This window comes from Eupeodes corollae, chromosome 2 (genome assembly GCF_945859685.1).
Source record: "Eupeodes corollae chromosome 2, idEupCoro1.1, whole genome shotgun sequence".
Taxonomy (NCBI): Eukaryota; Metazoa; Arthropoda; class Insecta; order Diptera; family Syrphidae; genus Eupeodes; species Eupeodes corollae.
Window position 1 is genome coordinate 41,026,983 of NC_079148.1, and position 72,089 is coordinate 41,099,071.

The window sequence follows — 72,089 nt, forward strand, 5'->3', positions numbered from 1 at the left end:
GTCCAAGCTGTCCAAAAAAGTTCAGAGCGCTCTTTAAGCTCTGAATTTCTAAGCAGATAAGCCCGAGACGATTGACGTCTTGGAAGCAAATATTCGGCGCGATATTGCTTACATATATGTAATTCTACTTATTGCAAACAGTTGTTGAAAATAAGGCCTATTAATTGTATTTTATTCTAGACCGAAATCATTTTTAAAACATAATGGCACACCCTTATGATAAGGCTACAGATTGCATGGATCAAGATGGCTCTGAGACCGACTGTTGTTTGTAGGTTGTTTACATTTGTCTTCAGAGAACCACAAAAGAATATGTTTAGCCTTATTTTATAGCAAAGTATTGATGACCACATGTTGTTGGTTTTTAAATCAACTAATTCATGCCAAAAGAAGTGGATGACTGTTCTTGTGCAATCATTAACTAATTTTGCACTAATATCAGTACGAAGATACTTACTTAATAAATTACAACAAAGTTGACAAATAAAGTTTCAATAACATGACCTCTGTTATTTTTTCAAAGTTTAGAGCTTCGAATTTTAGAGTCTCTTATTAAAGTATATTCAACTTAATGCGTCTTAATGCGTCTGCGAAAAAATTACAAGATTATAAACAGCATTTTTCAATAAATATTTTTATATTTAAAAAATTTGTTTTTATTAAAACTAAATGCATCATATTTTTGAGAACAAAACTTAAATGAGAAATTCAAGCTGAAATCATATTACTAGCAATCCAAGGCAAATACGCCTCAACTCGCACATAAATCCCAGGATAATTCGAACCACACAAAACACTTCCAGCCGAAACAATACCATATTGTATGTAACGTAGGGCCTTCTTATAAGGTGCAGGATAAAACAATGGTCCACCGGAATCACCTTTACACGTATCAATTTCATTTTCTCCGCCAGCACAGAGTTGTTTTTGAGTTAGTCTCAAAACAGTGTGGACTTGTTGACAATAATCAATGGTTTTTATTGGAACTGAAGCTTTCTGCAAAACGTTAGCCTTAACGCCACTTTCAACTCGACCCCAGCCGGAAATAATCATACGGTTTAAATTAACCTGTCTGGAAGCTGGTGTTACGGGCAGGCATATTGGTTTGACATTGCCTTTGGAAGAACAAAAAATAACTCAATCATTCAAAATATTCTGTGTAACTATTGGTTTTACTTACTAGCAATTTCTACATTTCTGACAAGTCGTAACATTCCAATGTCATCGGAGAATCTACTAGGATTGTAGTCCTTATGATAGATTGCCTCTTCAACGTCAATTTCCTGTATTGGGGGAGCACACCTTCTTTTTGTACCAGCTCCGGTGCAGTCTTCAGTTGAATCGATATCATGTTCACCCAAGCGGACACTTACCCTGCAAAGTAATTTTTAAATTAGAAGATATTAAAAAAAATACCATAGCTAATCTTACACTCGTTTACTATTGGCGCGTATACAGTGGGCGGCAGTTAGAACATATCTCTCATGAATCAATGTTCCACCGCAGTCAAGTGTTCTGGAAATACCATCGAAATAAACAATCAAAGCCATCCATGGGTATTCGGAGAGATTAGCATCTTCTCCATTAGCCACCCTATCAGCATCGCTCTTTCCACATGTGGTTCTTTCTAATATAGCTATTCCTGCTCGTACTTCATTCTCGGATTTCTCACTGCCAGCACGTATTATGGAATTGGAAGAAGAAGAAGAAGTTGAGGACGTTGGAGGTGGTGGTGCTGCAGTAGTAGCAGGTGAGATAATTGCTTCTCCACCAGTAACTGTTCTCGGTTCGCAGCAAACATGATGCTAGTGAGAAATATATTCAAATGTGATATTAAAGGAATTGTTAAAGTTTTTACTTACAACATTATTAAATGTGCCACAATGTGATCTTCGCACCAAATATGACACAGAAGCTGGTAATGGTCTTGGTGAAGAATTTAAAAGCTGTGTAATTGTTCCACATGTTAGAATTGGAACACAAACGCCACGATCATTTCGCTGAGTAACACAAGGACCGCCAGACCTTTCTGCAAGAAAAAGTAGGAGTAGAATACAAACTATTATTTAACACTTAAAGCTTAAAAGTCTTTTGAACGAAAATGAACCTTATTTGTTCAAAAATAAAAGATTCAAATGCAATTTTCTTGAAGTGAATATCTAGGCAAGCAATGATGTCGCATAAACTTTAAGAATAGTTTCGAAAATTTGATTGATTATTCTTCAAAAAATATTACTTTTAAACAACGATTTTCGTACATTTTTATTGATAACAAACCCGAATAAACAATTAATCATTAATATTTTCAAAAACTTGCAAAATCTATCCCTTAAATTATTTTTCTGTGAGTAGTGAAAAATTGTAGTCCATGGGTAAAATAAATAAAACACATAGCATTCAATGGGGCAAAATAAATTGATCTTTTTTTGATCTAAGATCAAATCTGCAAATCTGGATTTTTCGGAAAATTAACTACTCATTTCAACAATACTTATATAATTTTTAAAAAACATAGGGATATATTCCCTCATCAGCTATTTTATAATAATCAATCTTTTATCAAAGATATTAATAAGGATACAAATTTGTGCTTGGGTAGTCTAGCAAAAACCTGGCCCTGATATGCTAAACATTGCAAAATAAGATTGCATATTTAAGTTTCCCCTCATCTGTTATTTACACAAAGCTGACGCAAAGGGTTTTTCAATTGCCGAGGGTTGATTCTGACGACCTTGGCGGCTATTTTGTTTTGGTGGCATCTGTCAAATCTTTTGTTTATTATTCAAGTTACACAATTGAACAGCACGTTCAAATGATAAAATTTGTTATCAAAATGAATGTTCGTTAACGCAAACGTTACGCCCATTTTACGGTGGCCCTTCACAGTCGACTCTAAAACGTTTGGCAAAGTTGGCCAAATTTGAGACGACCTGTTCGGTCAAAGAACGCAAGATCTGTCGATAACATCGCCGCGGTCCTTGACAGTGTACTACAGAACCCGAAATATAGATAGAAAAAATATAACTCTTTCTCTATCTCTTTTTTTATCTTTATTCTAATCATGTCGCTCGCCCGATTACACTTTTTGGGACACATTCGCCAGCTTACTCCTCAAGTTAAGCTTGTTTAAAGAATGTTTGATTCAGAAATTAAACTTTGAAAATAACATTGAAATGTCCTTAAAAGATTTAAAAAAATAAGTGGCTATATTTTTATAAAAGTAAAATAAGGTTGAACCTTTGGATTTCAATGTAGCATATTTAACATACTATGACTTTATACACAGGTTGTTGCTGAAAAATTTACCACAACAATTTTTAGCTCGCCTATTGTGTTCTCTCAATCTATTTTCAACCTTCCACTTCCGTTGTAGCTTTAAGATGCTTATAGGGTTCAGTTGAAACCTGGTTTAAATCAACCAGTGACCTGGCAAGAAACGATCGACACTTGGTGCTCGAATGCTGATGTGACTCGGTATGAGAATGGCTGCATGTCCAACATTACTAAATTAATACATAAGATGGAACGTTAGCGCGAGTCCAAAATTCCATCGTCTGCTCGAAAGTCCAAGGATATTGGTGTAAAATCGACACAAATTTTCAAATAGTTTTAATATTACGAATTGAAATATTAACATGGCCCTTAACTTGAGCTTTTTTTAAATAAAGGTGTTAGAAGGCGAAAAGTTTGTTTCCATTGAGATCTAGGGAATAGGTCCTAGTGACTTACCACTCTCAACCATTCACGTGTGCGAGTAATATTATAATTTGGATGATTTGGGAAAAGACAAGAAATGCTCTTAGAGGATTTGTCAATTTCTCGCAAGAGGCAGTACCAGTGAAAAAAGCTTTAGATTGCACATGCAGGGATTGAACCCAAGACATCTGGTCCAATTAACTTTTCAAATTTCTTTCAAAATATAGTGGTTGGAATAAGTGTACTGAATTCAATGACTGTGGTAAAAGTGCGAATGGGATAAGTAGTTGTGTAAAAGAAGTAAAAATTGTAGAAAGCTTGGCAGGAGTTGTTAAAGCAAAAAAATTGTGATAGTTCAACATCAGCTCGTTTTGTTCAAAAATACTTAAAAGATCTTGAGTTTTAATTCTTCATCAAAGGTTTCTCAATCAAAAATTAAAATTAATTAAAAATACTTTTTTTTCGTTTAAATACATTTTTTTAATTTGTTCGATAATTTTTCTTCGTTGAGTCCGCTCAACCAAAAGGTTTTTAATTTCCATCGTTAAAAAGAAAAACAACACTGGCGCCCAATTTGTTCTTTTTTTTACTGTTTTAAATAGTTTTCAGTCTATTTCAGGAGCACACTATTACTGTTCAACTTCCCATAGGAAGTTATTTTAATGGGTCCGATTTGTCAAATTGAAAATTTTGACATTTCTTGACGTTTTAAGGTCCCTAGAGTCGAAATAAAAGATTTTTAGAAAGATGTCTGTGCGTGCATTCGTACGTCCGTGCGTCAGTACATCTGTACGTTCGTGACGTTTTTTCGTTGTCCATAGCTCAAGAACCAGAAAAGATATCGACTTCAAATGCATTTTGTTATACAGATAATAAGGCAGAAACATGCAGATAGGGCTCTCAAGAAAATTGTGTGGGGGGTTTTTTTACCAAAGCAGTTTAAAAATAAGGTGAAAATTTTGGTTAACCCTAAATATCTCATGAACCAAAAACGCAAGAGACTTGAAATAAATTGTATATAATATATCGTAACTCAACTCAACTCGATATCAAAGAAGTATATTTTTTGAAAAAAATCCAATTGACGGTTTTTTTATAAATCAAAAAAACTGAAAAAAAATTTGTCACCTCAAAATTTTACGAATACAAAATGATTTTATCTCCAAAACAATTTTGTGCAACGAAAAATAAAGTTTTTAAAATTTGGCAAAATTTTGAGAAAAATCGAATTGACAGTTTTTTTTTTTATAAAAAATAAAAACCTAAACAAAAAATTTAATAAAAGTTGGTAAAAATTGATTTTTGACTGAAATATATTTTCGAAACTCTGACTTTTATCTATTAAAAAATATAGTTGTCAATATTCAGTAAAATTTTCAGAAAAATCGAATTGACATTTTTTTTTTTTTTTAAATAAAAACTTAAAAGAAAATTTAACAAAAGTTGGTAAAAATTGATTTTCGACTCAAATATCTTTTCAAAGCTTTGAGGTCATTGCTTTCAGCTAATTTTAACTTACAAGAAATATTGTTTTCAATATTCGGAAAAGTTTCGAGAAAAATCGAATTGACAGTTTTTAAAAAAAAAAAAAAACTTAACAAGAAAACAATACTATACAACTTCGTAGTAATTCACTGTCTTCAAACTCTTTTTATTTCACAGAAAATATTGTTTTCGATATTTAGTAGTTTTTTTTTTTTTTAATCTAACAGTCCGTTTCTCCATAAAAAAATAAAATTTTCCAAAAATAGTACTCAAATTTGGTCAGAATTGATGTTTGGTTGTTGATATTTTTCAAAATAATTTCATTAATTCAATTTGTAAAAATTTAAGAAACGCTACTAAAATTGGTAAAAATGTGTTTTCGACTAAAAATGTATTTAACAATACTAGATTTTCAAACTAAACTATTTCTTTGTATGAAAAATATTGTTATTAATTTAAAAATTTGCAAGAATAATTTAACTGACAACTTTTTTAACCCTATTTACAAACTTAACTTAAGCAAAACAAATCAACAGACTGGATGGGAAGTTATCAGTGTGGGTCGTATCCCAGCCTCTTTTTAATTTTGATATTATTATATATATCAAACCCCCTATTTTCCCAATTAATTTAATATAACCAAAACTGTTTTTACTGTCTGTGATGGAAACCCTATTTGCTTCTGACAGCTGTATTTAGTTTTGAGTAGTTCAGAAATAGGTTATACCCGTTCGTCAGTTTCATAACAATGTTGTTTTTCTAGATTAACAAACAAACTTGAACAAAATATTGTCAAAATATTATTTTCACAATAATTGTATGCTACGAAAACTGACGTTCTTGACACCTTAAAATATTTTTACAAAAATCCAATTGTTTTATTATATTAAATTAAATGCTTCAAGGAACATTGTTGTTATTTGGTAATTTTTTAAAGAAATTAGTACAGTTGCTTTAGCAAAAACTAAAGTTCTCCCAAAAACATATAAAAATAGTTAAAAGACTAGAAAATCTTGGCAGAAAACAGTTTAAACTTCAATTCTTGTTTGAAAACTTTTCTTAGTTCTTGAAAAAAACATTGGGTTTTTGTATCTTTTAAAATTAATTAAATGAGCACTAAACAGCTACAAACTAAAAAAACGTACATAAATGATTTTAATCGTGGTAATTCTTTTGAATTTACGCCTTAACTCAATGCGAACTAGTTAAAAAAAAAAACGAAAACAAAACGCTTGCCGTCGCGTCCATCAGGACAGTTGAAGCATTTAAGTACGCAACTTTACGGCATCGACTTTTCATCGAGTTAAGTAGCACATATTTGTTAAACTGGAAACTTCTTATAACGCCAATTATAACGAAACTAATAATATTTTTGTAAAATTTAATGAAGTTAAAAAGTGCGTATACGCCTAGGTGAATGTTATAACTTATCACATTGGGACCATATTTTGCCATTTTCAAGATATTCAATCAACAACAAACTTAATTTAAAATTTAAATGTAAATTTGAAACATTTTAAGTAATAACTTATTTTGCTTTAATTGTTCTTAAATACATTTCTTACTACTGTAACTACATTATCAAAAAAGGAAATAGGTCTAATTACATTACAGACTTTAAAACGTGATTAAACTTTTGTATAAATAAATGATGTTAAAAAGGAAAATATTTCTGTTTGGGTCAAGAATAATCCGTTATGCGGTTGTGTACAGTTCATTATTCGACTCAACACAAATTGAGTTTTGTCTTATGTTAGGAACAAAGAAGAACAAAAGCCCTGCAACTCTTAAATTACACATGTAAGTTACAAAAAGTTTAAGTTTAAAGATGGTTTAAAATCCATAACTCAGTGAATTAAAACAAGTTTGAACTATTTTTTTTCTTCTTATTATAATCTTCACAAGACTCACGTCCATTAAGACTTCCAACTGCAAGTAACACAAGCAAAGTTACAACCAAAAAACTATTCATTATTGCCATTTTTGAATAAATTTGTAAGTTCAAAAATAACTATGTAAACCTTGACAATGACAGTACACCGATGGCCGATACAAAATTAATGAACTTCAAAGATTGAAACCTCGAACGAAACTGAACACTTAAGTAAACAAATCTTAACAACAAGCACGTTTTTAATTTTTAAACTTGTTTAATATAATATTAATTCGCATTTGCCAGTGTGGTGCGGCGGAATTGAGACGGTGGTGGCGGCGGCATCTTGTCACTGTCCGTAACGCGCGCGATGATGGGAATTCCGGTGTTCTTATCTTTTTTGTATTTAATTTAAGATGTTATAGAAAAACTTGCAAAATAATTTAAATTTACCCTATATACATATGAATGTAGTTTTATGGAAAAACCACTATTTCAACAATTCGGATATTTTTTAAACTTCATCTCAGTATGATCAAAATTGTCTATCTCCTTGTACTAAAAGAATTTAGTTAAGAATATGTATACAAAAATTACATCCTTATTTCCAATAAATCTAGCATAGTTAAATTGTTCACTCGGGCGTAGACGCACAATTATATAATTTTTAGCAACTTGGTATTAAAAAGTTATGTTATTTGGGTTTAAGTGAATAAGGTTTAGTTTTGAATCATTTTTTTTTTTAAATTAATAGTTCAATCTGAAAAATAACCTTAATTAGCGACCTTTGATGTATTTTTAATTACATGCATTTGAGTTTAAAGTTATTCTCAGCGTTTCAAATATTATACTAAATGCAATTGTACCCTATAGTACATATATGTCAGAGAGAGTATTGAACATTTTAACGATAAGACGGCCGTTTACGGTACCTACTCTAAAAATAACATCATAGCGCTTTCCTTGATTGCGTTAATTTTTTAGCATAATCAAGATTCATTATTAAAACCAGTTTTTTTATAATTTGCAGTGCTCATATCATTAAGTGCAATAGCTTAGTGTTATGGACTTGCTGTATTTGAAGTATGAACAAATGTGTAACTGTACATGAGCACTGGAGGCCCAGGTGTGTTAATAAATTTAAATAAATTTCAGTTAAAATCATGATAAATATTATTTACTGTTGGAAAAAATCCCCCAGGTTTGTATATGTACACAAGTTCAAATAAACATATGCTTAAATACATAGTGCAGGTAAATACAAGTGATTCATACAATAATTGTGCTCAACGCAGAACTGAGTGAAGGTTCTCACCTTTCCTCATTAAAAATCCCCGAGAGTCATGGTCAGCGAGAAATACCAGGTGAAGTTTTTAGAAACCTACTTTACTAGGGCCCCAATAAATAAAAGTGGCAATTTTGCTTTTTAAAGGATTTTTTTAAGGAATTTCTGTAGTACCTTAAGTAATATCTTCTTCTTATCCCAAATACTGAAATTGAACTTCATTTAAATTTTATTTAATCGTTTAAGGCAGTGATGTATGTCAAAAGTTGTTGTCAATAAACTGAGTTTCAATATATCATCACTTAATCCGCTCCTGCGTTCGGTGACAACATAAAAACTTTACAAAGACTCATCACTCAAAAATCGGAAATATCCATCAAAGAAAGAAAACAAAAAAGAGGATGTCGTCTGTCGTTTTGTCTTGCTTAAAAGTTTGTCTATATGTACTAGTATCAATTTTACAAAATTTGCGTACTATTTTTTATAGATTTTATTTTTTATGAAAAACGGACTGTTGAATTTATATATAAAAATCACTGAATATCGAAAACAATATTTTCTGTAAAATAAAATAAGTTTGAAGCCAATATTTTTAATTTTTGAAAAGCTTTTTGAGTCGAAAGTAAATTTTTACCAAGTTTTAGTATTGTTTTTTTTTAGAGTTTTATTTTTTGTAAAAAAACCATCAATTCGATTTTCTTCAAAATTCTATCGAATGTTGAAAACAATATTTCTTATAAGATAAAATTAGTTTGAAGCCAATATTTTATAGTTTTGAAAAGATATTTGAGTCGAAAATCAATTTTTACCAACTTTTGTTAAATTTTTTTTAGGTATTTAATTTTTTGTACAAAAACTATCAATTCGATTTTTTTCAAAATTTTACTAAATGTTAACAACAATATTTTTTGAAAGATAAAAGTAGTTAAAAGCCAATATCTACAATTTTTGAAAAGATATTTGAGTCGAAAATCAATTTTTAAGAACTTTTATAATTTTTTTTTAAGGTTTTTATTTTTTGTAAAAAAACTGTCAATTTGATTTTTCTCAACATCTTTCAGAATGCTTAAAACAATATTACTTATAAGATAAAATTAGTTTGAAGTCTAACTTTCAAGTTTTTGAAAAGATATTTGAATCCATATTCAATTTTTACCAACTTTTGTTAATTTTTGTTCGGTTTTTAATTTTTTATAAAAAAACTGTTAATTCGATTTTGTTCAAAATTTTACTGAATGTTGACAACAATATTTTTTGAAAGATAAAAGTAAATTTAAGCCAATATCTTAAAGTTTTAAAAAGATATTTGAGTCGAAAATCAATTTTTACCAACTTTTATTAATTTTTTTTTTAGGTTTTTATTTTTTGTAAAAAAAACTGACAATTCGATTTTCTTCAAAATTTTACTGAATGTTGAAAACAATATTTCTTATAAGATAAAATAAGTTTGAAGCCTAAATTTTAAGTTTTTGAAAAGATATTTGAATCGATATTTAATTTTTACGAACTTTGAGTAATGTTTTTTTTAGATTTTTATTTTTTATAAAAAAAACTGTGAATTCGATTTTTCTCAAAATTTTATCAGATTTCAAAAACATTATTCTCCGTTGCTCAAAATTGTTTTGGAGATAAAATCATATGTTAGTCGTTAAATTTAGGAGGTGACACATTTTTTTTTCAGTTTTTTTGATTTAGAAAAAAAACCGTTTGATAGATTTTTTTCAAAAAATATATTTCTTTGAGATCACGTTACAGTTTATTATAAAAAATTAAATTCAAGTCTCTAGCATTTTTGGTTCGTAAGATATTTAGGGTTAACCAAAATTTTCACCTTTTTTTTAAACTGCTATGGTAAAAAAACCACCCACGCAATTTTCTTGAGAGCCCTTTCTGCATCTTTTTGCCTTATTATCTGTATAACAAAATTTATTTGAAGTCGATATCTCTTCTGGTTCTTGAGCTATGGACGACGAAAAAAACGTCGCGAACATACGAACGTACGAACGTAAGTACACACGCACGCACAGGCATCTTTCTAAAAATCTTTTATTTCGACTCTAGGGACCTTGAAACGTCGAGAAATGTCAAAATTTTCAATTTGACAAATCGGACCCATTACAATAACTTCCTATGGGAAGTTAAAAATAAACCTTATTCCATCCTCATTTTCAGACACTAGTATAATTATCACCAAGTTCTTGAAAATGTTTGACCCTGGTGATGCCGGCCTTTATAATATACATAGTCTGCGTATATACATTTTCTTAATCAGAATCAAGCTGATTTTAATATTAGAAGGAGGCTGGGATGCGACGTCAAATTGTCTAAAACTTAAAAAACAAATATTAACAATAATATTTTGTGTGAGATAAGAAATTTGAAGTCAATATCTTTCTTTGTTCCCAGAATACTTTAGTAGAAAACTTGCTTATCAAGGTTTAGTTGTTTTTGTAGGTTTCGTAAAAAAATTGTCAATTGATTTAAAAATAATTTTTCTACACAAATAATAATAATAAAAAATACTTGCCATATGGTAAAATAACTTTGATTTCAAAATTTGTTTTTGTAACGAGATTTTTTGTGATTTTTTTTTTATTTTGTATTTCTTATATAAAAAAATACATATTAGATTTTTTTTCAAACCATTTAAGCTAGAAACAAAATTTTGAATAGGTAGAATAATAAAAATACATTGGAGCTATGGAGATCCGAAACATCAATTTTAATTTTTTTTTTATTTTTCTTGTAAATTTAAATTTGTATGAATTAACTGATGGTAAGATTTTTATACAAATTTTACTGAATGTTGAGAACAACATTTTTTAAAAAGATGTAATAAGTTTGAATCCAATATCTTAAAAAAAATTAAGAGTCTAAATACAATTTTTCCCACTTTTAGCAATGTTTTTTTTTTTGTCAAAAAAGTTATCAGTGTGGGTTGCATCCCAGCCTCTTTTTTTTTAATGTGCACTCATAAACTCTTGGTTTTTAACGTTTGTTAATTTTTTTATAATTGTTATAACTCTTATCGAAGAACTGTAACTACAAAAAACAACCTACATAAAATACTTATGTTATTATAATTAATTTTAAAAATGTTATCATTTAAATCTGGCCTTCATAGTCCTATTTTGAATGCAAATAATTTTGTACACTTTAAAGCAGCTTTATTATAAGATTTCAAATTACATCGATTAGAAAGTAAAGTCATAAGAATCAAAACAAGACTTTTAACATTGTTTAATCTTTTTCTTGGAAAAACTTCGCGATAGCCTGGAAGGTGAAATGATGTTCCTATTTTCTGATAAGCTTTTAAGAGTAAATTTATACTTGTGTTTGTGTAAGTACAGATGTTTGTACTTTTGTGAAAGCGAATATTCGGTAGTATTTTGTTAAATGTTGATAAAGTGGATTTTAGGGAATTAATATTATGAAAAGTGAAAGATAAATTGTGGTTTTTGTATTGACAACATTTTTTGTAATTTTTGCTACTCATTATTTTATCTTTTTACTGGTCAAATAAGATGTTTTTTTTAATAAAGTATTTAACATTAAATGCATCCTCATATAATGGAGATGAAAATATCTTGAAATTGGGTTTGGGCCCACATTCTTGAAAAGTCATTATATAGTATGTCAAAAAGCTTTATAACAATAATCTGTATGTACAAAATATTGTAGGGCTAAGATTATGTACATGTGTCAAAATTTGCAGTTTGTCTCTAATAGGATATGAAAAAATTGTTTTTATAATTTAGGATAATGCTCACATTTTTTTTGTTTTTCAGCCTATTTACAGTATATTAAAAATAAGGGGTTCCTTAAACAGAATTCATTTTTAGAAAGAGTATTATAATATTGTTTCATTAGGCACATTTAAGCACAATATTTTCAGACAATAAGAAATGTTAACAGTGAATGTAAACATAATAATTTGCTAAGAAGGTTGGGAATTTTTTAATGCTAAGTGCCTTAATTTTTGCGATAATATGAACATGTTTTGCATTTTCAAACAATGTGGAACTCGAGATGACATTCAGATGGTGAAAAATTTGAAAAAAGTGTGTCCTCGATTGCATCCGTCTGTCTGTCCTCCCCTTGAAGTACAGTGAGTTTAAACTTAAAAATTAAGTTTTTGAGCAAATGCGCTTAAAAACTTGTAGTCCCCATACAATTTTTTTCCTAAAATCGAAAATTCGAATTTATTCAAAAACGAACAGATAGATTTGTAAAAAATTATTTAAATTTTTTTTCTTGATTTGGCTTCTTATCTTTCTATTGCTAAAGAAGGGTACCTCCTTAGAACCGTCATATTGTTTTTTTCTATATATCAAAAACGGGTTAATATTGTTTAACGAAAATTAAATGCAAAAGTGATATTTTAAAAGAAAAGTTTTTCAAAAAAAAAACACATACAATTTAGAAAAATACCTGAAATCTTTATTTGAATCGACACGGTACGGTTCATATAATTTAATGTTTGAAAATTATTTCATGCAAATGTTGACCTGGACTGCGCCTCAAATGGTCCATTCGCTTAGTCCAATTCTGGCATACTCTTTCCAACATTTCTGCCGGTATCAAACGAATAAATGCTTTAATGTTGTTTTCCAATGCGTTAATTGCAGCGGGCTTGTCTGTATAGACATGAGCTTTAACATAGCCCCACAAACAAGTCTAAAGGCTTTAAATCGCACGCTCTGGGCGGGCAATTGACCGGTCCCGAACGTGAAATAAAATGTTCACCGAACTCGCCTCTGAATAAGTCGATTGTTGAGCGTGCTGTGTGGCATGTGGCAACGTCTTGTTAAACCACATGTCATGCAAGTTAAGTTCACGCTACTAATGCAATGATGCCACCAGCCCATAAACCGCACCAAACTGACATTTTTACTTGCGACATATAGGAACTATATGGCAAGTTTTGCATTCGTGCAAAATTTCGAACTCGAGATTTTAATCAAACATGATATTACGATGGTAGACAAGTCGAAAAAAGTGGGTCCCGCGATTCCGTCCGGTCGGTTTTGTCTGTCTGTCCACGCTCCTACAGCCTAAACCATTGGGTGGATTGAGTTCAAACTTGGAAGTTAAGGTTTTGAGCAGATTCGCGTTAGGCGTTTTTTTCAATTTTTTTTTAAGACGAAAACTAACAGTGGCCACAATACAATTTTTTTGGTCAAAAAACGAAAATTCGAACTTTCTCAAAAACAAACCGATAGATTTTCTTTAAATTTTCTCTAAAATTTTATTTTTGAACTTGGCTTCTTTTAATAAGAAAAAAAAATGTTTGTATTGCTCAGGAAAGGTACCGCTCATAGAACCGTTATTTTGTTTTTTAATTTTCTCAGCAACTTATAAACCGATTTCAATAATTTTTTTTGTGAATAAGCTCTTATATTGCTTTAACAATATTTGATTATCAAAAGTGCAATTTTTTATTGTTTGGATTTTTAAAAAAATATTGAATTTTTATTTTTCAAAATTCGATATCTCAAAAACGGGTCAACATTTTTTTACGAAATTCAAATGTATAGCGTATATTAACAATCTCTAAACAACTGCATTCCAAAAATATTTTTAGAACAAAATTGAAAAATTTAATATATAAAAAATTAATTTAAAAAAAAACCGCTCTAACGATTTTCAAAAAAAAAATTTGAAAAATCAAATGTTTTTTTATTTATAAAATGGCATTTAAATTTTTGAAGACAAACTTATTTTTCGGGCGAAATTTTGAATCTTAAAATAATTTTTTTTTAATATTCAAACTGTGCATGAGCCCGAAAGAGCGCATTATTTTGACAAAATTGTAACTACGTTCCTAGCTTTTATCTAAATTAGTGCATTTGGTGCATATTTATGTATTTTTATAACTAAAATTATTGTAAATACCAACGATATGGCCGCCCATGTAGCCCAACTGTATCGGATTAACGAATATGATATATTTAATCAACAATCTATTTTAAAGTGTCGCTTTAACGATTTTCGAAAAAAAAAGAATAAAACAATTAATTTTTTGAAGGCAAACGTATTCTTTAGATTAATAATTGTCAAATTGAAAAATGTAAGCTCTATTTGAAAACAAAGTCTCTTTAGATTAATAATTGGCAAATTAAAAAATATAAGCTCTATTTGAAAACAAAGTCCCTGTATACAGGAGCAAGTTCAATCGTGCAATCGTGGACTTTATTTATAAATAAAAGTACCATTTGGGAAGATGTGTGTATAAGTCTATAAAGAATTATGGGGATGGTTCGTCTTTTAAATAGATTCTTGATTTCTGAAATTGAAAAATTGATTAATCTAATAAAAATACTTGTGCATGTTTCATTCTCTATACTTTAATTTGCTTTAATATCTGAAGTGCAAGAATTTTATACCTGCTTTTTAAAGAATAAAGAACATTTGAGCAACAGTATGATTTTGTGAAAAATAAAAACTTATACTCATAAATTTCGTCTCTCACCTGCTTAAAATATTGTTTTATGTGAAAAATAAGTCTAATGATGTTTTGTTTTTAGAGAAAGACTGTTTTTAATATCTGCCTTAATTTTCAAGACAATATTTTTATAATTTGAGATTAATCATTTATTACCTGCTCTCGGAAATTATGTTAATGAAAAAATGTTGCAGGCACAAGCTTTTCATAATATTTTTACTCTTTTTTTTACAAATTCAACTTAGTTTTTAAGTTTTACTAAGAACCAAATAAATAAAGAAGGAGTGTTGCAAAGCAAGTGCTCAAATTTTTATTCATACGAAACATTGTTATTTTTGTAAAAACAAAGCGTTTACATTTTTAGCTTCATTTTAATTACGAATATTTCCAGCAATCCAAGTTAAATACGGTTCGACTTTGACATAAAGATGAGGCAACATTGAATTACAAAATGATCCATAAAGTGAAACAATGCCATATTGAACAAAACGAAGTTTTTCAGACTCATCACCATTTGCATTTCCATAAGTGGCAGTATTAAGCAATGGTGTTCCAGAATCACCTTTACAATAAGAATTTACCACATTATCTTCTCCAACACACATATGTTTCTCATTTAAGTCGATGAAGACGTGAATCCCCTCGCAAGTTTTACTATCTATAACTGGTACAATTGATTTAAAAGGGATGGTAGACTTGTGATCCTTGTCCAATCTATTCCATCCTGCGATGAACATCCAATCTTTATCGGCTACTTTTGATTGACTAGTGATAGGAAGGCAAATTGGCATTACGTTACCTTAAAAAAAAGTAAGTTAGTGTTAATTTGTTTCCATCTTCGTAAATACTTACTATCGAAAACTGCCTTATGCTTAAGTCGAATAAGTCCAATATCACCAGAAAAAGATATAGAATCTGGGTCAAAACCTTTGTGATAAATGGCTTCTTCAACATCTATTTCCTGAACACTTAGTGCGCATTTTGTTTTGATTTCATTACCGACACAATTAGTATCTTCGATTGTATCATATTCACCCAATCTTACACTTACTCTGAAAAAAAAATACAAAAATTCTCAATTTAGTTTTTACTAATTTTTGATTAAAAAAAATGTCTTACAAAGTTTTATTTTCCAAACGGATGCAATAAGCTGTTGTCAAAACATATCTGTCCGAAATCAAGGAACCATCACATTCAGCAGATTTGGTTTTAGTCTGACCATCCAAATATACAAGCAAGGCTATTGACGCAGTTGGAGTTTTTCCACATTTAGTTGCTTCCAAAATGGACATACCAGTTTTGATTTGTTGATTTGTTTTCGAGTCATCATCACCACCCACTCGAATAATGGGATTTTCGAATTGATGGTTAGTAGTTATTAAAGCTGGTCGATTCTGCTTGTTAAATTCGTCAAGAACCAAACGGGCTTCTATGCCCGAAAAATTGAGGAGTCCTAATGTCGAAACTATTAGCAAGACTTGTAACTTTGAGAGTACATTTTTTGATTTCATCTTCTTTCAGCACACTATAACTTAATTCGGCAAGACTTGGTTTTTGAATGAAAATGCTGAAGTAATGAAAATATTCAATGAGTTCTGTTGACCAAGTTGTAAAATTTGCATTGTCATTTAAACAGAAGGAGGAGATAAGCACTTTGTTGCAACGACAATGCAAGGTGTTCCAGTTCATTTCTACTTTCTAATCTAGTAAAATAAGCGTTCTTACACCCTTAATAAGCTCAGAATTCAATTTGTGTGTTTTCTTATTAAAAAGTGTCGTTTTTTTGAAAAACTTTATTTTTTCAATAATTATGTTACTTTGAAAAATATACTCAAGCGTTGCATGTCATACATTAGATTTGAGATGACTTTTCTCTACGACAAAAGAAAATAAAATATCACATAAAAGTGTTCAAAAACATAGAGGTTAGGTTAGGTTAGGTTATAGTGGCTGTCCGAGATGGAAACGGACACACTTAGGCCAGTTTTATGGTGATACCACATGAATCTTGAGGCTTCCTCCTAAGCTCAATGGATGATTATACCGATATGATTTAGATCGTTTAGATCGTTAAAGAAGAATTCTCCCAGGTAATTCTTACGTTTTCGAGCTAGAGCAGGGCATGTGCAGAGAAGATATATTCAAAAACATAGAAAAAAGGGAAAATCTTACTTTAAAATAACCAAGGTTAACAAAATTACCAACAATTTTGCTTCTAGTGAGACCATCGAGACAATTTTGATATTGAATTAAAAAATATAAACATTTTATTAAAACCACCCTTTACAAGAACTTTTCCTGTTTATTATGATGATCATATGTTACCGTTTAAAGCGTACTTTGATTCACCATGATTGACCTCAAGTATCGATTAAAAGGTATAAGGTTATCGCTCGTTAGAAAATACAATTATTTATTAATTATTAAACCTGTTTCAATATTTAGTTATAATAAATATAAATAGATGTGTTAATGTATATGGAAGTAGATTTGTTTTGAATGTTTTGTTTACATTTTGCCGGTTGTAATTTTAATTCATTTGACCTATCTCTTTTATTTTTAATAAGAAATGATCATGATCAATAACTTACTTTTTTTTTAACGAAAGTTCGTAGGTCAGATTAACTTATAATTATTTATATTTACCATTTTTCTTAAAATCAAACAGAACCTCCTATAATTTATCAAGACTCTTTAAACCCGAAAATCCCACTTTATATTCCAAACTGCTCCTGTATAAGACTATGGTCCATACTCATTTGGTTTTGACTGAAAAGCAAGTAATTTGGTAATTGTCAGTTATCGATAACCTTTTATTGTTCTTTTTAATTGTAATTGTTAGACTTAGAAGACATCTCAAAAGAAGAGCGTGGATTTGCGACTCATGCACACATTGTTAGCTGTGGTCATATTTACTTCATGTTAATTTAAGCTCAACCGGAAATGGAGCCTTGGTTTTATTTTCAAAAAATGTGTGGTACACTAGGGCGTATATATTTAAAAAATGTGTAGAATTAAATATAATGTTTTATTTATATTTATTCTCAAAATGTAAGGAAGTTAGTTTTAAAATGATTTTTCATTTTTTAACTTTAATATATTCAAAAATATTTTATGTTGATATTTATTTTACTATCAGTAGATATCACAAAAAAACACCGGTTATTATTAACTATTTGGATTCCACCTCCATTTAATTTCAAATTAAGATTAGAAGTTGTAATAATATATAACACGAAAAGAGGCTGGGATGCGACCCACACTGATAACTTCCCATCCCGTCTGTCTTGTCTTGCTTCAAAGTTTGTCTATATGTACTCGTATCAATTTTTACCACATTTGCGTACTAGTTTTTTTAGATTTTATTTTTTATGAAAAAACGGACTGTTGGATTTTTATATAAAAATTACAGAATATCGAAAACAATATTTTCTGTGAAATAAAATAAGTTTCAAGCCAATATTTGTAAGTTTTGAAAAGCTATTTGAGTCGCAAGTAAATGTTTGCCATGTTTTAGTATTGTTTGTTTTAGAGTTTTATTTTTTGTAAAAAAACTGTCAATTCGATTTTTTTCAAAATTTTATCGAATGTTGAAAACAATATTTCTTATAAGATAAAATTAGTTTAAAGCCAATATCTACAATTTTTGAAAAGATATTTGAGTCGAAAATCAATTTTTACCAACTTTTGTAAATTTTTTTGTAGGTTTTTAATTTTTTGTACAAAAACTGTCAATTCGATTTTTTTCAAAATTTTACTTAATGTTAAGAACAATATTTTTTAAAAGATTAATGTAGCTTAAAGCCAATATCTACAATTTTTGAAAAGATATTTGAGTCGAAAATTAATTTTTAACAACTTTTATACACTTTTTTTTTAGGTTTTTATTTTTTGTAAAAAAAACTGTCAATTCAATTTTTTTCAAAATTTGTTCTAATGTTGAGAACAATATTTTTTATAAGTAAAAGTTAGTTAAAAGCTATTATCTCAATTTTTTGGAAAGGTATTTGAGTCGAACATCATTTTTTACCAACTTTTGTTAAATTTTTGTAAAAAACTGTTGATTCGATTTTTTTCAAAGTTTTACTGAATGTTGGCAGTAATTTTTTTTGAAAGATAAAAGTAAATTAAAGCCAATATCTCAAAGTTTTGAAAAGATATTTGAGTCAAAAATCAATTTTTACCAACTTTTATTAATTTTTCTTTAGATTTTTATTTTTTGTAAAAAAAACTGTCGATGCTATTTTTTTCAACATTTTTCAGAATATTGAAAACAATATTTCTCATGAGATAAAATTAGTTTGAAGCCCAAATTTCAAGTTTTTGAAAAGATATCTGAATCGATATTCAATTTTCACCAACTTCGAGTAATGTTTTTTTAGATTTTTTGTAAAAAAAACTGTCAATTCGATTTTTCTCAAAATTATATCAGATGTCAAAAACATTATTTTTCGTTGCACAAAATTGTTTTAGAGATGAAATCATATTTCAGTCGTAAAATTTTGAAAGTGACAATTTTTTTTCAGTTTTTTTGATTTATAAAAAACCGTTAAATGTATTTTTTTTTTCAAAAAATATGCTTCTTTAATATCATGTTACAATATATTATATAAAATATAATTCAAGTCTCTAGCGTTTTTGGTTCGTAAGATATTTAGGGTTAACCAAAATTTTCATCTTTTTTTTCAAACTGCTATGGTAAAAAAACCACCAACGCAATTTCTATGGTAAAAAAACCACCCACGTAATTTTCTTGAGAGCCTTATTATCTGTATAACAAAATTTAATTGAAATTGACATCTCTTCTGGTTCTTGAACTATGGACACCGAAAAAAACGTAGCGAACGTACACACGCACGCACAGACATCTTTCTAAAAATCTTTTATTTAGACTCTAGGGACCTTGAAACTTCGAGAAATGTCAAAATTTTCAATTTGACAAATCGGACCCATTACAATAACTTCCTATGGGAAGTTAAAAATAAAATAAGAAAAAAGAGGATGGGATGCGCTCTACACTGTTAATTTCTCATCCACGCTTGTCAGTCGATTTTTCTAAAAGTTTAATGAAATATTAGTAACTATATTTTTTGTAAGATAAAACAGCTTGAAGTCAATATCCTTTTTTGTTCTAATAATACTTGAGTCGAACTCCATTGCTTACCATTTTTGTTGTTTGTTTTGGTAGGTTTTCGTGTTTGAAAAAAAAGTTGTCAATCGTTTTTTTTTTCAAATAAAAATAACTTAAAGTAAACAAGAATCTTTTCCGTATTATTAAATAAGTTTGATTTTAATATTTTTTTGTTACCAAAATTTTTAGTCGGAAACCAATTTTTAACAATTTTTGAAGCATAATTTGAAAGTTTAAAATATGAATTTGAATTATTTTAGAGCCTTTTCTGCATTTTCCGATTTTCTGTAAAATAAACTTTTTTTTAAGCCTCTGTCTGTTCTTGAAATATTTCCAAGAAAAAAGGTTACCGAACGTACGCATTTGGGTTGTAGGGACCTTAAAACATCAAGAAATGTAAGAATGTATACAGTAACCTCAACTTACTATCTTCATAGACTTTGCTGTAATACAAATAGAAAAGAATTACAGTGACTAATATCATTTACATTTTCTTAACAAACGAATTTTCTCAAAAGCAAACCGATAGTTTTTTTTTTTTAAGTTTCCACTAAAATGTCTTAATTTGGTTTCGTTCAATATAAAGCTATATTTTTGAAGGGGTAAAGTACCGTTATTCTGATTTTAAGATTTCTCAAGAACTAATCAACCGATTTCAATTATTTTTCTGCACAATTTATTTTTCGAAACTCGATATCTTTACAATATTTAATCATTTTAGTACGAAATTGTAATTTAAAACGTATTTTAATACAACAAATGCATACCAAATTTATTTTAAACTAAAATTGAAAAATTTTATACAGACAAAATCAATTTAAAAAAAAAACGCTCTAACTATTTTCAAATAAAAATTTAGAAAAATTAAGGTCTCAAGTGGCGTTTACATTTTTAAAAACGAACTTTTTTTCCGGTAAGTTTTTAAATCTACGTACGTGCATTGTATTTTCAAAGATAGTTGAGTCGATACTAAATGACTACTTTTGAAGTACAATTTTGCATTTTTCTTAGTGGTCATATCAAAGTTAAGGACTATCTTAAGATTACATATAATTTTCGAGTCATAATTTTTGTTGTTAAGTTGAATGTTTTTTTGACATTTACACTTATTTTTTTTGTTGAAGAATTCAATTTGATTTGTGGTTAGCAAAATCTTTAATTTTGAATGATAATGGAAAAATCCTTTATTCACAGTTGATTGATGGCATTTCGTACGAAAGAGCCTACAAATAGACTGTACTAACCTTGAAACGTTGAAAATTGTAAAAATTTAAATTGCAATAATATCCAAACAGAAGTTAACAAATGAGCTACTTTGCATTACCATGAATTAGGAAATTAAAAACTTGTTTATTAGGTCTTAAAAGTAAAAGCCACTTGTAGTTCCAATAATTAAACACTTTAAACGCAAGTAATGCAAAACCTGTATTTTGGAATTTTTCTTTTTATAACATAAGATACATTAAAATCATGTAAATTCTAATATTTCTTTAAAATTCGATTGAAAAAAATGTTCCATTTATTTTAGAATAATAATAATTTATATTTTCAAATAATTTAATTGATAGTTTTTCATACTTTTCTAAGACCTCAAATTTCCAGCTATCCAGGGTAAGAAATTTTTAACTCTTGAAAATATACTCGGAAATTCTAAACCACATTCAAAACTTCCCCCAGATACAACACCATACTGGACATATCGTATCCCTTTACGAAATGGAACCGTATAAAATATTGGTCCTCCAGAATCACCCAAACATGTATCGATCTTTTTGTCACCTCCTCCAGCACACAATTGATTTTCCGTCAATTTAATAACTTTTAGAGCATTATCACAATAATCATTTTCTCGTATCGGAATTACTGCTTTTTGAAGAATTGTAGCGGGAGTACCAGTTTCTACTTTACCCCATCCAGCGATTATCATCTGATCTACAACAGCTGCCATTGATCGTTTTGTAATTGGCAAACAAACAGGCCTTACGCTATCTTTGAAAGAAAAATATAAACAGTTATTTGAACTATGCTGAGAATTCTAAACAGGCCTATTTAAAACTTACTTTGGAGAGTGGCTGGGCTAATTAATCGAACAAGTCCAATGTCATTCAAGAAGCTACTTGGACGAAAGTCCTTATGGTAGACTGCTTCTTCTATATCAATTTCTTGTATAGGCGGTGCACATTTCCTAGCTGCCCCTTTGCCAACGCAGTCAATAGCCTCCTTTGTGTCATGCTCTCCCAAACGAACACTTACCCTAAAATTGTAAAAGTTGAAAATTGATAATTTTTTCCAAATTTTGACTACCATCTTGAAATTTTAAGTCATTTAATTGTTAACGTTTGGGATTTCGTCTTTTACTTACAATTGCTTGTTTCCAACTCGAATACAATGTGCAGCCGTCAAAACATATCTGTCAGTTATCAGAGATCCACCACAATCCAGAGTTCTATCTACACCATCCGAATAAACCAACAGAGCCATCCATGGGTATTCGGAGAGATTTGCATCTTCTCCATTTGAAACTTTGTCAGCATCGCTTCTACCACATTGTTTTTTAAATTTATCCAGAATACCCATTCCAGACTCAATTTGAGTGTCAGAAACTTCAGAGCTACGTCGAACTTTTACATCGGATTCGGAGACTTCTGGTTTGGTCTGCGGCTTAGTTGTTTGTTTTTCTGTTGTAGCTTCGTTATCAATGCTATTGGCATCACAGCAAACATAATGCTTAATGAATTATTGAATCAATTAAATTAATAAATAAATGAAACATCTATTTCAACTTACAACATCATTGAATGTTTTACATTCCGAAAGTTTGACCAATTCAGTAATTGAAGGTGGAAGTGGCTTTGGGGCTGCTGATAGTAGTTGTGTAATTGTCTTGCATGTTAAGATGGGAACACAAGCTCCTGTTTGACCACGAAGAGTTGTACATGATTCCTCTGAGAATATAAACAAAAAAACATTTATTCTGCATTATTATAAATTCTTTATTCTTCTTCAACAAAATTTAAACAAAATTTCGGAGAGATTCCAAAATGTTACAATTTGTCAGTAACATTTGCGGAATTCAAAATATTTGTTTTGACAAGGAATGTTTTCACAATTTTCTTAAAAAATGTTTGAGTTGATTTGAGGAACCATTACTTTTTAGTTTCACAAGATTTCAACTCTTAGGAGCATTTTCGGTTATCACTCCTGTTCTCATAAACATTTTATAAATAGTTAAATTTTAAGCAACTTTAGCCCAACCTTTAAGGAAATGTAAATGAATTAAGTAGTTTGTGTCATAAGAGTAAGTTTTTATTTTTAAGTTAAAAATAAACAATAAAAATATATTGCTGGTTTGATTCTAGATGGCAGTCAACTTAAAATCTCTAGAAAGCCTTATATGAAAGATTCAATTTTGTCAAAAAAAAAATTAATTAAATTAGGTGATGCAACAGCCCGTTGAGAACAAGGGCTTAGTGACTAACAACTCTCAACCATTTATGTGTGCGAGTAAAAGGATGGAGGGGACTTAAAGTTTTAAGCTCAATCCAAATGGCTAAATTGAGGAAGCACTGTTCATGATACTCTTGGAAAGTTTATCAATTCCTTACAAGAAAAAAAATTTAGATTTCACATGCTGGGATTGAACCCAAGACCTCTCGCATGACAGTCATACGCACTTTTTTTTAAATTCATTTTAATTTATTATTTCTCAAAACTATCGTAAGGCTAGACAAAAATTCATAAAACTAGCCTGATTATCCATAACTTAAAACTAATTTACTGGTCCCATACGGACACTCTTAGTTAAAATATAACACTTAATACTAATGCTTTTTGGCCCTAAGATCTATTTTACTTCAATTGATTTTTTTTTTGTTCATTAGAAAATTTAAACTAATATCCATATCCTTTTTTTTATTTAAAAACTACTTAAAATTAGGTCCTTAAATAAAACTTAATACCAACTTCAACTACCTATTCTACTGCTTAGAACTAGAAAAACCACAGCAGCAAATCTAGCGATCTAACATTTTTTGTTTTCATTTTCCTTTTTCTTTCCTTATTCCATGTTTTTTTGTTTGTTATTTTTTTTTGTTGGTGCCCCAATGCCTATTCTACTTTAAACTAAGCCCTAAAACTATGAAACAAGTATGTAAACCGGCCAAGGCCTAAACCCCATCCCGACTACCCACTCTATCAATTGCCGACAAAGGTGATTCTTCTGCTTCCCCCTATCAGTTCGGTCCCGTTCGGACACAGCCCTACTGAACCAAAGGAGCTCTGCTCTACCTTGTGCCATGTTCCGATTGTACAGGAGTCACTTATCCACGGTTCGTCGTGTGACGTGGTAGATTATCGGAACTGCCTATCTATCCTGTATCAGACCGCATCTATCTATCTATCTAATAAGAGGAATGCCTCTTGTGGAACGAAGCCGCGTGCACTCTCAAAATACTCGTCGTTCGGATAGTATGTCCCGAAAATTAAATTGTTGGTCGAAGACATCGCTCTTGCAATGTGAACTCGAACGAGTTTTATCACGAAATTGTCAATTCCGTTGATTCGAGCCCCGTTGTATAGGATTCGTCTTCGATAAAGAAGGTAGAGCGTCGTAAACACTGCCGCTCGAACCGCCAAAACTTCTCCATCTGGGAAGGGGCAACGTTAAACTACACAGGAAAACCATAAACGATCAGCGGCTGTATGATGGCCATGTAGCAAATTACCTTTACTCTGGGGTCAAGCCGACTGCTGTAAAACAGCCGTTTTGTCAGAGCGAAATCTCTTCTGGCCCTGGTCAGAGCAGCATTTATATGTCTGTCGAAATATACTGATCTTACCAGATACCGAGGTACTTAACTACATTTTTGCTCGCTAATCGCTGCCCGTAAAGATCAACGATGACCATCTTGCTCCAATTCTTGCACGTATCCCTCGTGGCCCTAGCCAAAGGAGTCTCGTCGAAATCACGCTGCAAGAGAATTCTAATAACCTTTACCTTTCGGGCCGGTCTGTACGCAATTAGATCGTCCGTCGGACGCAATTGATTATGGCATTTGCAAAGGAATCGACACTGAGCCGCATTAAACCGCGGTTCTCAAAACGCCATTGTGTCAGATCATTTCGAAGGTAAAAGTGATTTAGTAGGGCTCTGTTCTCCAGTTATTGGGACGAAAGCTAACATTCACCTTGTAAACTTGGTGGAAAGCAGCTTACACCTCCTCCACATTTTCTTTCGGATCTTCAATTATAAAAAAGTCATCGTCAAAGATGGCTTCTTCTGGATCTATTTGCACTATTCTGAGTACATAGTCCTACGCACTAACCTTCATGCCACGGGTACAATTTTGTCAAACCTACTTTAAATTAGATTTAGATTAGATTAATTTCCACACAGGAATGGTTGAGAGTTGTAAGCCACTAGGCATTGGTTCTCTGCTGCGCCACCTAATTACTGCTGCGTCCATGTTATTGCTGTATAAGAGAGTGAGAGAACACTGCAAAAAAGAAGAGATATATTTGCATCTGATAAAGATTTTAGGATTGGGCTTGGGCAAGGAATATGTGAGAGAGAATATGAATTTATAATTTTTTAATATGTCAAACGTAAGTTTTGGTGGAAAGTGGATTGCATCTTGACATTTCTTAACTAAATACTAGATCTCCTTTCACAACTTTATTGAAAATTGTAATTCGGCATTCTTCAAGTTTAACAGTTCCATATTTATACAGTTCAACTGGAATACTGTTCGTTCCTGCAGCTTTTCCATCTTTAAGACATCCCAATGTTTGTATTAAACAGGCAAAATGATGCATAATGTTAAATTTTAGTTGACATATGAGGATTAAGTAAATCCATGAATTGGGTTTGTTGCATCTAAATTTTAGGGCACAATAAACTTATGCCATAATTAATTTCCAAACTAGTTTCCAAAATTCTGTTGCATTTTTGCAATTTGCAAAACAGCAACGACGTTGCCGTTCTCGTCGTTAATGTCGTCGACTTTACTAGCTCCATCGTTACCATTTTCACTATAATTAGCTCCATCCTTGTCATTTCCACCATCATTGTTGTCATTGTCATCATCTGTTGTGACAACAACAAAAAAAGCAGGTACACGGCTAGGTAGGCTTATTAAGTATGAAAAGAAGACAATATCTATTTTCTATGTTAATAAACCTTCATTTAGGACAAAATGAGGTTCACAAAATATGCGTAGAAAAACGGAAATAATTCTAAAGATTGATATAGGACGAAATGAGGACGATGAAAAATCATTTAGGATGATATGAGGTTCATTTTTCTGGCCGTAAGAGCATCCTTTTAAGGATCAAAATAGGGCCAAAATTTCAACTTACTATTTCCATTTCTCTTTTGATGAGAGTACGACAATTTTGCAATATTTTATTTATTTATTTATTTATTTATCTACAAGCTTAAAGCTAACAGATTTGATCTTAAAAATTAAAATATTACAAAATTATATTAAAAAGTAAATAATAAAAGTAAATTGGCCTTAAACAAATCCCTAGAATTACTTAATTCAATAAATTGACAAACTTCATTGAATTGCCTTATCGATCTACAAATCGGCTCATTAATACCGTAGCTTGTTCTGTGAAAAGATTCAAACAGAAATTTTCTACCACGCAAAGCTCTTGACGGAACATAAATTGGTACAATTAAAAGCAAAGATGGACAACGTACGTGGTAACATAAAATATCCCTCACAAGCATTATACCATGAATTTTTCTTCTTGATTCAAGAGACTTGATGCCAAGAAAAAGTCATCTTGCTTTATAATCTGGGATAGAAGTCCACTTCATCTTATAAAATATGAATCTAGTAAACCGCCTCTGAACCTTTTCTAAACGATCAGAGCAGGTCTTAAAACCCGGATTCCAAATGACATCTGCATATTCCAATATAGATCTCAAATGAGATATATATAAGCATAGTAATGCGTAAGGATCACTGAAATCAACACAATTACGTTTTATAAATCCTACAGTTGAGTTAGCTCTTCCAATTACATAATCCATGTGACTATTAAAGGAATACTTTTTTGTCCAATATAACACCTAAATCTTTTATGTTTTCTACACAAGATAATACATTAGTATCGATCGTGTAGTCAAAGCAAATGTGGATATAGGACCTATAGAAGGAGATAGCATTGCATTTTTTTATATTTAATTTTAAACAATTTAATTTACACCATTCGGAGACATGGTTAAGGTCGTCCTGTAGCAGCTTGCAATCATGGAGGCAATTGATTTTTAAGAAGAGTTTCAAATCATCAGCGTAAAGGAGGTATTAAGAATATTTTATCACTGTAGTTATATCATTTATAAAAATATTAAAGAGGAGCGGACCCAAATGACTTCCTTGAGGAACACCTGAGGTGCATTGAATAGATCTCGAAAAAGTGTTATTTATTATGACTTGTTGAGATCTTCCCATTAGATAAGACGACAACCAATCAAGAAGGGTAGAATGTAAAGCATAAAGTTTTAATTTGTGTATTAAAGTGGAATGATCCACCGAATCAAAAGCTTTACTGAAATCGGTATGTATCGCATATACTTGATTCCTACTTTCAAACGAATTTAGCACATAATTTGAGAAAAGAGCTAAATTAGTTATTGTAGAACGACCGGAAACAAAGCCATGTTGTCGGTCAGAAATATGCTCTCGGGTTATGAATTCCAATTTATTTTTTACCAGGTTCTCAAACAATTTAGGGATGGCAGACAACTTGGAAATACCACGGTAGTTCTCAATTTTATTTTTAGGTCCAGATTTATGAATTGGCACAAGATAAGATATTTTCCATTCACTTAGAAATATACCCTGAGATAGAGATTGATTAAATATGCAATACAAAGGATAGCATAGTGACTTAGCACAATTTTTTAAGAAAAAAGCGGGTATACCATCAGCTCCAAGTATAGTTTTGGGCTTTATAGACTGGAGTCCTGAATATATTTCTTCTTAACTGAGTTGTAATCCTCCGATATCAACGCTACAGGTTGAATTATCTAAGAGTGTACTGTAATTTCTAGCAGGTGAATAAACGGATTGAAAAAAGTCAGCAAATAGACAAAGTATTGATGATGTGTCTGATGCTTCAGTGTCTCCAAATGTCATTTGCTTTGCGTAGCCTGACGTATTTCTTTTCACATTTATATATGTCCAAAACGAAGAAGTATTTGTCTTAATGTTAGTTTCAATATTCATTATATAATACTTGTGAAGGAATTTATTAAGAACAAAAAAATCTTTGCGCAGTTTGCTAAGATTAGCGTAGTCTAAATTATCATTAGTTTGCTTAAATTTGTTAAAAGCTTTACGTTTTAAATTTTTCAGATTAATTATTTGCTTGTTGTACCACGGGAGCTTTTGTTGAATATGTTTGGATCTTCTCGAAGACGGAACGAATCTACTAAAACTGTCGAAAATAATAGACACGAAACGCGAATACTTTTGTTGAAGATCCAGATTGACAAAATTAATTGACCAATCATAATTTTCAAGAAAATTGTTAAGTTCAATGAAGTTTGCCTTTTTAAAGTTAAAGAAGCTAGAACATTGCATTGATTCATTTGATAAATACGTGTACAGTTTAAATTCAATAAATAGTTCCTTATGGTGAAGAGATTCATTAAGTAAAGAAAAGGGAACAATTGAGACTTTTGAATTAAGAAAGTCATTACATACAAAAATTAGGTCTAACAAATTATTTACAGAATTATGAATACAATTAATTTGGTTGATATTAAGTGAATAAAGAGAATCAATTAAATAGAATTCATAATCTTTCATAAAATTACATGCAATAAATAAATTATCATCTTCAGACCACTTCCATACAATGTTAGATAAATTAAAATCACCAAAACAACAAACATTATCAAAATCAGAACATAAATTATTAATATTTTCAATATTCATAACATGTTTTTCATAAATTTCAAAATCACTCTTAGGTGGAATGTAACTTCCTATAAAAAATAAGGTAACATTTTTTGTTGAACATAAATTGATCGATATACATAATTGCTCAACATCCAAATGATGTAGTGAAACTTCTTTACAACGTAGCTTGGTACTGACGGCAACCAAAATACCTCCTCCACGTTCAGAGAGGGTGTCACACCTGTCACGTCGGTAGACAATGAAATATTTTGAATCGAAAAGTTCATACGAAGATATACCAGATAGCCAGGTTTCAACAATTATGATTATATCATAATAGGTTCTTCCAAAAAGATTTTGTCTGTATTTTGATGTTGTTTAAATTTGAAGTCTGGTCGCTGTCTATAAGTCGGTTTTAAATGTTTCCACGTCTCATCAATTCCTTCTGTTGGAAAGTTTAAACTTGTGGAAGGTGATCTGAACAGTTACAAACGGCCCCCCACAATCACAAATGACTCAGCATTTAATTAAATTGAATTTCACACATAAACCATTATTTATACAAAATAAGCTAATATACATATGTACATACATAACAAACAAAAAATTGGCATATTTTTTAAATCAAAGAAAATTGTCTGAAAACTTATACTACACCTCGAATAATGAAACAACGTCATTAACTGGTTAAATAAAACAAAATACAATTAACCTTATTTTTAAACCTTTAAAACTGCATTGGAAAGCAGTTTGAGTCGTAATCTAGGCTCATTCCAAATTTAAGAACAACTTTTTGTCTGAAACTTTTTTTAAAACAATATCAATAAGAATATGCATATTATTCTTATGTTTAGGTTAACTTTTGTTTTTTAGGATACATAATGATACAATCAACTAACAACTTTAACTGGATATTCTAATTCCGTAGTGAAAAATATCTTTCCAATATTTAAATAAATTTAAATAAGGTATCAGATTCAAAAAACAATACTTAAACAATACACACACTTTTGAAAATAAAAAAAAACTCACGTGCGTACACTTTTTGAAAATTGTTGTAATTTAAAATCAATAGAAATTCAAATAAAATGAATTTAAATGATTTTATTAACATTGTTTTATTGTGTATAGTTACTATCTAATCGATGCGCGATATAAATTTGTATGATTGGATAAGTTCGTGTTCAAGATATGACTAAAAGTGTTAGACTGCAAATTAGGAATTCGCAAGTTGTTCCTCCACTTGCATTTAAAACATGTTACTCATTGTTGTGTATTTCAATGTGGGAAACACTTTGATAAAATTAAAAAACAAATGTTATAAAAAACTAAACTTGTTTTAATAACTAAATGAACTTTTTAAGCTTAGAAATTATAATTTTTAAATTATAAATAGAACTGTACTTCAAGTAAAAATGTATTAAATCTTCATATGGACTATAAAATGTGCAAATATCTATTTTTATAGTCGACGAGTTATGATAATAAAAATAAGCAAACTAATATTAAATCTAAAAACGATTATTGGAAATAAATTTTCACTAGTTTCATGGTCATTTAAGCTTTCCGAACTTTCATATTTTAAAATTGTTTTTATGAAAAAAGTGGAAGAAGGGAGTAGTTTTTACGAAAATTTTTACAAGTTTTACTACTTTAGCTTTGTGATACCAACAATAGTTTAGAGTTGAAACTTCCCTCATTCTAAAAAAACTCATACTTAGAACTTCATTCGATGTGAACATTAAGGAACTCTTTATTAACAATTTTAACTTTTCTTGTTAATGTCGAATGTCTCGAACAGTTTTGGTTATCAAAGTTCTCATCAGTTTAATGGTGAAAAAACTTAAAATATCAGCTGTAAGTAAATGAAATTCGAAAGAGCTGTTATTATTTTTCATTAACAGGTTGTTGTCTCATGTTATCCATGCACTTAGTTCTTTGGTTCGAATTTGTTTTAAGGGCTTCCACAACGAAGTGAAGGACAAGTTTACGTAAGAATTAAAGGGACATCCATTTTTTTGTTTTGCTTTTCTTTTCTTTATTTTAGTTTAAATAACTTAATTAAAAATACGTATAAACTAAATCAAAAAATAGATATGAATTTACCAAATATCTATCAAGTTCTTAAATTAGCAGCTATCCAAGGTAAAAACTTTTTAACATTTGAAAATATGTTTGGATAATCTAGACCACATTCAGAACTTCCACCAGAGGTAACCCCATATTGCACATAACGTATTGCTTTCACAAAGGGTACACTATAAAATAATGGACCACCCGAATCACCAACGCATGTATGAATATTCTTTTCTCCTCCTGCTGCACACAAATGATATTCGGTCAGTTCCACAATTCCCAGTTTCTTATCACAATATTCATTAGTTCGCACTGGAACTGTTGCTTTCTGTAAGATCGTAGCAGGATTATCAGTTTCTACTTTTCCCCATCCAGCTATTATCATATTCTCCAAATTAGCTGACATCGATCTTTCGGTTATTGGTAAGCAAATTGGTCTAACGTTACCTTAAAAATAAATTAATATTACAACTTAATTTACAATCGATTTTAACAACAAGATAATAAAACATACTGCGAAAAATTGCTGGACTGCTAAGTCGAACAACGCCAATATCATTGGAAAAGGCGTTTCGATTGAAGTTCTTATGATAAATTGCCTCTTCAACGTCGATTTCCTGTAGTGGTGGGGCACATTTCCTGGCTGCCCCTCTGCCAACGCAATCAATAGTTTCTGTTGTATCATGTTCTCCCAAGCGAACACTTACCCTAAAAATAGTTCAAAAATTGATTCGAATGTAAGGATAACTAATTTTTTAGCAGGAAATACCAATTTTCAATAAAGAATTTAAAGAAGTAACGTAGTTTTTTATTTATACTTACAATTTTCCAGGTCTAGGTTTTATTAATATACAATGAGCAGCTGTTAAAACATATCTGTCAGTTATGAGAGTACCTCCACATTGAATACTTCTTTTAACACCATCGCTATAAATCAACAAAGCCATCCATGGGTATTCGGAAAGATTGGCTTCTTCTCCATTTGCGATTCTGTCTGCATCACTTTTTCCACACTGGGTTTTTAATTTATCCAAAATACTCATACCAGATTGAACTTCACTGTTCGAAAAATCGGAACTACGACGAATATTTGAATCGGATGTTGATACTGTTGGTCTTCTAGGTCGACGAGTTGTTGTTGTTGGTTGTGCTGATCGTGGTGCTGACCTTGTTGTTGTTTCACTATTGATGCTATCGATATCACAGCACACATAATAAACCTTGTTAACTGTTCCACAATACGATCGTCTGATAATATCTTGAACAGAAGACGGAAGAGGTCTTGGAAAAATTTCCAATAGTTGCTTTATTGTTTGGCAAGATGTTACTGGCACACAAGATCCCCTGAAACCATCAGGTGTTGTACAATATTTTTCTAAAGAAAAAACAAAAATGTTTTTAAAAATTATTGTAAACATTGTTTTTTAAGAAAATGAACACTTTTGTTCATCTCTAAAATATTATACATAAGTGATCTACGTTACACTGAAGGTACATTATTTATTGACCACTTTAAAACCCACATAAGTAAAAACAAAAAATTTTCTACAAATTTTGTCATAAGTTTTGCAAGAATTTTTTTTTTACGAAGCACTTCAAGAAAAATCACTTTATAAGAAAATAAGAGAATCTAAAATTTGTGTACAAAATATAAATATATATTTTTACGTGAAACTTATGCAATGAAAGATCAGAGTAACTTTTTCCTTAAAATGCTTTTATTATAAAGACGAATAACATTTTTAAGTTCTTGAACTGGTAACCCAGGAATTCTTAATTGTTGTTTATGTTTAACTTAAAGTAGTTTAAAGTCAATATCTCAAAGTTTTGAAAAGATATTTGATTCGAAAATCAATTTTTTAAAATTTGTATTAATTTATTTGTTTAGGTTTTTATTTTTTGTGAGAAAAACTGTTAATTCGATATTTCTAAAAAAATGCTCGAATGTTGAAAACAATATTTCTTATAAAATAAAATTAGTTGGAAGCCACAATCTCAGAAAAGATATTTGAGTTGGACATCAATTATTACCAACTTTGAGTAATTTTTTTTAGATTTTTGTAGAAAAAACTTTCAATTCGATTTTTCTCAAAATTTTACTTAATGTTGACAACAATTTAATTTTTCGTTGCACAAAATTATTTTGGAAATGAAATCATTTTTTATTCGTAAAATTTTCGAGGTAACTCTTTTTTTTCTTCAGTTTTTTTAATTATAAAAAAACCGTTAGTTGGATTTTTTTCGAAAAATATACTGATTTGGTATCACGTTACAATATATAATATAAAATTTAACTCAAGTCTCTAGCGTCATTGGTTCTTGAGATATTTAGGGTTAAGTCAATATCTCTTCTGGTTCTTGAGCTATGGACGACGAAAAAAACGTCACGAACGTACGGACGTTCAATTGGATTTTTCAAAAAAAATTGACAAAAAAGTTGTGTATTGGATTTATCAAAAAATTCTTGATATGCTTTTTTAAATTGATAACACGTCATAAATAAAATTTAATTTATAATAAAATACATTATTTTCCATTTTAATTTTTAAATAGCATAAGAAAAATATCTTTCACATTTTTGTGTTATTATCTGTACAAGACATTATTTAAAGTCGATGTCTCTTTTTCTCCTTAAAGCATGTTACGCATCTCGAGCTAAAATTAGGCTTCCATACAAAATTCCCTCCAAAACTTAGATAAGCTAAAATTTAGCATTTTAGCCGAGAGATATGCAGCTCTAGCTAAAATTTAATATTTTTAATTCATTGTGTTGTATTGAACTGTCAAAATTTATCAGGCTGATAAATTGCTAGGTTAATTTTATTACGAGTTAAATTTTGACAAATAATTGGATGTCGCAGCTAGTTCCATCTGACCATTGTGTTATATCAGCAAATTTCTCGTGTCAAAACTGTTCAGTTAAAGAAGGAGCTCCTAAGAGAACCGTTTGGTAATACGAGAAAGCCGCCAACTAGGACGGTCTCAATAATTACTTCAGGATCTTTAACTGGTCACTATGCTTCCTCGATAGTGACGTTGACGCCAGCGCTGATATAATCACAAGTTTAACTCTCCTGGGAATGAGAACTTTTATACCGAACAGGGTTAAAAGTATCAGACATAAGGAAAACGCATGGTTCGATGCGAGCTGTAAAAAGGTTATTAGGGCCAAAGAGATTAGTTTCCGTTGCTATAAAGCCAACCGTACTGAGGAAATTCGGAAAAGGTTCAAACAACCCAGGAAGGCTTGCAACGCCCATATTCGACGGACCAAATTTTTACATGACCAAAAGTTACGTCAAAAAATACTGCACTGTCCCAAAGGCAGTACAAATTTTTGGTCATTTGTAAAAAAACATGAAAAATTCTTCTTCGGTTCCTGCGCTCGTTGTCAATGACACTCTTTTTGTTCGCTCTTTAGAGAAAGCAAATCTTTTTGCTAGGCAGTTCGCCGCCAATTCTACGCTGCCAGTGAGTGTTATGACTCCGCCTGTACTTGAGCGAGTTAGTGATTCTATGGGACCAATCTTTTTTCGCACTCATACTGCGCCAGAGTCCTAAGAGATCTAAAAACACATAAATCCCCTGGTCCGGATGGTATCCCGGCTATTGTTCTGAAGAGGTGTTCTTCAACAATAAGCTTGAAGAACAACTGTCCTACTCCTCAGGTCTCGTTCCAGCGGATGGAAAATCGCATTTGTCCAGCCTATTCCCAAAAAAGGCGAATCTTCCTCACTCTCTAACTACCGACCGATTGCACTTACGTTCTTTCTTTCCAAGGTCATGGAAACGCTGATTAATTATCAGCTCAAGAAATATCTTGAAGATCGAAAGCTTCTTAATGACGGGCAATACGGCTTTCTTAGCAATATCTTTAAATCGTTTTGGAGAAAGTAAGATTATTGCACTTGATATTTCAAAAGCATTTGATAGGTTTTGGCATCAGGCTCTCTTATCGAAAATGCGTGCTTTCGGTTTTCATGAATCCCTGCTTCATTGTAATTACCTTTCGGATCGTTCAATACAAGCAGAATTGGATGGATTCAAGTCTGAAAACCATACAATAAATGCTGGTGTGCCCCATGGCTCTGTTTTATATCCAACACTCTTTCTCATTTTTATTAATGATCCTCTGTCTGCAACTTCTAATACAATACATTGTTTCGCTGAGGATAGTACTTTTAGCTTTTCATATTCGTTTTCAAATTCACATCCTTTTTCTTCGGATGTGGAACTGCAACGACAAAATATGATAAGATCATTAAATTCCGACCTAAACAGCATTGTACAATATGGGGAATAAGAAATCGCGAGGAATTTAATGCTTCGAAAACGCTGCCATTATCCATAAACGGCACTTGCATCGAGGAAACTGAACATCTCGATATTCTCGGTATGTGTATCACCAACCACCTTTTGTGGAACGATCACATATGCGATGTCGCCAAAAATGCCGCAAGGTGTTTGGGTTTCCTTAGGCGATGAAAGAAATATTTCAAACCTTCTGATCTGGCTGCTATCTACAAGACTTACATACGTCCAAAGCTTGAGTATAACTCCCATCCCTGGGCTGGTGCTCCTGCAACTTACTTAAGCCTCTTGGATAGTAGTGAACATAGAGCATTTAAATTGATAGATGATAATATAATCATAAGTTGATTTACTTCGCTTGAACATCATCGTAAGGTCTCTTGTCTGACCCTTTTTTACCGTTATTCTAACGGCTAATGCTCTAGTGAAATAGTCAGTTGCATTCCTCCCCTTAAACAGTTCAACCGTAATACTAGCGCTTCTAGGAATGCTCATCAGTATACCCTCGAGCCCAACTTCAGCCGTACTGTCAAATACAGAGATTCGTTCTTTAGCCGTACTACGCGAATGTGGAATGCCTTACCACACTGTGTCTTTCCTAGTCTTTGCAATATTCAGGAATTCAAAACCAATGTGCACCGACATCTCCTTTTAAACCCTCTCTCCTCACACTGTTTCCATGCATAATAAGGGTAATAATATTCAATTGAGTGTGTGTTTATTATTAAAAAAAAAAACGTGGAAATGATCTTCTCAGAAATGCTGGGCAACATACCTCAATTTTGAGCTTTGAGGATAGTTTCTATTGGAACAATTGTATGCAAAAATTAAGCTTAAGTTTTAGCTGCATTTTGGAGAGAAAACGTGAAATAAATTTAGTACTCGAACTGCGCACTACACTTAATATACCTCCGCTAATAAAGAAATTCCAAAAGTATGGAAGTCTAATTTACTTTAAAACTATGGATTTAGATTAAATTTCAATGTTTTTAATGCCATAGATAGGAAAATGATAAGTGTGATGCTAAAAACAATATTTTTTTTTTGTTTTCTCGTAATTTGTTTGATAAGAATATGTTTTTAAGATCAAGTTTTAGATATGCGTTTTTAAGTTGAAATTGTAATTATTGAAGTTTTTTATTTTCATATTTGAATTCAACTAATAAATTAGTAAATAATGTTTTTGAGATTGATTTTAACACTTTTTGACTTAGTTTGGTTTGAAAATATTACAATTTTTTGTTAGTTTTAAAACAAAGACACTTTGAAAATGAACTACCCACTCTCGAACTACAGGCTTTTTTTTCGATTTCTACATGCATTCTATATCTTAGCACTAAGCTAGATGTACATATATTTAATTGGAACAAAACTTTCAATGTTAAAAAATCTTTCATTTTGATTTGTTTCTCTTGATTTAAAAAACATAACACATATTCAAAAAAAAACTCACGTGCGTTCACTTCGTTGCCATGAAAACTTAAAATTAATACAATAACTAACAAAGAAAATGTAAAAAATTGTTTAAACATTATTGAATTTTTTATATTATTCTATCACAGATGAGCTCAGTAGTCTTAGGATTGGATATGGATACCGTGGAGATAAAAATGGAACTAAATGCATTAAGCAGGAATCATAGAACTACATACGAACGAGTGACCGACAGCAAACGGCGGGCGGCCGGCGCGCGTAAAGCAATGTAATTTTAAACTTGTTGCTTAATTTACATTGAAAACTTGTTACTTACAGCTGGGAAAAACAGAAATTAAAATTAAATTATAAAAATTTCAAAGAAAAATTTATCATGAATGATCTAAACTTGTTACTTTCATTGCATCAAGAGGTATGACGTTTCGTTTCATTTAGAATGAAACTTATAAGATTAAGAATATTTGTGTCGAAGTGAAATTTATTGTTTATTTTTATTCTCTTATATATGTTTACCAGATTGCAGTACTTTGTCATGGTTCGAAGTTTTTTTTTTTAGACTTCTCTTTAAAAACTATAAATTCAAAAGTTCTTCGAAAAATAGTGCCTTTATTAGATTACCTTTATTTTGAAAGAAAAACTCAAAAAAAATGGTTTAGTTTTCCAGAACGTGCTTTTTTCAAATGTTGATATTTTATAAAAAAATAATATAAAAAACAAGTTAATAGAAATGATGAATTAATGAAATTTTAAAAATTCAAACTTAAAAACGTTTTTCTTTAAAGAAATTGAATTCTAATTTTTGTAATAACAAAATTTAATACAGAATAAAACATTTAAATAAAACAAAAATGTATGGAAATAGTTTTTAGGAATAAAATTACTCGTATTTTCTATGGAATTGATGAACTTCAGTTATTAAGACTTATAATTTTGTTTATGTTTTTATTAGTATAAAGATGATTTCTGAAAATACCCCATCTGATTCACCCGATCTTATGGTACTTAATATGGTTATTCAAATAAATTATATATGTTGAGGATCGTGAGAAAATAAAAGAAAACGAAGATTAAACTTTTATTAAATATACGAATATATTTATTTGAAAAATAAGTAATACAAAAATGGTTGATTGCTCTGACGAGACGAGAGGTTAAAAAAGGAATGAAAGGAAATGTATTCATGTATGATGAAGAAAACGTCTTGTTCGATGAATGTGTTCAGTGTAACACTATGTTTCAGGTGATGGTTTCTTAAGCTGGATGTAGAATGGTAAAAGTGAACCTTTCAACACTCCTCCTCAATTTTACATTCTTACAGCATCGACATCTTGTGTGAGTCCAAGTCCTGAACGAAGTTTTTCAAATTGTGGTCTCGGAAGCGGTTTCGTTAAGATGTCTGCGACTTGTTCTTTGGTGCTCACATATTGAACAGTAATTAGTCTTTTCTCGAACAGGTCTCGGACAAAATTATATTTAACATCAACGTGCTTTAGACGCTTGTGCTCCCATCTTGAAAGTAGGTGTATGCATGATTGATTGTCCTCTAAGATTATTGGGGGATTCTCACTGGTTATACAAAAATCGGTCAGAAGATTATTCAGCCAAATAACATCAGCTGCTGCATTAGCCAAGGCGATATATTCGGCTTCTGTTGATGATAAGGCAACTGCAGTTTGTCTCCTTGTTGTCCATGATACGGTATTACCAAAGACTTTCATCAAGAAACCAGATGTGGATTTACGGTCATCCTCACTTCCGAAGTCAGCATCCACGTAGCAAGATAAATGCTCAGTCATGCCCTTCTTGTAGCATAAAGTTGTGGTCAAGGTTGATTTGATGTAGCGCAGGATTCGCTTAAGCCCTCTCCATCGCACTTCCGTTTGGTCATGTTGGAATCGGCTGAAGAAATTAACAGCAAAACTCAAATCCGGTCTAGTGGTGAGCATCGCGTACATTAAACAACCGACCAGTTCCCTGTACGGTTTCGATTCATCTAGGGTTTTGTTGTCACTTTCCGGAATTGGAGTCGTTTCCACAGGTGTATTCGTTGGATTACAATCGAGCATGTTAAATCGCTTAAGCATTCGTTCCAAGTAAGCTTGTTGGCTCAAATGAAGTTCTCCGTTTGTTTCATCTATGCTAATACCGAGAAATGCTTTCAGTTTACCCAAGTCTGACATATGGAATCTTTGACCAAGCAAATGTTTTATATTATCAATTTTACTTCTATTATTCCCTGCAAGGATAATGTCGTCAACATATAATAAAAGAAAAATACATACGTCACTGTGTTTCCAGATATAAAGACATTTGTCCACTTCAGAGCGAATGAATTTCAGATGATCAATTACATAGCTGTCAAAGGTTTTGTTCCAGGCTCGCGGGGCTTGCTTAAGCCCATATAACGCCTTTTTAAGTCTGCAGATGGAATTTGTCTTCCTGCGAAAACCCTCTGGTAACATCATGTACACCTCCTCCTCAATTTCACCATGGAGGAACGCGTTCTTTACGTCCAAATGATTTGTATGGAGATTCTTTTCGACGACGATTGAAAGAAGAGTCCTCAGGGTAGTAAGCCTTGCTACAGGGGCATATGTTTCATCATAGTCGTACCCTTTCCTCTGCGCACAGCCTTTGATCACCAAACGTGCCTTATATCTTTCGATATTTCCATTCTTGTCGCGCTTAACCTTGAATATCCACTTGTTGTTTAGTAGTCGTTTGCCTTGGGGAAGATCAGTTAATATCCAGGTGTCATTTTGTATTAACGCGTCCATTTCTTCTTGTACTGCTCGCATCCATCTGTCCTTGTCATGACGCATATTGATTTCCTCTATAGTTTCCGGCACGTCTTCTACATACGCTTCTGCATTCAATGCTAGAACAGCATAGTCTTCCAGGTAACGTGGCTTGACATGGTTTCGTGAGGTTCGTCTAGGTGTTTCTTCTATGTTTTCAGATCTCTGAGGTGTCGCGTAAAGCTCACCATCTTCAAGTTGCTCTTCCTCATCGTGGTCAGGTGATTTGGTTTCTTCATTTTGGTGCTCTTCTTCTTCGGAATGTATCCATTGTTCGCTGCTAAGGCCATCAAAAGCAAATTTCGTTTCATCGAAAACTACGTCGCATCCAAAAATTATTTTTTGGTCATCAATACTCCAAAGCTTATAGCCGTTTGGACAGTAGCCGATGAAATAGCACTTAAGTGACCTCGAGTCGAACTTTCCTTCGATTAGTTGCTTAGGGACTCTCAGGTATGCTATACATCCAAACACTTTAAGTTTTCCAATATTTGGTTTTTCACCAAACCAAAGTGAAGCTGGAACTTCACCATTCAAAGCAGCTGTTGGACTTCTATTACACAGGTAAACTGCTGTTTGAACTGCTTCGGGCCAGAATGTCTTACCGAGTTGACAATTAAGCAACAAACACCTCGCTTTGTCAAGAATAGTGCGGTTCATTCTTTCCGCTACTCCGTTCTGTTCTGGAGTATATCTAATAGTGAACTCGAACTGAATTCCTTTGCTCTCACAGAAGTCTTTCGTTTCATTGGAGATGTATTCTCTTCCGTTGTCACATCGGAATCTACTCAATTTAAGATTAAAATGAGCTGTTGCCATTGCTTCAAAGCACTTGAAATAATGTAACACTTCTGATTTCGTTTCTAAGATATAACTGGCAGTAAAGTGAGTATAGTCGTCTATGAAAGTAAGCACATACCGTTTAGCATCATGAGACGTAGGGGTTACAGGGCCGACGACATCACTGTGTACTAACTGCAATGGACGTGCTGCTCGCGTACGTCGCTGATTATGTGGTTTTCTGGTCTGTTTTCCCTCCACGCAGACTTGACATACTTCTTTCGGTGGTCTTAAGGAGTCAAACTTTATACCGATAGTTTTACATTCCATTTTCTTTATGTCATCATAGTTAAGATGTCCAAGTCTTTTGTGCCATACTTCATAACTCTCAGATCGTGTGCTTAAATTTGCCAGAGGAGGTTGATTTAATTTGAGTTCGTAAAGCTGACAAGTGCTTCTAGTGGCTACTGCTACTGTATAGTTGTTTTTGCTAATGATTCCACAGCCTTTCTCAAATGTGACACGGAAACCGTTCATTTCCAACTTTCTGACAGAAAGAAGATTCTTTTCTAGGTTCGAAACAGAAAGAACATCTTTCACTGTAATGGGATTTACTTTAAAATCAACAATACACTGTAAAAAGATCTCACCGATTTCTTTTGCTTCTAAATAGGCACCAGACTTTGCAACTTTGATTTTTATTGGAACATCAAGTTTTCTCACGTTTTTCAGACGAACGCTACTGTTGACCAGGAGCTCTGTTGCACCAGAACCAAGAAACCACTTGATACAGTTATTCGAATTATCTTCGGTCGTAGTTGAGAAACAAAAATTATGTGAATTGATTTCATTTTCAGAATCGGTGACTGCATTTGCACTTTGTGTATGTTTGTTCTTCATGTCAGTGATTTTTTTTCTGCAATCGACCTGCTTGTGGCCAACTTTCCCACACCAGTTGCATTTAAAGGGAAATCTGTAGGATGATCTGTTTGCTGCTTTCTGTCCTGTTTGCGAAGCGAATGCTGTTGAGGATGGTAATTCACTAGGGTTATTTCTTCTCCTCGTATCCGTCCTTTTTGATTCTTCGTCCAGAAGTCTGTTTTTAACAAACGCAAGACTCAATGTGTCGCCTGAAAGAGTTTCGATCGCAGTGACCACGCTGTCATACTCAGACGGCATAGTCAGCAACAAGTGACAAACAGTATCCAACTCTTCAAGTGCAGCTCCTGTGGAACGGAGGTTACGTACAATTCTATCGAATTTCAAAAAGTGATTACCGAGTGTGTCGTTTCTGGAATCGAACTTCATACACAGAAGTGACTTTCGTATGAGCAATTGACTCGCAATACCTTTCCTCTCAAATGTTTGGCACAACGTAATCCACAAATCAAATGCAGAGGCTTTGTCTTTTGCATACTCCAGATGGCTATCTGCAATTCGTTGTATGATTTGGGACCTGCATTTCTTGTCGCGTTTTTCGTGTAAGGCATGCATTGCTTGTTTGCCTTCAATTTCAGGTTGCTTATCTTCATCTGAAAACTGAACCATTTCCGAATAATCTTCTTCAATGTATAAAATGAGATCCATTTCATTAAGGAGTGTCTCCATCCTGAACTTCCAATTGTTGAAGTTGTTACCATCGAAGAGTGGAATTCTATAACTTTCCACGTGATCGTGACCGGCCATTTTGTGATGCAAATTTGATTTTCTTGACAAAATTAAATTAATAAAAACTTCGTTCTTTTATTGCTTGGCGTCCTGGGCCCATAACCTGTTGAGGATCGTGAGAAAATAAAAGAAAACGAAGATTAAACTTTTATTAAATATACGAATATATTTATTTGAAAAATAAGTAATACAAAAATGGTTGATTGCTCTGACGAGACGAGAGGTTAAAAAAGGAATGAAAGGAAATGTATTCATGTATGATGAAGAAAACGTCTTGTTCGATGAATGTGTTCAGTGTAACACTATGTTTCAGGTGATGGTTTCTTAAGCTGGATGTAGAATGGTAAAAGTGAACCTTTCAACAATATATTTACAATTGCAAACACGTTTTTTGTTTTTAGTTAATAAAGTAGGTATTGATCACATTTATTTAGTAAAATTAGTTATTTAAAGGTTAATCAATTCATTTTAACAATTAGCAATAAACAAATTATTTGATATTGACAAGGTATCGTAATTTAAATTTACATTATTGAAATTCATGTGAATTATTGGCTGCTTAGGAATAAAGTTTTGACGAATCAAGGGTCAATCATCCCAATATAGATTAAACAATCTTTCTTTTCTAATATCTATATAAATTCTTTTTGGTGAGAGAATTAAGTTCCTAAGGATAATTTGATAATAATGATGCCACTGTTTTATTGCTATAAAAATGATTTTTCTCAAAAATAGGAACAGAAAAATAGTTTCTTTAACTACCTAACCAAGTTTTGTAAAGTTGTGTGAGATCTTTCAATTTGATTTATTATGCTTCAAAACTTTAAACAAATCTGGAGTTGTATTTTCAAATAAATAAATGGGGCAACTGTCTGTAGAGAACCATTGCCTAGTGACTTACAACCCTCAATTATTCCTGTATGTGAGTCTTGTCAGAATAACATGATTGAACAAAACTGAGTTCTAACCCCAGTGAAAAGATATTAGGGGAAGCAAACGAGAGAGGGGGCTAGGTGCTTTCTCTCCTTATCTAGACGGCAGCGAAGGAATTCCCAAGATGGGAATTCAAGTTGAACTACTTACTGTTCATATATGGGTTCTACGACATATTCGGATCCCAGGCATGTAAGGAGCGGTTTATCTGGCTCTCCGTCTTTAGAGTTATACTAAGGATCTGGCTCTCCAAGTTGGTGGTTGTGCCGTCAGACTATTTTCCCGTTCACGGACAAATATATTTAGTTGTGACACAACACAAAGCCTTGTATATTAACGGATTTAGTGATGTAAGGTCCCTTAGTAGAACACGTGCAGCCGAATAGTTTGTGAAAGCTCTAAACTGCTGCAAGGCAAATATTTCTGCCCTCCAAGAAGTGCGATGCTGATTTATTCAAAGCAGCAGGCGATGACTTTGTAAGGAACATGCTCCATCTCATCTGTTAAATATGGTTCCTTTCTTCCGTATTATGTGAACGTCTGAAGTCATTCGTTAACAACCTGATAGGTAAATATTATAGTGTGGCTTCAGACCGGAAAAGTCAAAAATTAACCAAATATTCACATAACGGCAGACCTTGAGAAATTCAAGGAACTTATAATCGATACCCAGCATCTCAATATCGATTTCAAAACCGCAGTGGAAGTTATTTACAGAGCAATGGCTAGTTTTGGCATCTCTTCTAAACTTATTCGTTTATGCTGAATGATGATGGAGAATGTACGATGCTCTATCAAGGTTGGAAAAGATCTTAGCAATGTGTTTGATGTCAAAAAACGAAAGAATTGTGCAAAAATCAACCGTCAACACTAGGGGCACAATCTTTCAAGGGCCCATCCAATTATTCTGATACACCGATGATATTGACCTTAGTTCGAAGATCAAAACGTGACTAGATAGATAGATAGATAAATTCTTTATTTTTTCATCACAAAGTTTACAAATTTGTATTCTTAAGAATAAGTACATGGCAACACTGCCGTCTGCCTGAGATGACATTTCATATATGATTTAAAAATAAAATAAAAAATATTATCAATTTTAACGTGATTTGAAACACAAAAGAAATAATATCAAACTTTGTATGATCAGCAACAAATCAATAAATTGTTAGGTATAAAATTTGGTTTAATCGACTAGGTTTAATATGTGAAACTATTACGGTTAGAAAGAGCATGTTGGCAATATTTAAAGAGGCTGCGCCAGCCCATTGCTCCATTTAAAATTTCAAAATGTTTTTCCAAGGATATAAAACTTTCCCGAAAATGCAACCGACGAATTTCTTGTAGAAGAGGACAAGCAGCAACGAAATGGTAAATATCTTCATTCACTCTTCCGTTACATAGATCACATAGCTGGGGCAAGTCTGGTCGATGAGGTACAAAGTTTAAATTTAAAATTTCAAGTCTTGCTCTAAACATAATACTTATAACCGAGGCTGAAAATTAATTACTAAAGTAAGAGACTTCCGAGGGCAGTTGGTGATTTAAATGACTATAAAAAGCTCTTGAAGTAGATGAAGATGCTTTGGAAAGATTATCCAGAAACATTTTGTGATCTACCTTAGCAATCACATCATCAAACTGAGCCTGCCAATCGGTCACAATAGTTTCTGATAAGTTTAAACTTGTTTCGTAAGAGTAAGCTAGTTCATTCTAGACTTTAAACCGGGAAGCATTCACTCGAAGTAATTTTCTTAAAATAATTTTGTGAAGACAAGTTTCACTTCTTTTCATCACTCTAGTAATGAAGTACGCACTTGCCTTCAAATTTTGAATATATATAGGGACTATTCCTGACTCTACATATATGGCGTAGTTGGGTGTTGAGTTAGGCAAACGAAGTATCCTCTTAAAAAAGATCCTTTGTACAGTTTCCAAAGCTTCGAAGTGTGTGTATCCGAAGACTTGAACGCCATATGTCATGCATGCATTTACTGTCACGTTGAATCAACATTTTGGTTCGAAAAAAACTTTGGGCACATTATGTTAAGTGCCAATTTAGCTTCGTTGCTTTTTTCTTTAGAGTGCTTTAGATAGCTTAAATTGTAGGTCAAGAGGACACCTAAATATTTAAACTCCTGTACAATCTCAATATGTGTATTATTTAGAGACCATTTTTCCTCCGCTCGCCTTCTTGATTGTCTCTTTTTAAATACAACAATCTTAGTTTTTTGGGTGTTAATTTGCAAGCCCCAAGACTCACAAAATGAACTTAGACGGTTTATTTGCATTTGTAGCGTGAAAGGATTATCAGCAAGCATAACTAGATCGTCTGCGTACAACAGGACTTTGATTAAAATGTTAGCAAAATTAACTCCACCTGGAAGAAGATCGCCGACATCATCAATGAACAGGGCAAATAATAATGGGCTGAGGATACAGCCTTGAGGAACACCTGAAGTTGTTTCAAATCGATTTGAAAATTTGATACCGTCCCATACCCTTGCATTTGTTGATGAAATGAAACTTGCATACACTTGGAGAAACTTTCGTGACAAACCAATACAAGAGAGTTTATAAATTAAAGCTTGTCTATTGACTTTATCAAATGCAGCTTTAAAATCAACAAAGCAAGTGCATAGTTTCTTTTTTTTTATCTATAAATTGTTGAGCAATGCTTGAAATGGCAAAGATATGATCCATGGTTGAAAAACCTGAGCGGAAACCGGCTTGAAAGATGCTCAAAAGACTGTTATCCTCAATCCATTTTGTGAGCTTTTCATGTAGGATTGCAGTAAAAGTTTTTTGTATTGAATTTAAAATTGAAATACCTCTATAATTTTCCGCAGCGTTAGCATCACCTTTTTTAAAAGTAGCAAAAACTACAGATTCGTTGAAACTTGTAGGTACACATCCATCATTGTACAACTTGTTATAAAAGGACACGAGGTAGTTTTTGAAATCATTATTGCCGTTTTTATAAAACTCGACTGGTATGCCGTCTAGGCCAGGAGCCTTGTTATTTTTCATTTTTTTAGAGCGTTACTTCCAATTCGGGCAATGAAAATTCTTAATCCAGCTCGTTGACTCTAGTATCAGGTAGCGCGTAATCAAAGATATGATGGTCTTCATCAACTGAGAGTAGAGTTTTAAATGAGCTCCTAACGTCTCAGCTTCTAAAGAGAACCTCATACCCTGATTGCGCCCAACAAGTTCGCGCACTGTCTCCCAAAATATCTTTGAATTTGTACAGTTTTCCAATTTCTAAGCCAAGTTTTTTAAATAGGTGATTTTCTTAACTGAGCACATTTTTTTAAAATCATTATTAACGCGAAGATAGATGTTTTTTTTTTAAATTGAGAATTGGTCGTTCTAAACTGTTTTAAGTAAACAAACGAAAGTTTAAGGAGATTTCTGCAATCCTTATCAAACCATACTTTTTTAGCTACAAAAGTGTGTGTACTATTCAAAGCGAAAGCGGCTGCAGTCTTTATAACGTGACTACTGTGGTACGCTTTTGAGCACTGTGACGGAAGCGGAGAAGGTGGGTTAAGTGGTCAATGATCGCAAGAGCAGGTCCGTCCTCGACTATAGCGCCACCTTAAGTAAGTAAGTAATTTTCAAAATCATTTATGTGTGGTCCGATAAATTTGAGCTTAACTTAGGATATTCCAAAAAAACACATTTTTGTATTGTCTGAAATAGTTTGAAATACAGTTTTAAAGCATTTTTTGTGCTTATAAGAAACTTAATTTGATATCAAAATTAAGAGCTTTATGATACTTTAGAATCACTTTAAAATGTATTCATTAAGACATTTTTATTTATTTTATTCTAGTACATACAATTTTAAATTCATTTTAGAGTTCATGTCACCCTGTTTGATTGAATTAAACCAGAACTATCGACAGACTTAACTGTATACCTGCAAAATTCTCCATTAATTTTATAAAATATAAATGTGTCACCAAAATAGTCTTTCATTAGTTCTCAACTAAACTTTTAATGATTCTGTCGTGTGATACGTGATTTATATGCACTAAAACTTGATGCATAAAGTCGGTATATCTTATGAGATTAAAAGGAGCTAAAAGTTTTAAGATGTTTGCCAAAACGATTAAATGTTAAATTGCTGTGAAATTAAAACTACCTGTTTAAAGAAAAAATGAGTAAAGTTCTTCTACATAAACAAATTCAAAAACACTTATTCCAAAGAAGTGTCTCTTAGAGCGATTTATTGCTGAAAGGTTTTATTACTTATTGTTTATGAATAAGAATATTTGATTTGTAGTATGCTTAAAAGATTTAATAAATAAAAAAATAATAACAAAAACATACATTTCGAGTTCAATGCTGATAAAGATCTGGTAGTGTATTCAAATTAAATATAAATCAAATTTTAGATGAAAGCCCATTAACTTTCTGGAAACATTTATTTCTATATTTTATAAATAAAAAAATAAGGAAATTTGTTGGTTATTTTTTAAACCTTTAGCCATACAATCAAAACTGAAATGCCCCACACCCCAACAAAAATTATATCCTTTGATTTTAAAGGAATTCCTAAGACTCCATTATAGTAATTTGTTTTCTACCGGTGGTGGCTCAGCGTGACATAATTATCGTATTCATTCCCCCTCTACTTCTTTAAGATTGAATTTACTTACCCCATTTATTTCAAATATTTTATAGAGAAATGGTACATAAGATGTTTTGAAAATAAAGGAAGGGTATATTATGAAAATGTTCAAACAGGATACAAAAGTACAACTTTTTTAATGCGTTTTGTTTTCAATGGAAAACTTTTCCACAGGTTGCGCCATTGGTTGAGGGTTTCTATAACAACTTTTGGAGTTGTTTTTGTTTTAATTGAAGTTTTTATTTCATTTAATGCTTAAAACATCGTAACATTAATAGAGTCTTTGAAACTCAATTAAATTTGAATAAACTTGTTGCTTATTGAGAGAATTGGTTTGTTGCCAATATCGTAGTATAGTTAGATATATAAAGTTCAAACAAGAAGGTTGTTTTCTAAATCATTTTCATTGGTTTTTAATTGGCTTTGTAGGATCGACCTACATTTCAATAAAGGAATAAAAGAATCTACAAAGTTTATAAATTTATACAAAATTCAAAGCTATTTTTATCCAATTCGTTCTTCAGTTTGAAAAAGAAGACTTTTTACAAACACGTTGTTGTTTTTTCGAGCAATTAAAATAAAGAAAAAAGGGTATTGATAAAGGTTTTTTTTTAATATTAATCATTTGAAATACATGGAAAAGGGTATACACCTTTTTAATTTGTTTTTAAGTATAAAAACTAAACACTATTTTTAAGGTAATGTTTCAAAATAAATGTATAATGTCTACCAAAAACTACGTTTTTAAAAATTTTTCAGAAAAATTTAATTGCTAAGTTTTTCTATCACACAAAAAACTTAAAACTTCTGAATAAATTATTGTATTGACTTTAGGTCTTGGACAATTTCAATTACTGAAATATTGCTAAGTCTTGGTTATATAATACTTTTTGAACTTCATTAAATTTAATATCGGTTGCAAGTTTTATATTAATTTGTTTGAATGTTGTTTTTTTATTAAACAGAATTTTTAATAAAACGATAATAATTGAATTTTTTTATTAATGAAAAAAGACATCTAATGCCATTTTGATTGCAAGCAGCACTAAAACCTTTCATAAAACACAAGTGGTTTTGATTATACATATGTAGCTATTATTTCAATTTTAGTCATTAACCTGATAAATTATATGAGGCGTAGAATAAAGCATCAAAATGTGTCATTAATTTTGGATTAAAAAAGTGAACACTCTTTCGAAAAGTTTAATTAAAAATTCAGATTCAATGTGGAGTATGTGTCTTCAAGCTCAATTTAGGATTACCTTTTTAATATTTCAATTCCGTAATAGTACCCGCTTTGGATTTCAAAATAATATTAACTGTAGACAAATCGTAGCGTCATTTCGATTAGATTAGTGTAGTGTAAGGACGTTAATCAACGCATAAATGTTAATAAGTCATGAAAACTATAACGACATGACCAATGTAGACCTTAGAAGTCACATACATTTTTTGGTAGCCATTTTGTGATTTTAACTTAAATTAAACATTTATACAAAATCGTATGCTTAAATTATTAAAATTGAATTAGTCTCAAAGTTTGTGTATGTATTTTTAAACATTATTAATCTTTTATATTTTAAATTTATTTAAAAAATATTTGCTTTAAAAACAAGCTGGAGTTATGTTTTTTTCCAAAACAAAATTGTTTTTTGAGAAACAATACTTTCTTAAATTTTTAAAGAAATGTATTAAAGTTTTTGTGTAGATGATATTCCGTTTTTTTATAAAAAATAAATTCTCCAAAAAATAGTGAACATTGATACGAGTACATGTAGACAAACTTTTAAGCAAGACAAATCGACAGACGGGATGGAAAGTAATCAGTTTGGGTCGCATCCCAGCCTCTATTTTCCAAAACAATTTTGTGCAACGAAAAATAACGTTTTTAACATCTGGTTAGATTTTGAGAAAGAACGAATCGAGAGTTTTTTTTTTGTGTAAAAAATAAACACCTAAACATATATTACTCAAACTTGGTAAAAATTGAATTTCGACTTAAATATCTTTTCAAAAATTTGAGATTACATCTTCCAATTTATTTTATCTTACAAGAAATATCGTTTTCAATATTCTAAAAAGCTTTGAGAAGACTCGAATTGAAATTTTCATTTACAAAAAATAAAAACCTAAGCAAAAACATTAATAAAAGTTGGTAAAAATTGTTTTTCTGCTCAAATATCTTTCCAAACTTTGAGATATTGGCTTTAAACTACTTTTATTTAAAAAAAAAAATATTGTTGTCAACATTCAGTAAAATTTTGGGAAAAATGGAATTGATAGTTTTTTTTACAAAAAATAAAACTTGACTTTAACATCAAGTACCTGAAAATTAAGCTGTGATATAATGTCTTTCTCGTCTAGTTAACTTCCCATAGGAAGTTATTGTAATGGGTCCGATTTGTCAAACTGAAAATTTTGACATTTCTCGACGTTTCAAGGTTCCTAGAGTCGAAATATAAGATTTTTGAAAGATGTCTGTGCGTGCGTGTGTAGGTACGTTCGCGACGTTTTTTTCGTTGTCCATAGCTCAAGAACCAGAACAGATATCAACTTCAAATAAATTTTGTTATACAGACAATAAGACAGAAAGATGCAGAAAGGGCTCTCAAGAAAATTGCGTACGCTAGAGACTTGAATTTAATTTTATATAATATATTGTAACGTGATATCAAAGAAATATATTTTTTGAAAAAAATCCATTCCACGTTTTTTTTTTTTATAAATCAAAAAAACTGAAAAAAAAATTTGTCACCTCCAAAATTTTACGAATAATAATGTTTTTGACATCTGATAAAATTTTGAGAAAAATTGAACTGACAGTTTTTTTTTATAAAAAATAAAAATCTAAAAAAAAATTAATAAAAGTTGGTAAAAATTTATTTTCGACTCAAATATCTTTTCAAAAATTGTAGATATTAACTTTAAACTAATTTTATATTTCAAAAAATGTTGTTGTCAACATTCAGTAAAATTTAAAAAAAATCGAATTGACAGTTTTCTTACAAAATATTAAAAACCGAAAAAAAAATTAACAAAAGTTGGTAAAAAATGATTTTCGACTCAAATATCTTTTCAAAAATTTGAGATCATAGCTTCTAACTACTTTTTATTTTTAAGAAATATTGTTTTCAATATTAGGAAAAACTTTGAGAAAAATCGAATTGACAGTGTTTTTACAAAAAACAAAACTAAAAAAAAAACAATACTAAAACTCTTTAAAAATTTATTTTCGACTCTAATAGTGTTTCAAAAATTAAAAATATTGGCTTCAAACTTATTTTATTTCACATAAAATATTGTTTTCGATATTCAGTAATTTTTATAAAAAAAAAAATCCAACAGTCGGTTTTTTTATAAAAAATAGTACGCAAATTTGGTAAAAATTGGTACGAGTACATATAGACAAACTTTTAAGCAAGACAAATCGACAGACGGGATGTTAAGTTATCAGTGTGGGTCGCATCCCAGCCTCTTTTTTAATAATTTACTTTTTTTGCTTGTATTATTTTATATTGTATTTGTTATTTATTTTAAATTTGTGTCAGTGCTGTCGTGAGGATGCAATACGGAGTTTTTAACAATTATAATGTGATCTATTACAAGTATTAAATAAAGAACAGAAATAACCTGAAGAAGTAAGGAATTCTTACGAAACGTTGGGTAAAAGAATGGAATAAAGTTTTTTATTTGTTCGCATTCCAAAAACAAAAAGAATATCTTTCCAAACTTTGAGATTATGGCTTCCAACTAATTTAAGCTTGTAAGAAATATTGTTTTCACCATTTGAACAAATTTTGAGAAAAATAAAATTAATAGTTTTTTTTACAAAAAATAAAAACCTAAACATAAAAAATTAATAAAAAATGGTAATAATTGATTTTCGATTAAAATATCTTTTTAAAACCTTGAGATGTTGGCTTTAAAGTTTTTTTTACAAAAAATTAAAAACCTAACAAAAAAAACAAGACTTAAACTTGAAAAAATTTATTTTCGACTCAAATAGTTATTCAAAAATAAAAAAATATTGCCTTCAAACTTTTTTTATCTCGATTCAGTAGTTTTTTTTTTATAAAAATCCAACACTAAGTTTTTTCATTAAAAAAAAATCTACAAGAGATAGTACGCAACTTTGGTAAAAATTGATGTTCGGTTCTTCATATCTTTCAAATTAATTTTATTCATCCAATTTGTAAAAATTTAAGAAATGCTTCTAAAATTGGTGAAAACTTGTTTTCGACTAAAAATCTATTTAACAAAGCTAAATTTTTAAACTAAACTATTTCTTTAAATGAAAAATACTGTTGGTAATTTTAAAATTTGTAGGAATAATTCAACTAACAACTTTCTTAACCCAACCCTACAAAATTTTAAGCAAGACAATTCGACAGGCGTGATGGGAAGTTATCAGTGTGGGTCGCATCCCATCCTCTTTTTTCTGTTTTTTTTTTTGTTTAAGAAAGAGAAAACTTAACAGCAGTAAAAATAAAAATAAATAAAAACAATCCGGTCAGAACTAGGGCCTATAGTGACTTACAACTCTCAAACTTTGTGTAAGTAATGTTTTAAAGACCTACAGTTTCAAGCCGATTCTAAACGGCTAGTTTGAGCACTCTTCATGACAAGAAATTATTTCGTAAAGAAATTTAGATGGCACAGGACCTTGGGTATGACGGTCCAACGTACTACAAAAAAAAAATCGAAAATTTGAATTTTCTAATAAACGAATACATTTTATTAAATTTCCTTTTATAATTTTTTTCTTAACGTGGCTTCTTTCAATAGAAAAAATATCTGTTTTTATTACTCCAGAAGGATCCCCCCTATAAAATTGTTTTTGTGTTTAAGTATTCACAAGAACTTATAAACCGATTTTAGTATTTTTTATAAAATATGTAATTACTTTTTTATACGTTTTTTTTTTAGAACTTAGATTGCATTCAAATTTTTCTAAACAAACGTTCTTTGCAGGTAAATCTTATAACACACAATCGTGCATTCATTGAATAAAGGGGATATGAATAGAATTCAAATTTTTGAAGTATTTAGTATTTTGAAATTTGCTATCAATTAAATTAAATTTTTAAGCATTAATAATAGTTTAGTAATACAAATGTAAGCTATTGTTTTGTATGAGTATAAATTCTGCTTTATACAAGCTTCAAAATAAAATAGACAAAAATAAATATATTAAGTAAAAATGTATTTAATTCAAGATTCTAACTATAAGGTCTTAATATTAAAATTTGTTTGAGTGCATATCTTTAAAAATTGGTTGACATTGCAGCTTTGCCAATACTTCTAATCATCATACACATACAAATTCAGTATTCACATATACAAACACATAGACAAAAAAGTCTTTGTACAGCAGACTAATTTTATTTTTTTTTGAAAAAAAGTACTAGGAATAAATGAAAAAACCAAAGTAGTACATTAAAAAAAGTTAGTTTCCACCTTCACCTTTTCACCAAATTTAAACAAAATTGTGATTGTGATTTTCAATATATATCAATATCCATTATTTTGAAGGACTTTTTTTGTAATCAATATATCTTAATCTCTGGCAGCAATCTAAATGCGAACAAATAATGCAATGTACGAGTATGGCTTATTTAACAATAAATTCCTTCAGAAGGACAATATCATATTCAACTCATGAAGTTTAATTTATTTTAATCAATTCACTCAAGTTTAAAAATGATTTCTGGCTAATCTGGTCTGTAAAAGTAGACGACTAATCAAAAGTTCGTGATGGTTTATTAATGTTTTTGTCCTGAAAAAGATATTCTATCAGTCTAGCCTTTAATGGAGACTCATAAATGTTATATTAAAATTGAAAACAAAATTCTAAATTAAAAATTAGTGCGATAAGTTCATGCATTTACAAAATTGTTAAATTAATACCAAGTTTTCTATTAACATCCTTTATATAATAATCAAATATGCTACAGTCTTGTTAGTATTCTATTATTTAATTATATTACTAAAATCCTTTAATTCTGAAAAATAACATTGAAAAATCTAATCTCAAGCCCAACCACATCCGTGTATACGGTTTGTATCCATTTTATTTTTCATTCGAGAATTAAGTAAGTTAGGAGGAGAAAAATTGTTTTGTAGTCTTCTTCAGTTTTAATTGTACAAAAATAAAGTAAAGAAGGTTGCCAGCCGGATGTCAGTTGCCCTTCTTTAAAATTTGAAGCACATACACACACAACACAAAGGACATAAAATGAAACATAAATAATTTTAATCCTGCATACTTAAGGTCCTTTGTTCACTTTGCTACTGTGTATTGTTGTACATATGTATACGTATGTTATACCTCACGTACTAAAAGATGTTTTTACTTAAAAATAACATACATGCATATAAAATACATTTTGTCCTTATACGTGAAATAAGCATCATCAGAGACTGAGTACAACAATTTTCTACATCAAAGAAAAAATAAACATTCCTTCATGATGTTTTTTTGTTCTATTGAAATTTAATTTAATACGATAAAATGAAAAGTAAAAAAAAAATCTAAAACAATGTTACTTTTGAGTAAATGTCTGCCTTGGCTGGCCTTAGGGATAAATCAGAAATTCATAAGCCAAGTTTGTACAAAGTTTTTCTTTGTTTTCTAAAGGCCCATCAAAAGAAACAAATTAGGATTATCACAAACAATAAGGACAAAGTTCATTAAAGACTTGCTGGCTTCTAAGCTAATAAGTTTAGAAAAGCTTTGTTTTTTTGTTTCAACTTATGAGTGGTTGAAAAACTATATGTTTATAGTTTATAGTCTAGTCCAGATAACATCGCCTTGAAAGTTAGCAACCGAAGGGAACCGTAGAGCACTAATTTTGTACAAAGGGTTATGCCGGTTAATTGTTATTTCTTTCGTAGACACTTTGCACTTTTACAGAGACCATTGACAAGGCCGTGTGTTCACATATTCTTGAGTTGTAAGTGAAGAATTATAAATGTATGCAAAAAAGGGAACAAGACTTTCGTGATCTTAAGCTTCCCATTAAAAAGTTTCATTTTGGTATTTAAAAAAGAAATTGAAAATACTTTTAAAGTTAAATCAATAAAAAAAGGACCTCCACGGCAAATTTTTGCAATACCATATCTTTTTTATAAAATTTCGGGTAATCAATTCTCCATTTGTGGCTTTATGTCCCCGATAACCTTACTTAATAGTGTTTTGGGTTGAATGTATTTCATTTTCATGGACCTTGGCACCAAATTAAAAAGGTTTGAATTCGCAAGATCTCGGTGACCGATTGTAATCACTTTTTCGAGAATAACAACGGACAGAAAACTTTTCTGCCAAAATTGCAGTTGTTTCATTTTTTGTTGTAAATTAAATTATTAAAACAGCATTAATTATTACACGGTAGCTCATTCCATTCATCAAAACACTTGCACCAGTCTAATTTTCAAATTAGTAATGCACCACCCGTCTAGAATCGTAAACCAAACAGTGTCATGTTGTCAAGATGAAGAGATTTTTCAAAAAGCATTTTTGATTTTTTTGGCGTGGCAAAATCGCATCTTCACCTCCTCGAGGTGCCCACTGGATACCCAACTAACGACGAGAGTTGGATCCATTGGATCCATGAGCTGAGTCACCTGAGTTATCTTTTCAGGAACTAGGAGCAAAAGAAAAGAAATACCGCTCTGAATGCACCAGCTCACGATTAAATCCAAGAGCGTCTGACACATATTGTGCGGCACACTGGTCAGCGTCTGTACCCTGTGGGGCGGCTGAATATAAACTATGGATAGAAGTAACTGACCTATTTAAAGAACGAACACTAAGTTAACAAAATTATGGCAATGAACAAAACAACTAGATTAAATACCCCAGGTGCCACTCCAGTGAAACTGGCCAATCCACTCTCTTACGAGTTGTTCCGCAGTGCAAACGTTGATAAGCTTTTGGTCATACCCAAAAATACTGCAACCGAGAGTTTGCTTGTGTAAAGTTCGAAGGAAAACATGCGAAATGTGTGAACTGCAAGGGTAATCACCCGGAAAGCTATAGAGGCTGCCCAGTTGCCAAAAAATTCCAAGAGTTCAGAAGAAAAAATACATCTGCTAGAGACAACCCCAGAAACACAGTAAATACCGATTTAACTGCTGAAAACAATACTAAGAAGGAACCGCCTAAAAAGGCTGTTCAAAGTAAAAGCGATGAAAAGAAAGCCTATTCTCAGATTGTTAATAATGTGCGGAAGAATGAAGAGACTTTCATAAAAGAAATGCTACAACTTATTCTTAAAAGAATTGATAAACAGGACTTGAATATCAAACTGCTTAGCGAAAAAGTTGCTCTTAAAAAACAATGATGGACAGAACACTTGAAATCGCTACATGGAATGCAAACGGTCTTATACAACATTCATCCGAATTAAAAATCTTTTTAGATCTAGAACATATCGATATTTGCTTGGTGTCCAAAACTCATTTCTCCAATGGGCAAAGTCTAGATAATGTAATAAGAAACTATTCATGTTACCACGCTCCACATCCAGCTGACAAGGCAAGAGGTGGATCGGCGATTCTTATAAAAGGAAGCTTAAAACACTATGAAGTAGCCAAGTTTACTAGTGAAAATAAGCAAGTAACAACTATTAGTATTGGTATGAAAAAGAAAAAGTTTAAGATAGCAGCTATATACTGCCTACCAAGGCGCTCCCCGACAGAAGATGACTATACAGATCAATTTAATCTTCTTGGGCATAACATTCTTGTTGGTGGAGACTTCAATGCGAAACACACCCATTGGGGTTCAAGACTTATATCAACAAAAGGCAAAAGACTTTTCCAAGCAGGTCGTAAATAGAATTGCGAATTCTATTCCTCCAGGTCGCCAACTTACTCCAATACTAACAAAATACCAGACGTTATTGACTTTTTAGTAGCTAAAGGAATCAAACGAAATCACATTAGTGTCGAAGGTAATTATGACCTGTCATCAGATCATACTCAAGTGATTCTATCACTAAGTGAATCGGAAGTACTAGAAACAAGTAATCCAAAGCTTGTAAATAAGAAAACAAACTGGAATGATTTTAGAGAAAGGCTTTTAAGTATTATAAATTTAAGATCTAAAATGGATACAATCGAGGAAATTGACCATGAAGTGGAACAATTTATTGCTGATGTGCAACAGGCCGCTGAAGAAAATACTCCAACATTTTCTAATAGAAGATAAAATGAAATAAAATATCCTTTAGAGATAAGAGAGTTGATAATAGAGAAAAGAAGAGCTCGAAGAAAATGGCAAAATACTAGATTTGCAGATGATAAAACAACATTTAACCGTATAAGCAACAATCTTAAAAAAAAACAAATTTACAAATTCAAAAATGATTCACTCAGTACATTCCTAAGGAATTTAACGACTGATGCTTCAACCGATTTTTCGCAATGGAAAGCAGCCACCATTGGAAAATTGCTGAAGTAATTGTCATACCAAAGCAAGGTAAACCACCAACAGAAGTGACGGATTACAGACCAATATCCAATTATAGCAAAAGTTTTTGAAAAACTGCTTCTAAAGAGACTTAGCAAAATCATAGAAGAAAGAAGGTTAATCCCAAACCATTAGTTTGGCTTTAGAAATAAACATTCCACGATAGACCAAGTTCATAGAATATCGGATGTAATAGAAAAAGCATAAGAAGAAAAACAAGTATGTTCAGCTATTTTTTTAGACGTTTCTCAAGCCTTTGACAAGGTTTGGCATGAGAGACTTGAGTACAAACTGCAAAGGAATCTTCCCAGGCAGTACTTTGAGATATTAAAATCGTACATCTCAGACCGCTTGTTTAGAGTAAGGTACGATCAAGAGTACTCGGAATTAAAGAAAATAGAAGAAAGTGTACCACAAGGAAGTGTCCTAGGTCCTACCCTGTATTTACTATACACAAGGGATATTCCAGTTCTTAATCACACCATAATGGCTACTTTTGCAGATGATACCGAAAAATGGCGTATCAAACTTAATGAAACAAAATCTTCACGTTTAAACTTTACAAATAAAAAGATAAACAATATTCCAATAATCATTAATAATCAAGCTGTACCTTACGCCAATACGGCCAAATACTTTGGAATGACTTTGGATGCAAAGCTTAAGTGAAAAGAGCATATCAAAAATAAAAGAGAAGAACTAAACTTGAAATATAGAAAAATGTACTGGTTGCTTGGTAACAACTCTGATTTATCAATCCAAAACAAAATAATGCTGTATAATCAAGAACTAAAGCCTGTTTGGACCTGTTTGGGGCTGTACAAAGAAAACAAATACCGAAATCATCCAAAAATTCCAAAACAAAGTCCTTCGTGGATTAGTCAATGCACCTTGGTACATAAGAAATACCGATCTACATCGTGACTTACAAAGAGAAATGGTAACAGAAGTTGTTTAAAAAATACGCTGTATCACACAACCGGAGAAATATTGTTTTTAACATACGGTACAATTTTGACAAAAAAAACCTAAAAAAACAATACTAATACTTGGTAAAATTTTACTTTCTACCCAAATATCTTTCCAAAGTTCAAAAATACTGGTTTCTAAATATTTTTATCTCACAGAAAATATTGTTTTCGGCATTCAGTACATTTTTTTAAACCCAAAACCCAAACAGTCAGTTTTGTTCATATGACATTAAAATCTACAAAAAATAGGTCCAAATTGATGTTCATTTTTCGATAGCTCGTGAATTAAAGAAGATATTGACTTCAAACTAATTTCATTCATAAAATTGTTTTTTTTTTTTAATTTTAAATAAGAAATGACAACTATTAAGAAATTGTACTTAAATCGGTAAAAATTTTCAAAAATTTGTTTTGGACTAAAAATCTCGTTTACAAAAATAGATATTGAGATGAAACTATTTCATCATATGAAAATTATTGTTGGCAATTAAATTTTTTTAAACATTTTTTAACGGAAACACAAAACCTAAGAACCTTTCAAACAATACAAATCGACAGACGGTATGGGAAGAAATCAGTGGGGGTCACATCCAAGACTCTTTTTATTTTAGTAATTGACTTGTTAATGTCGAAAAATGACAGCTGCCAAAATATTGGGCCATCCAAAATGAAACCTTTGACTTGAAAATCCCTTATTTATTTTTTGGAATACTTTTAGAATACTTTTAACAGAAAAAGTGCTTCACTTAAGATGTAAATATAGCTTCTTATAAGCATCTTTTCTTGTACACTTCTTTACATATTTTCAAAAACTATCTTACGATGAAATAGCCCGAAGCCTTTTTAATTAACCACCAAAAATTCTTCTATCTCTAGTTTGAGGGATAAATTAATTTAAATTCTACTTGGCTCAAAACTATTTTATTAAGTTTACATAAATTCGTAATCTCATAGTAAATGACTTCATATCTATGTACATTTGTATATCTATGACTAGACGTCTGTACCTACATAAACTTTATAGGTCTAAAATCAAGAACTTGTGTGTTTTGTTTATCCTTTGGGCAATAATTTCCTATGTATAAAATAATTTTCTCGAAAATTGCTTTTGAAATAAAAAAAAATGAAAATGTTTTGCAGAACGCAATATTTGAAAATTTTCGAGGAATTATTATTATCTCCTTGTCACATTCCTCAACCAGCCAGCCAGTAGCGTCAGCGCTACCATCGCATAACATCGTATACTACACAAAATAAGTTAGAATTTTCGACTTCTGTCCATGGTAGAGTAGAGGTACTCGACTTTTATATATATGGATATGAGGTTAAGTTATGGATCTACGTTAGCTGTTATTTAATTATAAATATTCGCGGTGTGTTAGGTTGGTTGGTTTCATTCCTGTATGATAAAACAAAACGAAAATAAAAGAGCTGGAAGCTACCGACAAATATTCATAGCTAAAACATCCTCTTTTAAGTTTGAGTCTGTTGATTTTTCAATAAAAAGGAATGTTTTCGGCAAATTATAATGGTTGCAGAACGATATTTGCATTTTTTGTTTGTTAAATTCAAAAATGCGGCTTTGAAGTCCTTGAACTATATTTTCGGTTTCGATTTTATGTTGGGTCATTATTATTTCAAAACTAACTGATTTTTGGAATTCTCAAGTTTTCAGCGTAGCTATACATTTAATTTGTATTGCAAAAACCTTATTTTCTAATCTTAATATATCACCAAGTTTTTTAAATTAAACTTTCAAAACTATGAACAAGTAGGAATTAATAAAAAATAATGAGATACTATTTGGGGTCTGGTTGTGGAATGATGTTTAAATTGGCCTTAAAAATGTTATTGATTTGCTTTGGCATCATGGTCTTATATACAAACTCATTCATTTGAACTTTCCGAATTGGCTCATTAAGCTCGTTTTAGTTTTTTTTTAACGAAGAGATGTTGATCTCGACACACAGATTTTTTCTTCAGGTGTTCCTCAAAGAACGATGGCTGATGGCTGATGGCTAGCGACGCTCTACTAACCTTAGCTTTAACAAAAATTGAGCGTATGCTTCCGCTTGCAGAAATTTATTTAAAAAAATGAAGATTGAAAATCAATTCATGCAAATGTGGACTGACTTGTTTTAGAAACGCCAGTGGTAAAGATTATTATATAGTGGTGAAAGGGAGAAAAACGTTAAACCTAGAATTCTCTTACGATCGGTAAAAAGGGAATTAGAAAACGTTTTCAAAACCGATTTATATTTTTAATAAAGACGATAGGGCAGTTCTAAAAGTGATAATGAGTCATTAAAAAACTTTATTGAATTCGAAATCTATGTAAGAAAAACTAACATTTAGATGTTTAAGACGATTATTAGAACGATCCTAACATACGGTTTTTGTACTTGGTTTACAATTTCACCTATGGTGCATCAAGAGAATTGGAGATATTTTTGAAAGGAAAGTTTTGAGATTTTACTGTGGAGTGATTAAAAAGTCAGATACGAAGTGGTTTCTAAAAAAAATGTATACGAAGCAACACAGGTTACACCATTAATCAAGTACCAAATAGATTTAGTCCTTGATGGACTTAAATGCAAACAACAATTTAGTTGATTAATATTATTTATTACTATTTAATATTCTTAATGTCATTCCATTTGACCTATTAAGCCCAGATACAAACTTTAAAGTTCCGTTTAGTGAAAGAATTTCATGTTTTAACTATAAAATATATTGCGTGGCGCAACTTTCCGTTGAGAACTAGGGCCTAGTGACTTACAACTCTCAACCATTCCTGTGTGCGAGTACTGTTGTCAGGGAGGGCACCTACAATTTTAGAAAGCACTTTTCATGAAAAGAATTACTCTTTGAGCATTTATCAATTCCTCTCAAAAGGCAGTACTTGTGGAAAAACTTAGATGATACAAGCAGGAATCTGACTCATTCAAAAGACCAATAATATTCCCTCTTTTTAAGAAAGGAAATCCCAAGGATGTAGCCAACTACCGTGGTCTGTGTTTATGGACACTATATAATAAGCTGTTCACAACTGTTCTTCTGAATAGACTAAGTCAATGGGTCAAAGCAAATCATATTTTAAACGAATTCAAAGCTGCATACAGAGAAAACTACTTAAAAAACGGACCAAATCTTCAATCTCTCCTGCCTTATAAGCCTTCAGCTTAACCGGAAAAAATAAACTGTATGCGTTTTTCATAGTTTTGAAAGCTACGTTCGACAATATTAACAGAAACGCCTTGTTCTACAAACTGACACAGCTAGGTATATCTACAAAATTGGTATTGATTCTTAAAGCACTCTATACCAACAACACTGCTACAGTATGGAACGGCACTCATATCAGTGACTTCTTCCCTATTAATCAAGGTGTGAAACAAGGTTGTGTTCTAAGCGCTCTGCTATTTATCTTGTTCTTAAACGATCTTCATTCTGATTTGCCGTGTGGAGTTACTATGGAAGGAGTATCGGTAAAAGCTAAACGACATAGTGCTACTCTCAGATAATCTTGCTTACTTACAGATAATGACAAAACGCTTTGCAAATTATTGTTCCAAATGGCAGCTGCAAAATCAGAAATAGTTATTTTTCGAAATGGTGGACGTCGAGCAGGTGAAGAAAAATGGAAGTATAACGACACCGAGATCAAAATATCTAACAATTTCAAGTACCTAGGAGTAAATCTCTCATAAAATATGTCGGGGACGGGTCATCTTACGAAAAGGCTAGTAATGTCTAATCATTCAATTAATGCTACTTGGTCAAACTTTATCAGAAATAAGAACATACAACACTCAGATAAATTCAAAATATACGAAGCTGCTTCAAAATCTATAATGAATTACTGTGTCCAAGTTTGGGGATATTCGGAGAATGACGAAGTTGAAAAGTTGCAAAGGTTTTTCATTAAAAGATGCTCCCCCTTCCTAATAACACGCCAAACTATGTTCTCAATGTTGTTGGTCTAAGAAAAGCTTATATTACGACACTAAAACTCCACTTTAAATACATCCAAAGGGTAAGCACGCTCCCTGAAAACAGACTGCCAAGAAGACTTATGGTTATCATCGTGAGAAAAAAGATCTACTGGGCTGACAAATAGTCAGAACTCTTAACGATCTGAACATTTAGTTTGACTGGAACACTAAGTCCGAATGGAAGGCACTGCACGCAGAAACTTGCGAAACCTTTTTGAAAGGAATTGGTCGGAACACACTAATAGAGCTCTACAATCACGATTCCATGATGAATATTGCAACTTGAACTATGCTGAGGTACCAAACTATTTCAATTGTAGAAACTCACGTGAAATGATAAGTATGGTATTAAAGTCCAGGTGTGGATTGCTCAACCTCAATGCACGAGCATTTAAAAATAATCCGAATGGAATTTGTACGATCTTCAACCTTGACGCTACTGAAAATACGTATCAGTGTGTCCTTGTTTCCGAACTTACAGAAAAAGATTCCTTGGAAGTGAAATCAGTCCTAGAAATTCTTATTATTATTATTATTTAAAAAATTCTCTAAGGTATAGAAAACTAATAATTAATGAATATTCTTAAAAAAGACACCAATCCAACGTTGAACTTACTTAAGTAAACAATTTAACCTGACAGGCAACATAATATGTTTTTGTCATTCATTTAATTTATATTATTACGAAAACCATGAAATTGTTAATATTCAGAAAATACAATTTTTTATCTATCTATCTATCTTTCTATCTACAAGCAGGAATCGAACCCAAGACCTCTGGCACGACAGTCCTACACGCTTTTTTTTAAATTCATTTTTATAATTTCTATCTTAAAACTATTTTAAAGCTGGACAAAATTTCAAAAAACTAGCCTAATTTACCATAACTTAGAACTAACTTACTGGTCTCATCATCCAACGGGTACTACTAAAGAAAGGCCATTACATCCACAAAAAGTTACTGTTTGGTGCACACTTTAATCTGGAAGTGTGATGACCTTCCGTCTTCGAAAACAACGATGGAACGACTGTCATCTGAAATATCATGAAAAAAAAATATTTAATATGTGTTTTATTTATGTTTGTTTTTGAAACCGTATAATGGATAACCCTGTATTTATAGGAAATACCTATGCAAAGTACTCGTATATATATACTTCAGTTGATTTTAAATAAGGGCTAAATAAAATCTTAAATAAATAAAAAACAAATGCGTGCAAAGTACAAGAAAAATGAACAAAAGGATATCCTTCACCTTCAAAATGTAAATAAAAACACACAAATACTTTCTTTGTAAAAAAATCCTTTCATTGAAATCATCTTGTAGCAATTTCATTTCCTGTGGAAAACAAAATAAAAAACAAAATTTAAATTACAAGTCGATATTGGACAGTGAAATTCCAAATAACACAACAACAAAAAAAACGTCCATTATATTCAAAGTAATTTATGAACCGAGTTGATTTTTACTCCCTTTCGAACTCTTGTTTTCATTTTATCTTTATAAAAGAAAACTTAACTACACTTTATAGTGAATGGAATTCATTGATTTTTGTTTTATCGGAAAGATGAACTCAAGATTTTCAATTCATATCGATTTTATACAGTTTCACGAGTATCTTTAAAATGATGAAAAAAGTAATAATAACTTCTGAACTGCAATCCTTCACATAATTGAGATTTTGTTTGTGAAATTCATTGACGGGGATATGAGTATATTTATTGTTAGATATTTTATCTTAAAGATGGAAGAGAATTACTCGTACTTGTCACCATTTTTGGTCCGCGATGGACTCCTAAATTACTTAAACGATTTTAATAAAATTTGTTAACATTGTGGAGTCTGATCCAACTTGGAAAATAGGGTAGCTTGCATCTCATTGCAAATTATTTGTCTATTATTTGACAATCACAATTACATATCTGTTAGCTTCAAACGATTCTAACAGATGCACACAGGTACATTTTCCCAAATTCATGGCCAAAACTACACAAAATTTTTGTCGATTTGTTGTTTTTTTTTTAATGCCAATTTGTTTACAAATACCATGAGCTTTGAACCTCATTAACCATGCGATGCAAATTGTAACTGTTTAATCAGTAGATGCTTTCAAAGTAGAAACTTTTAATCAACGAGTGCAGTATCAAGTTTGGTTTCTTATAAGAAGTAGTTTGCTTTGTTTTTTATTTAATTTTTTTTTGGCGATTTTCAAAATAAATTAACATGGGTTCTGTTGCTAGTGGTATGTTAAAAAAAGATAATGACACTTTTTTGCAATATTTTAAGTCCAAAGCAAATTTTCAAGCGTTAAGAAATAGTTAAATGTGTCCTTTTTGGTAAACAATCCTAAAACATTGCGGGTTTTTGCGACTTTTTAAAATATTGTCTTTAAAAGATGTGGGGGACGGGGATTTTTTTAAATTTTCTTTTTCTTTTTTGACACAGGATCTTTCAAGAAATAAGCTTTCTGAATTTTCTTTACGTCTCGTGATATTATACAGAAAAAATTAAATTTTTGGTAGCAAAGGTTGAAAACGAGACCAATATTGAAATTTCGGAGGAAAAAAAGAAAAATTTAACGAATTTTGCATATGAACATAGAAGAAGATGGCTGAGTGCCTCAAGAAATAACAACACCTTCTTGAAACAAAATATAAATTGGTTGCAATATGAAATTTCGTTTCCATGCAGAGCTCATAGCCTTGTTGGACGGCCTCAAATGGATTTTTCAGACCTAAGCGAACGGTCAAAGAGACGTAAAACAGAAGATTTACGTTCTAACTATAGTGCCGAAGAATCAAGCTATGCTGCGCAGATGCAACATCAAGAAAGAGTGAAACTTGATTCCTCAAATGTAATGAAAAATATAATATTTTCAACTCCTTCACGTGCTGAAAAATATCAAAAAGCTTTGAAGAAAATGGATCGGGAAATTATTCCATATACAGCAGAAGAAGCACTATCAATAGTTGTTGAAGGAAAATTAACTAAGTTCCAATACAATCTTATAAGAGATTCTGCAATAAAACATAATAACCATATGTATCCAAACTACGTAGCTGTTTTAGAAGCAAAGAAAAAATGTTATCCTGAGAACTTGGTTATAACTGAATCAGTGGCAGAATCACCTCTTCAAAGTTTTTTGAATCACACAATTCGACGTTTGTTTCAAGAAATAAGAGATGTAATAGTAACATTGCATATTAATGAAATGTCTAACATTCACCTCATTTCCAAATGGGGCTGTGATGGAAGCTCAGGCATGAGTGAATATAAACAACAATTTTCAGATCCGAACATTTCAGATGCTAATCTTTTCTTAACATCTTTTGTTCCTATCCAGCTAGTGTCAGGTGACCCAGATTCATATAGTAAAGTTATACTGTGGCAAAATCCTCGTCCATCATGCACAAGGTTCTGCAGATCAATACGAATTCAATTCGTCCACGAAACAACAGACGTAACTGTAAGAGAATTCGATTACATTGAGAACCAAATATCGCTCTTAACTGAGATATATATCATATTAGCGGAAGAATTAAAGAAAAGCATAAAATGTTTCTTACAATGATAGACGGTAAGGTCTATAATGCTATAACTGAAACCTCTTTAAATCAAAGGTGTTATCTTTGTGGTCTAACATCAAAAGATTTCAATAGAATAGATTTGGTATTGAACCAGCAAATTCAAGACAAGTCAAAGCTGAGGTTTGGGTTATCCTCCTTGCATGCTTGGGTAAGATTTTTTGAATGTTTAATCCATGACTCCTATAAACTGCCTATAGGACAATGGCAAGCTTGTGGTGAAGAAAACAAGAGAAAAGTCGAAGAAAACAAGAAAGGGATTCAAGAAGCATTCAGAAGCCGAATGGGACTGTTAGTGGCCAAACCAAAACCAGGTTATGGAAGTAAGACGATGGCAACACTGCCCGTCGATTTTTCCATGATGCAGTTACTTCTTCGGATATAACAGGCATAAATGAAAACATTATAAGTCGATTTAGGGTTGTTTTGTAACAATATCCAGTGGATATCCAATACAAGTTGGTCGATTTAAGAAATATTGTATTGACACAGCAAATATGTTTGTTCAATTGTACCCATGGTATAACATGCCCACAAGTGTACATACAATTTTAATACACAGCCCTGAAATTATATCGGAAGCTATTCTTCCAATTTGACAGCTCGGTGAAGAAGCCCAAGAATCACGAAACAAAGATATAAAGCGTTTTCGAGGCAGCAACATATGGAAGATGTGTTTCATAACCTCTTGGTCTCTTCTGACACATTAATAAGTGGTTTGAGAAAACTAAATTCTAAAAACGAAAAATTCATTTCTCTCTGAAGCACTTCAATTTCTAATAGAACCAGAGATCGAGCAAGCAGACTTATTTACAGTCTCATAAGTCATTGAATGATATACACACATTCAAACTCACACTCATGTTGCTTCTTTTTTATGAATTTTCGTGTAAAATGGTGAATTTTATAAAAATTATCTTATTTTGATATAATCATGCAATAATAAATTGAATAAACACAAAAAAATAATTTTGGCCATGTTTCTGGGAAAATTTACCTGTATGAGATGGTAACATTTTTTGACTGAATGGGGTAAGTGTTCAATAGATGGCGCTATGTCAAACTTCCAAACATTTCATGTAAGCTACAGTTTAAAAGCATGACCACCACATTTTTGTAGAGGCTCAAGTATAGGTTCAATTAATTTCGTAGTAAGCGAAATACAGTACATTTTACTTTTTCAATTTTTGGTGTTAGCAATTCTCCGAACAATAAGTAGATATTGAGAATGGTAAAATATAACTGCAACCAAATACGCAGTGCATTAAATTGCCAGACGATTTTTGCACTGTTCTTCAGGAAAAAAAAGAATTGATTCAGAGTATTTTCCCGGATATACAATTAATTATTTGAATCATAGCTCATGGCTAAGTCATCGAGCTGTATTGGCAGCCAAAAAGTTGATGTTGACGAAATTAACTTCCAAATACAAAAGTTGTTACTAGACAATCTATTGACTTTTAAATTAATCTATACTGTTGGTAATGAAAATGATAGTTTACAAAATCTTCGATTAAAGATTGGGTCCCCTATTATTCTCCTGCGTAATTTGAATCCAACTCAATTGTGAAACAGTACAAGTTTGATTATCAATAAGATGAACGGAAATTTTTGTCGAAGCAACCAACTTGAAAAGTTTAAAGAAAAGTTGTCCTGTTGCCACGTATTTCAATGATACCGTCAGATTCGATCCTGCCCTTCAGAAGGTTACAGTTTCCAATTGGTTTATTTTGTGCAATGTCTATAAATAAGTCTCAAAACCAAACAATGTCCAGATTTGGAAAATCCATAGTATTCTCATAGGCAGTTTTTTGTTGCATATTCACGTGTATAAAAAGCGTCGAACATATTTTTGGTATCGAAAAACAGGTTTAAAAAAAAATATTGTCCACCTATTAGTGCTTAATGAAATTGAAATTTAAAGTTTACAAACTTGAAAATCAGTCCTGAAGGTTCCACGTTTTTTTTACTAATGGCATCTTTGTAAAAAAAACATGGCTTTGCCCATGTCTTTAATTCTCCTACAATCCCCTTAAATAGTTTATAACAATGTAATATGACAAAAAAGGTCAGCGACAGCAACGCATGGCCGGGTCAGTTAGTTGTTTTATAAAATGAAAATTCTAAACCTGATAACTTTCGATCTGTATCCGTCTGAGTAGTTTTCTAAAAGGATACCAAAATATTAATAACGATATAATTTTGTTTTTGTTGTTTTTGTAGGTTTTTGTATTTTGTTCTCGTGGCGTCCCTTCTGTCCTCGATTTGTTTGTGTCAAATATCTCAGGTCTTATATCAGAACCCGTTTCGTTTAGTGCTCTAAGTTCAGACCATAATCCAGTTTTTCGCAATCTTTCTTAGTTAGGCAAAAGACAAATTCAATATTTCCTAGACATAAAAAACGCTAATTGGAAATCATTCATATCAAAAATTAAAAGGAGCCTTCAAAATAGTACCACAAACCTTGAAAACGTGACTTGTAAAGGTGATGTCGATCTTATAATACAAAACTTTACGCAAGCTATCACTTCTTCAGTTGTGAAAAGAAAAAGAAAAAAAAGATCTATTTAAAAAACTTCCAACACATTTCTTGGAACTTATTTAAGTTAGAAATATTCATCGGAAAAATTGGCAAAATTACCGTCAACCCTTCTCTCGATCAATGGTTTCCCATTTTAATAAACGTATCGCTGAACAGATATAAATCCATCTTAATAGAGAATGGAACACAAAACTGAGCGTTATGGATAAAAATGAAAAACCATTCTGGAATATAGTAAAATTAATTAAGAACAAAAACCGTAAAATACCACTTTTAAATAATTCTTCTACAACTTTTGTTACAGGTTTTGAGATAGCAAATCTATTTTGTACAAGTTTTTCAAAAAATCATTTAGTTTCTCAGCATTTGGGGACAATTGAAAGATTCGAGACTACAAACGGAATAACTCCTCTAATGCATTTGTAGAAGAAGATAATGTAAAAAATATAATCAAAATGTTGCAAACTCGAAAGAAAGGAGGTCTGGACAAAGTAAAACATAGTTATTTAAAAAAACAGCCTTACGTTGGAATTAGGTATTTAACATTTATAATTAATGCATGCCTTAAATTGCAATACTTCCCTCAATGTTGGAAAAAATCAATGGTTGTCCCTGTGCTTAAAGCTGGAAAACCTCTAAATAATCCTGAAAGCTACAGACCAATCAGTTTACTGAGCAACATAAGTAAATTTTTTGAAAAAATACTGAAACAACATTTTTTTTAAATTTATTTCAGATAAGGACATTCTTCCCGATATACAATGTGGTTTCCGGAGATCTCACAGCACATCTCACCAGATTAAAAGAATTTGCAATTATGTTCTAGACCATCGTTCCCTAGGTCAATCAACGGGCATGATATTGTTACACATCGGAAAGGCTTTTGATTCCGTAGGCTCAGTACTTGGTCCGGCCTTGTACAATATTGATACTTCGGTTTCTTTTTTGGTTTATGTTAATGTTATTTTATTTGTTTTGTTATTTTATTTATTTGTTTAATAATTTGTATGTTTATTTATTTATTTCTTGATTAATTTATTTTTGAATTAATTTATTGCTTAAAAGTTTGTAGGTTTTCGTGTTGGGTTAAAAAACTGTGAATCAGATTTTTCTCAAAATTGTACTGAATGTTGACAACAATGTATTTTATAATAAAAGTAGTTTAAAGCAAATATCTCAAAGCTTTGAAAAAATATTTGAGTCGAAAATCAATTTTTACGAACTTTTGTTAAATTTTCTTTTAAGTTTTTATTTTTTGTAAAAACCAGTCAATTCCATTTGTATCAAAATGTTTCAAATGTTGAAAACAATATTTCTTATAAGATAAAATAAGTTGGAAGACATAATCTCAAATGTTTAAAAAGATATTTGAGTCCAAAATCAGTTTGTACCAACTTTTGTTAAGGTTTTCTTAGGTTTGTGTTTTTTTGTAAAAAAAACTGTCTATCCGCTTTTTCTCAAAATTTCACTGAATTTGATTTTTCTCATAATTTTACTGAACAGTGAAAACAATACTTTTTAAAAGATAAAAGTAGTTTAAATCCAATATCTCAAAGTTTTGAAAAGATAGCTGGGTCGAAAATGAATTTTTACCAACTTATGCTAAATTTTCTTTTAAGTTTTTATTTTGTGCAAACAGAACTTTCAATTCAATTTTTCTCTAAATGTTACCGAATTTTGAAAACAATATTTCTTACAAGATAAAATAAGTTTGAAACCATAATTTCAAATTTTTGAAAAGATATTTAAAGATATTTGAGTCAATATTAAATTTTTACCAACTTTGTGAAATGTTTTTTCTAGGTTTTTATTTTTTATAAAAAAAATTGTTAATTTAATATTCGTCAAAATTGTACCAGAGGTTATAAACGTTATTTTTCGTTGTACAAAATTGTTCTGGAGATGAAATCATTTTTTATTCGTAAAATGTTTGAGTTGACAAGTATTTTTTTCAGTATTTTGATTTATAAAAAAACCATTAATTAGATTTTTTTTTCAAAAATATCTTGGTTTGGTATCGCGTTATAATTTATAATATAAAATTTAATTTAAGCCTCTAGCGTTATTGGTTCGTTAGTAAAAAACTAGTAACTCAATTTAATTAATAATCCTTTCTGCATCTTTTGAAATACAAAATTTATTTGAACACTTGTTCTTCATATATGGTCGTCGAAAAAAGTATCCCATTCTATTAAAACATCATGAACAACGTCAGAATATTAAAATTTAAATTACGTCAAATAGAACCATTTACAACAACTTCCAATGATAAAGTTAATATCAATCTTTCTACATGAAGGATATTGCCATGCTTTGTTATGGCGCCCAACGTGGGAATATTAAGTCACTTCAACTATCCCTCCGGTGTTCCTATACCTTTTATAATTATTTTTAATTGCATAAATGTAAAAATATTTATAATGATATAATTATTTATCCTATTGTTTTTAAAGGTGAATTAATTCCTGAGTATTTCTGTCGACATCAAACTGACTCTTACTTCGTATCTGATAAGAATAACTTATCAGAGCTCTAACTTCAACCTTAAGTATTAAAACAATTAATTACTATACCTACCCTTTAAGTTTCACATAACGCAAAAATACTTACCTAAGATACCTATCTTTTGTTCACAAGCAGTCCTAAACTATTTGAACTATTTATTCTTCGAAGTAAACAAAAGATACGTCTTTATAAGTTTAACTTTCTTGTTATCCTTCTTTTTTTCTCATTTCTTGAAAGTAAAGAAAAAAAAATGAATCCCTAAAAATGTCTTCTACGTCGTCGTCGTAGTCGTCGCCTGACCGTGATGTTTGCCATTTTCATCCGCTATTCTGTCAGGGATTTATTTCAACTAAAAATGGAAGAAGATATCCCTGAAGAAAACATTAAGTATACATATACATATTATACACGAATATATTTTCAAACTAACACTAGTTGGGCAAAAGAGCTGCAATGACAGACGACAGCAACTAACTCACAAAGTTGAGAGAAAAGCAACAAATTCACACAAACATAAAAAAGAACAGATAGAAATTCTTCGTGCATTCGGGTTATTCGTTTAAGTTTCACAAGTGACTATTAGAAAACATACATAGTGCATATTTATATCCTTACAAGTACATATGTATATAAAAAAGTCCTATTTAAGTTTTTGCCACCTTTTATAAACCTACATAGGTTAGGTTAGAAAGAGTTTTTGACATTACCAGTTCTATTTGGTAAAGGGTCAAGAACGGACATGCTGTCACTACTTGGTTCAGCTCGAAAGGATTTCAATGATCAATATATTTATTTCATGGTGTCTGCAAGTTTCTTTTTATTTTTTGTCGATATGAGTAGCTGTTGATGTATTTAATCCTTCACAAGGGTGCTTCAACATGTCTGAGATTATCTGCAGTACGAAAATAAAGTAAAGAAATTGCTCAGAGCATTCTCGTTGAATGTGACAAAAGTCAGCTTTTTTCGAACATTCATTCATAGAAATAAAAAGTTTGTTGCATTTTGTTGTCCTATATTTAAGGATTTTGAACATTGTCTTAACTATATTTTGGAAGTGACATTGAGTCCGTTTCATTTTTGTAATTAACTTTTACACAAACCTCTCGTTTCCTTGCGATATTTTACTGCACCTGTGTAAATAAGGTCCAATTTTATTTCATAAATTCCATTTATTTTATTCACTTTATTAATTGCATAACTTTCATTCATTACATTCATTCAACTTATTCGATTCACTTCATTGGATTCATTGGATTCATTGTATTCATTCGACTCATAGCATTTATTCATTTCAATCATTCTATTCATCACATTTATTCCATTCAGTTAATTTATTCATTTCAATTCATTGTAGCTAAATCCACAAGGCTATCCTCTTACTGGGATTCTTACAAAGAATCCCTAAGAATTTATAAGAAGGCACTAAGTAAAACTAAGCGATCCTTCTGTAACATGATAAAAGAAACTTCTGAGGCCTCCAGGCTACGGACACCTTGGCACTAATCCAGTGATGCCAAACACACAAACAGTTATTTAAAATGAAT

General features: G+C 31.1%; 3 protein-coding genes across 3 annotated transcripts; all 3 read right to left on the bottom strand.

The window, feature by feature from the left end:
- Window positions 1-630: 630 nt before the first annotated feature.
- LOC129948532 (serine protease grass-like) lies at window positions 631-7,290 on the bottom strand. Its single transcript, XM_056059572.1, has 5 exons — window positions 7,093-7,290; window positions 1,863-2,029; window positions 1,432-1,805; window positions 1,181-1,374; window positions 631-1,115 (listed from the first exon to the last, which is right to left on the bottom strand). Exons 1-5 carry the CDS (start codon window positions 7,160-7,162, stop codon window positions 709-711), a joined length of 1,212 nt encoding a protein of 403 aa, XP_055915547.1. The 5' UTR covers window positions 7,163-7,290; the 3' UTR covers window positions 631-708.
- A 7,768-nt stretch (window positions 7,291-15,058) lies between these two features.
- LOC129948533 (phenoloxidase-activating factor 3-like) lies at window positions 15,059-16,349 on the bottom strand. Its single transcript, XM_056059573.1, has 3 exons — window positions 15,904-16,349; window positions 15,637-15,836; window positions 15,059-15,583 (listed from the first exon to the last, which is right to left on the bottom strand). Exons 1-3 carry the CDS (start codon window positions 16,293-16,295, stop codon window positions 15,156-15,158), a joined length of 1,020 nt encoding a protein of 339 aa, XP_055915548.1. The 5' UTR covers window positions 16,296-16,349; the 3' UTR covers window positions 15,059-15,155.
- Window positions 16,350-21,460: 5,111 nt separating this feature from the next.
- LOC129944875 (transmembrane protease serine 9-like) lies at window positions 21,461-36,844 on the bottom strand. The gene is made up of 8 exons (XM_056054537.1): window positions 36,674-36,844; window positions 31,732-32,284; window positions 31,424-31,617; window positions 30,958-31,356; window positions 22,703-22,860; window positions 22,278-22,642; window positions 21,976-22,169; window positions 21,461-21,904 (listed from the first exon to the last, which is right to left on the bottom strand). The coding sequence occupies exons 1-8, from the start codon at window positions 36,750-36,752 to the stop codon at window positions 21,498-21,500; spliced, it is 2,349 nt and encodes a 782-aa protein (XP_055910512.1). The 5' UTR covers window positions 36,753-36,844; the 3' UTR covers window positions 21,461-21,497.
- Window positions 36,845-72,089: the final 35,245 nt, after the last annotated feature.

Bases quoted from the DNA above. Each gene is read 5' to 3' on its own strand.
- LOC129948532 (XM_056059572.1), bottom strand. From the start codon at position 7,162: ATGGCAATAATGAATAGTTTTTTGGTTGTAACTTTGCTTGTGTTACTT. The intron at 2,030-7,092 runs GTGAGTCTTGTG...TTTTTCTTGCAG, and splicing joins AGTTGGAAGTCTTAATGGAC to AAAGGTCTGGCGGTCCTTGT. The intron at 1,806-1,862 runs GTAAGTAAAAAC...ATTTCTCACTAG, and splicing joins GTGGCACATTTAATAATGTT to CATCATGTTTGCTGCGAACC.
- LOC129944875 (XM_056054537.1), bottom strand. From the start codon at position 36,752: ATGTTTAAACAATTTTTTACATTTTCTTTGTTAGTTATTGTATTAATT. The intron at 31,618-31,731 runs GTAAGTATAAAT...AACTATTTTTAG, and splicing joins AAACCTAGACCTGGAAAATT to GGTAAGTGTTCGCTTGGGAG. The intron at 22,861-30,957 runs GAACTTGATAGA...TTATATTCTCAG, and splicing joins TTGGATAGCTGCTAATTTAA to AGGAATCATGTACAACTCTT.
- LOC129948533 (XM_056059573.1), bottom strand. From the start codon at position 16,295: ATGAAATCAAAAAATGTACTCTCAAAGTTACAAGTCTTGCTAATAGTT. The intron at 15,837-15,903 runs GTAAGACATTTT...TTTTTTTTTCAG, and splicing joins CGTTTGGAAAATAAAACTTT to AGTAAGTGTAAGATTGGGTG. The intron at 15,584-15,636 runs GTAAGTATTTAC...CTTTTTTTTAAG, and splicing joins GCATAAGGCAGTTTTCGATA to GTAACGTAATGCCAATTTGC.